Consider the following 65,658-nt stretch of genomic DNA (forward strand, 5'->3'; position numbering starts at 1 on the left):
CCAACCCCTCCACTTCACCACACGCCCTGCACATTCCGTTGCAACCATAGCCCAACGCGCTCACCCCACGCCCCTTCATTTAACCTAAATCAAATGCTCCTTAAAGGAAGCCAACGGCCCGGGCCGAGGAAAACGCTTTACACCCTAATGTCGCTTAATAACGGTGTATTAGGGGTGGACACCTCGGCCCGGGGGCTCGCCATTTGTTGGAGAGCTACTCGTCCGATGTTTTAGTGGCGAAGTTTATAAAGCATTTCAGGTAAATTCCAGTTAAGATGTAGATAAAATAACGGTAATTTGCCCACCGGGTAAACTAAAAGCTTCTTTTGGGTGTGTATAAGACCTCGTGCAATCAAGTTATTAATTTTGCATTATCCATTTTGCTGTGATGTTATTGTGGGGCTCAATTTGTCGTTCACACAGTTCAAGAGCCATACAAAAAACTGCAATTAGTTTTTAGGTAAGATCAAAACCAGGCAGTGGAAACAATTACTTCTGATAGTGAACTGTCAGTAATTTACAGTTATTCTTGCTTCCGAACTTTGCTGGAGAATTTACTTAGATATTTTTTTTGAAACATGTAAATTACTCAGACTATAAACCTAAGGTGAGATATCTACATGTTCTAAAGTTTTAAATAAATTAATCAGCATTGTTATTAATATAATAATCTTCAAATTGTGGCCGTTCGTTTTCATAGGTAAAAATAGGATTTGAAGGCTCCTGTTTGTATATTAACGGGTACTTTCTTGGGTTGATCGAGCAAAAACTCGGTTAAAACATTTTAAAAGCAAGTTTTACTGTTAAAAGTTCTTATTGAGGAGGGCAATTTGTTCCATTTTTGAACGCTTTCCAAGATTAAGGATTTGCTACTCCACTTCGTTTTCGTTTTCTTTTTTATAATAATTTGATTTGTTCTCTTGTTCTGTCTAGCGTTATGGCGACTAGAAAACATTTTAAAGTTTTCGGATGTTTCCCATTGTCATATGTCTGTTTGTAGCTTCATTAGGCTAACTTTTGAGATAAACAATTCGGCTGGCAGGATACGATCCTTATTGAGAAGATCAATGGAGTGGTCAAATTTTTGACGAAAATAACAAACTTTTATTCCCTAGATAATTTGCCTGTTTATGTGGTTTATGTTTATCACTGTAAGAGTTTGAAGGAATACACCACTGAAAGAAAGATGAGAGAGTACAACTGACTTGAAGACATCAATTCTTACTTTCAATGGTTTTTGATTTTTTACAAGATACAAAGAACGAATTGCATTAGCCATTTTGCTTAAAGATGAGTTCAGGCGATTTTCAAAGTTTAGGTTTGAATCATTTTGTACTCCCAGATAAGGACTTGCACGAGCTGGTTAGATAACTTCGCCTTTAAAAGAAAACTCTGGATCCGAATTAGTATGATTTGTAAAGAATAACATCTCTGTTTTATCGGCATTTAAAGTGAGTTGATTCTCTGTCAGGTATTTGTCTGTTTGTTCTAATATTTTTTCAATTTTTTGGAAGTATTTTCATTACGTTCAAATTTGCATATAATACTAGTGTCATCCGCAAATTGAACAACATCATTTTCACCTTTCAGCTTTTCAGAAAAATCGTTGACATATAACAGCAAAATAAGAGGTCCTAACACAGTTCCTTCTGGAACACCATCATTAATAGTTATTTTATCTGATAAGTCAATACCCAGTTTTACGCATTGTGTTCGATTTTCGAGAAAAGATTTGAGAAGTAAAATTGTTGATTGAGAGAGGTTGAAATTTTCAGCTTTCTTGAGAAAGATCTCATGTGAAATTGAATTGAGAGCTTTAACAAGATCAAAGAGCACAGCACCTGTGTCGTTGTAATCTTCCATAATTCCTAATATTTTTTCAATGAAATAAAGCACAGCATCAGTAGACGACTTTCAAGATTGGAAACCGAATTGTTTTTTGTTCAAGAGCGCAAATTTTTCAAGATATTCTACTAATTGATTAAGTAAAAGCCTTTCAAAAACTTTTGCGAAAGTTGGTGTTACAGAAATTGGACGATAATTAGTTAAAACAGAAACATCTCCCTTCTTGAAAATTGGTGTGATATGCGCATCCTTAAGAATTGTTGAAAAAACTTTCTCTTGAATACAATCGTTAAATATAATCTGAAGATGTGTCCCAAAAGCATATTTTCCGGATTTCAATGCCCAAGCATTGATGTATCCCGGCCCTGGTGCTTTTTTGTTGTCTAGATTGTCAATAACTTCATAGATTTCCCTCGAAGTAAAAGGTCTAAAGTTAAACTCTTGAAATTTTCGCTCTATTTTTTCGACGTTCAATGGAAAAATCTGCACTCTGCAGATGCCCATTTCGCTGAAAACTCTGTTAAAAGCGTTACATATTGATTTTTTGTCTTTCGTTTTTCTACCATTCTCATCCATTTCAGTGATGTTTGGACTGTTGTTTTTCTTTCCGATTTTTTTCTTAATGAATTTCCATTTCTCTTTTGAGGTTGTGTACAAGTATTTTTAAAGTATTGTGTACAAGCTTTTAACGAAATTCATCAAATGGCATTTTTTGTCTGATTGATTATAGACTTTCCGTCTAATCAAGTATGGTAAATCAATATTTGTGTACAGTTCGATTGGTATTTGAATTTTGAAGTACACGATTCTCTGAAACTGAAAAAGTATTAAGTTCATGATGAAACGGTTTCTTTTAGATTTGTCATTGTCCCCTGGGGAAATTGTTTCACATAAGTTAAGGTCAATACTTTGTTGGCAATTGTCAGTTGATGTAATTTATTGTAGTTATATTTTTGTATTTCTATCGAGTCATGCTGTTCATATGGTTTCGAGCTTCGGAGGTGGTCAATGAGCTATTAGTAACCAGATGAAGTCCGATGTAAATCTTTTTTTTCTAGGGCGATGATACAACTTACAGAACTCACAGAACAATCTTAAACAGTTGCTCCAGACACGTATCTCATTCATTTGTCTTTGATTTTGAGCTCATAAAAATGAAGAAAGCAGAAATGGTGTTTTCTATTAATTTGTGACGCTAGTGCCATAGTGTATCGGTATACTGATTCATGATATTCTAATAGTAAAAGTGAATTTCAGAATTGAAACGTGGTTTATTTTCTTTCCATTTTGAACGGTGAAGTTTAAGTTCATAAATTTTGTCTGAAAATTTGTTTCGCATTCTGGTCATATCAAAAACAGGTTAACGTTTCAATGGTTTCAATTCTATTTCTCTTCGCTAATTATTTTAAAAACAAAAGCCGAGTGAAGAAAAAACTTAGCCAATAGAATAGCGGAAGCGATTTAAAAACTCGTGCAATTGAACCTAAATCCAACAGCAATCAAAACATGCAGATGAAAAAATACTTTTTTGTCTAATATTACGTGAACTTTTTTGAAAATTCGGGCGACATATTAAAATGTTTTGAAGTTGAAGGTGAATGTAAACGGGTAGCATGGGCGGGGTTAGTACTAAAGAAGTCTTCAGAGGTGAGAGTGTCGAGATGCGAGTGGGGATCCACAGTGGGAAAGTGATCTGTGGTTTTGTGGGACACACTCGTTACAAGTACGATGTACTCTCAGCAGACGTCTTCAAAGCCAATGACATGGAGTCCTGTGGTTAGTGCTAAACATTTCTGCTCCTAGTTAAAATAAAATATTCAACAGACTCCTTACATCACGGCGCTGATATAAAATGTTCTCATGAGCCCATAGCTACAATATATATTCCGTAATAAACTGCATACTCAAGCTAGGCTCTGTTATCAATTGCGGTTTTTTTCATCATCATCTGGTCAAGCTTCATTCCAGGCTGAGGGCTAAGACTGGAAGCTGGCGTGTCCAAACCGGTCCAAGGCGACCATGCTTTTGTCCAAGACCGTCTGAGACAAAAACCGCGCATGTCCAGACTTTCGTGCGTTCACCAAACTTATATGGGTCCACCAGGCTTTCGTGCGTTGAAACGGGCTTTTGTTTGTAAATTTCATAGCAGACAATTGCATAAATTCTACGAAGTATCACGATAACTCAATGTCTGAGGTTTCTATAATAATGTAAATACTTTGACATGGCTAATGATCAGGTGAAGCTGGCCGCGTGCACGTGTCAGAGGCGACTTATGGCTACCTGAGTGAGAGTGACCTGGAGAGGTTTGAGTTTGTGGAGAATACAGATATGGAGTCCAAGAGGAACAGCTCCATTGAGAGACTTACTACCTACTTCGTCACTACAAAGGATAAAGACTCCACGTTTGTACCTGGTCAATTACCGCTCTAGTTTAGACCACAAATTAGGCTGCTACATCTTTTTAAGAACCTTGCAACATCTAACAACATCTAGTGAGCATCCAGCAAGATCCTTACAATCTTACAAGATTAAATTTTGATCTTGAATCCGGCATTAAAATAGAGCTAAAAAAGTATCCATAACTTAATACACTTAATCGCAATTTAAAACATGGTCTCTAAATAAAAACATTTTGTCTAAATAAAATGTAATTTCATTATAATGGGATTTGAATTCACTGACAGGCGCGACCAAATAAGTCCGGGCAAATTTAGTTTTGGTTCTTATCAGTGATTTCTATAGAGGCAATTTATTAGTGTATATGGCAACTTTGAAATTATCAAAGTGCAAATGACTATTTACTTGCTTTGAAGCAATAACTGTATTCGGGTGTCTTTTTCTGGTTAATAGCCGCACAGCGATAGCTGGGGCTATTATTCGCCTTCTCTTGGTTTCTTTACAATTCAAAGAGTTTGAATTGTATTGGGGCGCTTTCTCTTTTTAAGATCTGTGCACACATTTTCATGATTTTTGAAGTCAAATTGGAGTAGTGATTTTGGTTGCGCCGAAACCGGAAGTGGAGCGAAAAAGCGAGTGGTTTTGCGGCGTGAAATTTTTTTGCTCTAATTTTGAAGTAGAGTGAGAAAATGGTGTTTGAACAAAAATTCGCTTTTTCGCTATTGGTTTTTGTTCATATGCGGCAATTTCACTTTGATTTTTAATTTTTTTTCGATTTTTTGGATTGGATTTTTTTCTAAATGGTTTTTCCAATCCATTTCGTAGTCCCTTCTAGGTCTAATTTTCTGTTTACTCAATTAAAATTCTTTAAATTGTACGTCAAGACTTGTCCTGCTATGTTTTTTTTTATTTCATATGGTCGCGATTTTTGCATGACGTCATTTTTCGATCTTAGTGGAGCGAGTTTTTTGTTCATTTGCTTTATTGAATTTTGGTCACTCTTGACTTACCTCACTTACAAAAATGACTTACTCACTTTGAATTTGACTTTTATTTAGTTTAATTCAAAGAGATAAAGTCAAATGGGTGTGTGTTACTCTAAATGAAGGTTATTAGAGAGCAGCTTATAGAGGCAGCAAACACTTATACAGATTTTTAATCAAAATATAACATATTACCATTCAATGAAAAGACGAATTTTTTGGTCTGTCTTTTTTATTGTTTCTTTGAGACTGCAGATCTACGAAGCTATTGCGGCTATTTTCTGGCAATCTGCCAGCTATGTTTTCTTTTTTTTCTCTTGACTGATTGGTTCCAGAATATCGCTCGAACTGTCGATCTGAATTATTGATTGAGTTTTTTAACGCTTGATTTCTTGGTTTTTGCTCAATCTTAATCACCTTATCTTAGATTTTAAAACGTTAAAATAATTTGCATCAGTTTGCATTAGTAAAGACCAAATTTGGCGAAACATGCGACGAAATGAAGTTCCACTTTTGTCCTTAGAAAGTTAAAAGGAGAACTCACCAGACCGAGACCACTCTAACACCTTCCAGTCTCCGTCTCCACCCCAAACGAAGCAGGCTAAAATTAAATTGATCCCCTCTGTCATTCGAGTTTATAATCCTCAAAATTTGACTTTAGGCCATTTAGAATCTTATTAATTGCTGTCGAAGAAGGTTTGGGGCAATAGTTGTAGTCATGTTTGTAAACGACCCGAAGAAGAATTTTGCTTTTTGCGCATTTTTACTTTTCTTTTTCTAAAATTGCGTTTTCTTATCAAAAACTTAGAGAACGCTTGGTTTGCTTCCACTGTACCGGGTGGTGAAAAGGTTCTTTGTGAAAATTTGTGTTTCCCTTTTGAATCCCTTGCTTCCGTTAACAGTGCTCTTTTTTTAATACTCTTTCTACTCCTTCACCACTCCTGTTTCTTTTTAAATTGTTAAAGTGTTCTACAATAAACTATAATATTATAATTTGAAACAGGCCTAATTAAAGTCAATCTGAGTTGAATTTCAAAGCAATCTGTCGGACGTTAGTTTTCGCGTTTCGGCAGAGTACCATATGAAAACCGTATAATTTACTTCAATAAAAGCATCAAATGTTCCTTTCCCAATAATTTTTTGAGTCAGTTTTTATCTTCCATTGTGGTCTAATGGAAACAAAACATTTTTGAAAACTATCTGACAACTCTCTTTGTTCAGCTGCTTCAAATCAGTTTGAAGAGGAAGTTTGATAGAGAAAATTATTGAAACACTTCCGAAGAAAATTTTTCCAGAAGCTTTTTTCAAGAGAAAATTTTTGGAATGATCTCAATCAAAATTCTAAAACGGAATTCTAACTTTAAATATCTAAAAATAAATCAAAACATTCGTTCCAATTGTATAAAAATTTCCCAACTACATATGGAGAAACCAAAAGCCATCCAATTTCGCTCAAACCTGCTACAATGCAAACTTTTTATCAGCCTAAATCCATTAAACTTCTGATTAGTTTAGAAACATATAATAAACAAATCCCTGAAATTTTTCTTTTTTTCATATTGTACAAAATTAATTTCGTTGATAAAGCTAGTTTAAGATTTGAACAATTACATTTTGACATTTTCGAATAGAGTGTTATTACCACTGTCTGATAAGCAAGTGTAACAGAAAATTCAAAAAACCTGTTATGTTAAACTTTATTATTAAAATGTCTTCTGATTTGGAGCTAAATCGAAATAAATAATTAATAAAAAAAGCTATTCATGGATACCATTTTTGAAACATTAAATAATAGAAACAGAACGTTATTTTCGTAATATAAGGTTATTTGTTTTGCACTGGCTTTTCACGCTTGAGTTGACGGGAACTAAATGCTTGTCAGAATCAACTCCTCTCAATAACTAATAGCAAGAAAACATGCAATTTGTACAAATTTAATTGCTGCAGTTTCAATAATTTTTTTTCATCTTTTTAATTGCTCTCAAACGAAGTTTGTAGCAATTATATTAGTCCTGTTGGTCTTTTTTTATGCGATTTTTCGCTTGACCGATTTTTCGTCTGACGCTTTTGACTTTTCGTCCTCAAAAACGGGATAAACAGGTAGCGCCCAGCGGGCATTAAGTGCTCTTAGAGCCTTTCAGCTCTGTTTCAGCTCAAACTGTTTTGGAGACTTAAACTTATACTTATGGTGTGAAGGGCGGTTCTGAGAGGTTGAGACCCCCCCCCCCCCCCCCGTTGACCCCCATCCCCACCTCGCTGTTGCCCCCCCCAACCCAGTGTTGCCCCCATCAGCCCCCAGTGCACTCCCCCCCGTGGCCAGCTACTGACGAAGCCAACCGCTCGCCGGTCGTTTGAGAGCAATTCGCCCTACGTTAGTCGGTTATGTTCTTTTATATCTAATTGTTTGCAAACTGTTTCCTCAAGAGAAATAATTTCTTACCATTATCGCAGTTATTCGCTAAAATGTAGTCAGAAAAAAGTATCACTATAACTTTTCAAACTCGTCGAAAGTGAAACAATTTTCCTTTGATTCAAAAGTATCATAATTTGTCTACTATTTTTTGAAAAATGCTAGAGATGATAAGCAAATTTCAAATATTGTGACAAAAGTAACTCTTTCGGACAAGTGAGTTTTTTGAAGTTCTTCTTATAAACTAAAGTAGAAAGGAGACAGTAAGAATTTTACAGACTATTATAAGTCAGCTCAGATCTGATGAGCTTAAAAATTTCTACTCATATTTTCTGTAAACTTCCGCTCGACTATTAACAGCGAGGAGCACAGAGTCAAATTTCTTGGAAAAACAATGAATAATCCAGCTTGGATAAAACCTAAAAGTTTTTGAAACCAATTTCTAAAAAATTTCTCTAGCAGGCCCCGTTGATGCAAGTTTAAACAGCTAATATTTTTGCCCCTTCTGAATAAAAACGCCCACATTCCAAAGTTTTTCGAAGAAAAAGCTAGCAGAAAAGTTGACTTGTCAGCGAGATTAAATATCTAGGCTACAAAAACGGAAACTTTTTTCTTCACTTCATAAATTACGCACATTTGGGAGGGATCTAATCAATTAATGTTTTTCGTCAGGGGACCTTACGACAACCGCTCATCGGTGGCAGGATCTCAAAGTCATTCAAGGAGTGGAGCTGGAATAAGCAGACAGTCCTCTGTGTTCCTGAGCCAGCACCAGCTGGAGTCCACCCTCTACCCTCCCACCAGTGATCAGAGCAACATGCCCGCATACTACCCTGCTGTGCCCATCAACTACCCCATGCGCAAAGACGACAGGTTCATCGTCAATAGGTAATCTTAGCGAAAGAGTAATCGAGAACTTGTTACACTCTTGTCCCGGGTTGAGGTGTTCACCGTTAAAACTGATTAAAAGAGTAGAAAAATTGGGGGGGGGGGATGTTAGTTCATCAGTTTTTATGGCTGGAAACAGTGAAATAGTGGTGAAAACTGTACAAAATAAAGTAGGAATCAAGAGTGAAATTTTTATTGTTGAGCAAATATATCAGAAAATATTTTTTACGATGCAAATACGATCCTGTAAGATTTTTGCAAGGCTAAACAACGTCTTATCAGTTTTTCTACCAAAAACTTGAGTTCTTACAAGATTATCATACGACATGCAATTTCTTATAGCTTAATATTTGACGCGCAAAAAACTTATACGAGATATCCCATCATCCCATAAGTCTTTATCGATAAACTGGATATTAAGTTTGGGACAGTCATACAATATTTTAAAGTGCAACAGGAATGCATCAGGTAATTAAGCAAAAATGATATTTAAATCTGCTAATCCGGATGGAAAAAGTCAACAATTATATCTATTAATAGGCAACTGCTGCAAAAAGTAAAAAACAATCAAAGTAAACGAGAAAACGAAAATCATTTTTATATAAATGAAAATTATATTAGTTGATCTGATGCTGATAAGAGGCTGTAAAGACAATTAACACAGTACCCGCATCGCCACAATGTCATTACAAATTCTACTAATCAAGTTAAGATAGCTCCAGAATCAGAAGTCACAAAAGTCTAGAGGTACCAAATTTTGACTGAAATCAGTCTCTTTTGCAGCTGGTTCCCACTTTTAGATCGTAAAACATAGGAAAAGCGGGTTATAATTACATCTGGCTAACAAGGAAGTTCGGTAATGTGCGTTTGCTCACAAAGTTCCGACACCGCTCATCCGCATTTTTGGCATAAATGTCTACCAAATGACAGAAAGAAAACCCCCAAAAATTCAAGGATTTTTCAAAAAAATAAAAAAAAAGTGTATGAACAAAAAGATTGCCTCCAACGCAGATAACTCAGTGGAGTATGGAAATCCCCCAGTTGAGATCAGCCATTTTTAAGAAAACGAGTCAAGACGAACAACAAAAGCAAACAACAATAACAACAAATATTAATTACATCCAAAACTTTATGTCCGTTTTTAAAAACTTAGTAGCAAGGTCAAAAAAGCGTCAGACAAAACCAAATTTGACAAAAACAATTTGCACTTCTCTAGAAAGATATGGGACCGCTCCATAATAAGACTCGGTAACATTTAGACAAAAAAAAAGAACAAGAAAAGGCAAAGTTAAAAAAAATTGGCTTAAACACTTAAAACCAGTTCGTTTCAAAGTAATGAAATTCAGTCGATAGCAATTGAAAAGATCAAACAGGTTCAAGATCACACACGTCTCTATAGGAGAGCACTAAGACCTGGTTTCGTTCAAATTTTTATGTGATTAAAAAAAGAACAACAAAAAGAAATAACAAACATATATTCAAGCTAAACTTGCGAGAAAACGCTGTCAAAGCCGTAAAGGACTAATTTGTCCCCCAAAATATGTTCGATTCGGCCTTTCCTGAAGAAAAGAATCTTGGTATGGGAGCTCTATTTAGTGGGAATAGGTAGAGAGTAGACATAAAAAGAGAGAAAAATGCAAATATAAGTAATACTTTTGTATTTTTCGGAAACAATTTTTTTCAAAGTCATTAAAATCATTAGCTAGAAAATGAAATAACTAAATATATTCATGTATTCAAGAAAAAAGCGCTTCAGACCTGTAATTATTCTGAAGATGTCCTACGTCTACAAAGAGAGCTTTAAATTTAGTCAGAAATCAAAAATTGTTTCAATTTTTTTAACGAAAAAGCTGTGTCGAAGTCAGTAAGTTCATAACGAAATCTTTGAAAACATTAGAGTCTGTAAAATTGCACTTTCTTCTGACGACAATAATTTAATATGTGTACTGTATAAACGAAACTAGGTAACAAAAAGACAAAAAAGCAAAAATTAAATTATTTTTTTTTTGAAATCATTTTTTTAATAGACATGAAAGCCATCAGCTATCTACTCAACTCAGAATATACGCTCGTTTATTCCTTCAAAAATGCCAGTGAGAACGGTTGTTTTGCCGGAATTTTCATACGACTAAAAGACAACGCAAAAACGACAGTTAGATACAAAAACAAACTCAATTAAATTCTTTGAGACAGTTGTGTCGATGCCGTTAAAACTACATTTTTTACCTTTAAAGATTTTGATATATTCAACTGTGCCTTACACTGAACGCCATTAAATTGATATGTGAACTGTCAGTTTTGTCATAATGAGAAAAAAGAAAAAAGCTTGAAAAATGGCAAATGCCTGAAAATCAAAAAGATTGTGTGAAATCTGGTTGTATCAAAGCCGAGGAAGCATAACTTAACGCGCAGAAAATACTAAGTTTTATATGAGTAGAAAGAAGAGGAAGAAGAATCATTCTTTTTTCGCTGACACTAAGTTTCAAATTGACCAAATTAAGAGATAAATATTGACAAAGTTCAATAAGCCATTGTTTATTTAAAAATCAAACATTTTTAAAAAGGAAAATGACCAAAATCTTTCGAGTAAAGAAACTAGATAGAAGAATTTGGAACTAATTATAAAGCCAATTGGACCTATCAACACTGAGTTTTGATTTGAAATGTTCTTTATTTAATTAATATAAAAGAGATCAAGTCATTTTAGAACGACTGATTCTAATCCGATTTTTTTTTGGATTTTAACAGTCCAATTTTGGACCAAAACAAGCCTTTCTATTGCTGTTTGTCCAATGGGAACATTGAATTTTTTTGAAGATTTTAGATCTAGAAGAAATCTTATTAACTTCATATTCTACGATGGACGGGCTTTTTACTGATACTACTCACAACTCCCTACGATGAATATATCGATCGGTCAAAATTGTCTGAACAAAAAAAACAGCTGAGTGTATAGTTCCTCCCCACTCAAGAAGGGCCGGAACGAATATTTTAGATCTTTAATTGAAGCCCTTTTCTTTGAAAGTAGGTTTATTTATTCTCAAAGGTAGGTTTAATTGTAGGTTACAGAAGTAGGTTTAATTGCTCTCAAACGAAGTTTGTAGCAATTAAATTAGTCCGGATGATCTTTTTTGTGCAATTTTTTATACTACCAACTTATCGTTCGATTTTTTTGTCTGAAAATTTAATTTTTTGTCCTCACACATGAAATAAGGAAGTAAATTGTGGTGACGGCTAAGTTTTGTTAGAGCCTTACGGCTCATTAGTCTCTAATTATGCTTTCTACTGAAACTGAAACTGTTTGATATAAATTCAAGGTATGAAGGTTGGTTCATAGAGTTTGATTCCCCTACCTTTTAACACCTAACCCATCCCTTGATCCCACCTCCTTTGGGCGCATCTAGCCACTAACGAAGCCAACCGCTCACTTGCATCTAACTTTGTAGGTAGAAATGAAACACTTCCTCTTGGTAGATGAAATTTTTGTTTTAACTGCTTACGCGATAATAAGTTTTTACAGCTCTTTACTGAAACTCACCACGCTACACAATAAAGATTGTCTCATTTGATTACGCAACATATGGATGTAATTTATGTTACAAGTAGATGCGGTGACTTTGAAGATTGTAGAAGGCAAAAATTTATGCAAAACTTTCTACGAACGCGTAAAATACAACTTTAATAAAGTCATCATATTTGGTACAAAACTACTTTGCTTTGATCGTTTCTCAGTTCTAAAAATTGTGCGTACTTTGCGGTGAAAAATTTTCACCGCAAATCTTTGAGCATTATATTTCTTTGTGAAACCCCAACTCGAGTATCATTATTGGTGAAAATATTTTTCCTTAAACGCAGTTCACCGCATTTCTACGTTAGTTTGCAGTAAAACCTCAATTGGGGTCCTATTTTTCAATTAGTCGCTTGATGATACAACTGTAGGTGTGTAAAGCATAATCATTCAATATCACGCATTTTTCAGAAAATTCAGACTGGTTGTATTTGCAACTGTTGATATTGTGCGATGTTATTTCAAAATTTTCTTTAGCATGAATCAGAAACAAGTGTATCTTGATTGGTTCAACCTGGACAGCATGTCATGGGCACTCACATTCATTGATAGGGAAAACGAGAAGAAATTCCATTCATTCTATCAGGTATGCTAATTGGGCCATATCGCGATTTAATCAGCCTAATGGAACTAGTTATTATAGCTTTCTTTAACAATTATTGACAATTAATATTCTGTCAGAAATGAGTTAAATGAGTTACTTTTTAGTCGTTTTGAGCACACTTTTAAACAAAATATTCGTAGTAGTTAAGTTAATCACTAATAGCTGCCCCGGTCTTCTCATTCGGGTGTTATCGCGGGTGTATGTCTTACAATTTAAAGTATTTGGATTTAATTAGAGCTCTGTCTTTTTTTACAAATCAAACAGTTTGTCTTTTAACGACTCAAAGTTAACTTTGAAGCCGGCGAATGAAACGCGTGAAAACTTTGGAGAGGTTTGGTTGCTGAAAAAATTATTATTAATAGCCGCACAGCGATAGTTGAGGCTATTATTGGCCTTCTCTTTGTTTTGTACAATTCAAAGAATTTGAATTGTGTTGGGGCGCTGTCTTTTTTTAAGATCTGTTCAAACATTTTCATGATTTTTGAAGTCAAATTGGAGTAGTGATTTTGGTGACGCCGAAACAGGAAGTAGAGCGAAAAAGCGAATGCTGTGGCAGCGTGAAATTTTTTGCTCTAATTTTAAAGTAGAGTGAAAAAACGGTGCTTGAACGAAAATTCGCTTTCTGGCTTGTGTTTTTTTTGTTCACATGCTGCAATTTCACTTTGATTTTTACTGTTTTTTTCCAATTCTTTATCGGATTTTTTTTCTACATGGTTTTCTCAATTCATTCACAGTTCATTCTAGGCCTAGTTTTTTGTTTGAACAAATTTTCATTTCTGGCTAGTGGTTTCTTTGTTCACATGCGGCATTTCGACATTCATTTTCTGTTTTTTGTTTCTTTGATCTAATTTTTTAAAATTTGGTTTTCTCAATTCACTCATAGTCCATTCTAGGTCTAGTTGTTTGTTTAGTCTATAAAAAATCTTTGAATTGTACATAAGGACTTGTACTGCTATTTTTTTTACAATTCAAAGAATTTGAATTGTTTTGCGGCGCTGTCTTTTTTTTAAGATCTGTTCACACGTTTTCTTGTTTTTTGAAGTCAAATTGGAGTAGTGATTTTGGTCACGCCGAAACAGGAAATGGAGCGAAAAAGCGAGTGGTTTTGCGGCGTGAATCTTTTTCGCTCTAATTTTAAAGTAGAGTGAGAAAACGGTGTTTGAACAAAAATTCGGTTTCTGGCTTGTGTTTTTTTTGTTCACATGTGGCAATTTCACTCTGATTTTTACTGTTTTTTCGATTTTTTGGACCGGATTTTTTTCTAAATGGTTTTCGCAATCCATTCACAGCTCATTCTAGACCCAGTTTTTGTTTGAACCAAATTTCCATTTCTGGCTATTGGTTTCTTTGTGCACATGCGGCATTTTGACATTCATTCTCTGTTTTTTGTTTCATTGATCTAATTTTTTAAAATTTGGTTTTTTCAATTCACTCATAGTCCATTCTAGGTCTAGTTGTCTGTTTAGTCAATGAAAATTCTTTGAATTGTACGTCAGGACTTGTCCTGTTATGTTTTTTTTTTATTTCGTCGTCGCAATTTTTGTTAAGACCATATGACGTCAAAACCACCTCAAATCTGCTTTTGGTTCATTCGTTAATGCAATTTCAACTGAAGTGCGTGTGTTACGTCATTTTTCGCTCTTAGTAGAGCGAGTTTTTTGTTCTTTCGTGTGATTAATTTTTTGGTCACACATGACTTACCCCACTCTCAAAAATATCTTCATCACTTTGAAATTGACTTTTTTGATTCAAAGAGATAAAGTCAAATGGAAGTGTGTCACTCTAAATGAAGGTTAATTGAGAGCAACTAGTAGAGGCAGAAAAAACGTATATATAGTTTTAATCAAAATATAACATACCAGGCTTCAATGAAAAGACGAATTTTTTTGGTCTGTCTATTTTACTGTTTTTTTAGACTGCAGATCTATGAAGCTATTAAGGCCATTTTCTGTCAATCTGCCAGCTATGTTCATTATAATGCACTATAGCGTATTGTCATTAATGACAGGTCTCAGAGAAGTAGTGGTTTGAAGTCATTGTTAGTGATTTTCAGGACTTTGACTATATTTGTTCTCAACAGCTTTGAATAACTACTTTAGTTTTGCAAGTGTTTGCGTACTTTTTGTTGCTTTGTCACATAGCATCAAAGAATACAGGTATTATTGTTTGATAAGGAACCTTAAAGGGACCTAATTAAAGATTCGATATTTTGGCTAGACGTTTTAATGACGCTGAGACACTCTATATTCTCCAAATTTCTGTACAATAATTATTAGTTTTGAGATTATTTGTTGTAACCTTGTTTTCTTATCATTTATGTCATAATCGAAAGGTCTCCTTGCTTGCCAATATTCTTTATTTTAGTCGTTTCAAATATTTCAGCTAATGTTTTCTGTGATTTTGACTCTAATTGTCTCATTCACAATTAATGTCTTATCTGTTAGTCTCATCAATGGCAGGTGTCAAATGTTGCTAAAGATGCTTAAAATTAACAAATTGCTTGTTTCACTTCATTGTTATTATGTTCTATGACTTACTAATACTGCTGCCCAATTCTCAAGTTAAATTTCCAGTAACGAAAGCAATGTTTTCATATTAGGTGTGGGCAAGCAACAGGACATGGACACCGGACTGGAAAGTGTTTTAGTTCTAAAGAATATTTCAAAAGACTGAACAATATAAAATTTTCTTGGAACTTTAGTTTAATTAGCTGAGAGAGAAATATGAAGTAATTACTGGTCACTTTCTATACAGAGAGATTTTTCAGAAATAAAAAACCCCTAATCACTTTTCATGCTGTTGGATTTTGTACAAATTAATAAATAATGGTAATTTTTCATACAGAGTGGTTTTTCATATATTCGTAATTACTGATAGATTTTCATACATAGTATTTTCCAGGAGTTAATGAAGCAATTACACATTCCTCACCAAATGAACGCAGAGTATACTTTAGTATCCAGATTTATTTTGCCAGCTTTACAAGTTGGCTTTGTTTCAGCTGACTCAGAAAAGTTTTAAAATTGCTATAGCAGTTTTACCTGGACATTATAATTGTTTTTTCTTTAAAATTACACTTTATATGAAAAATTTTAGTAATAATTTAAATTTGTTGTATAAACTAATCGAACTTGATTGTTCTCTTAGTTCAATATATGTTAAAATATCAAATGATTAATGTTCAAAATTTTATTCCATAGTGTAGTTTTAGTAACTTTTCACTATTTGGATGGAAAATTCTAGCTCTGTCGGCTCACCTCGTTGTCTTCAATGTGTCTTTGAATTCAGATTAGTAGCTATTTAAACGAAATTTAATCACTTATCTCTTGTTTCTAAGGGACGTAGCGTGTAGAAATTGAATACTGCAAACTGTGAAACATCTTTGATATAAAGTGTGGAAACTGTAGGACAAGTTTTGTCCCCAAATATCTCTTTCGTAATCATATTTCAGATTTGAAACCAATTTTACATGTTTTAAGATACCTTTTGTGGAAATCGATGGGTAAAATGGAGCGAATGGTCCGTTTCAATTTGGTAGCAGCGCTCGTCTGAAATGTTTCAATGAATAAAACTTTCGTTTACAGAGAGAGTCATATACTTCTCTTATTATAGCTGCGAAGCTGTAAGCTGAGCGAAGCTATATTGCGGTGCTCTTGGTTTTTACGACTCGAAGAGGAGTATTGGTTTTCTTAAGGTTTTTACGACTCGAAGAGGAGTATTGGTTTTCTTAAGGTTTTTTTTTTTTACCGGAAGTACTGTTCGTTCAGACGATGTTTTGACCTAAAAGCGAAAGCGAGTAAAATTGCAGTGTGAACTAATTTTTTCTGAGTGAGAGAAGTTTTTTGATCATGCGCTGCGTTTAGTGAATGACTTTTTGACATTGAAAAGTAGTTTTTGACTGAATGGCACATATAGATAACCGTTTTTAGCCGTTTTTTCGTCTAAGTGGCCTAGTTTTTTTGCTTGTAATTCGGTTTTTTGTAGAAATAATTTTTAATCGATGCTATGTTGAAATGTAAACCCGGGAAATTGTTAGCACAGTATTTTGCATAGCCTGAAATTGCGTTTCAAATGCGAAATTGGCACATATTTCTTGATTTTTTAATTAATTTTTGGCTTTTTTCTATTAATTTCTTCATTTTTGGATCTTTTAGCTGTTTTTTTGTCAAAAATCAGTTAATATGGCAACTTCCCTTTGATAATTCATATACTCAATGCCTCTTTCTACCTCGATGTAATTTTGTTTCATAAAATTGTACATTTGCTAATCCGATTTTCGTTGTTTTTTGCAATTTTTTTTTCAGTTTTTTGTTTGTATTTTGCTTTTAATTACTAGAAATAGTATTTTGGGGAAGATGAGGGACTTTAATTTCGTTTCAATAAAAATTCAATCATTTTTTGGTGTTAAGTTTTTGAAAAAACAGATAATTTTTTTTCATAAATGCAGTCTTAAATATTTTTTGACCATTTTTTTGCAAATTGTTTCATTGTTTCGTATGCTGAATTCTGCTGTTTCTTGTTTTATTCTGTTCAGCAAGCTGGATTTTTGTCTCGAATGACTCGTTGTTTTCTCAATGTCTCGAATGCTGATCAATGAAATGTACTCGTTTTTCTTAATTTTTTTAAATTTGATTTTTAACTTTCAAAAATCAAGAATTGGTCTTTTTGTTAAGGTGTTCCTAACATTGTGTCCATATTCTTCACATTCTCGTTTGTATCATTCTAGTTGTGTCCTGTCACCTACTTTTGTTTTCGTTATATTGATTTTTTCAGTTGTTAAAAAATTGAATGAATTCAGCTTTTTCTTAGATCTTGGTTTCTTCGGTTTGCAATTGATTTAATTCAAAATAAGGCAGTACTGGGAGTTTGCTAGAAAGTCCCTTCCAACATTTCGACTTATTACTATTCATTGCAATTTTATTCAGGGCTGGGTATTGTTTTTAGACGATTGTTTGCCTTTGAATATTATTCTGTTGCTTTTGTTTTTCTATTAATTTAATTTTCGAATTAGTATGAAATCTTGTTGTCTAGCATATATACAACAAGGAAGAATCATGTATTATTTTTGTCTGAATTGCCGTGATTACAAATCTAATTGTAGTGGTTCTCTGATTCTTAAGTTTGAGCACTCTTTGAATAATTTTGACTTTCCTGTCTTTTTTGAAAAGTTTTTATCTGCCGTTTGCTTTCGCGATCTTTTTGAGATTAGAATCAATAATTATCTGAGGGCAATTGATGGCCCTGTCAGCTTTGTCAGGCTATCAGTTTTTTGACCATCCTAAAAATTTCAGACTTTTTAAACGTTACCAATCGTTTTCAATAATAAAATTTTGCTGCATTTTCTTTCTCTTGGTGACAATGGTTTAAATTTCACCGATTTTTAGATCAGACCCGGGGAGGTAATGAGTTAATGGTTTAATACAAAGGGTAATGGCTTCAGCTTTTTGTGAAGTTTTGGTGATTCGAGTCGCTTCCGGAATTCTTCCGGCTATGTTTTTTTTACCGGAAGTATTATTCGTTCAGACGCTGTTTTGACCTAAAAGCAAAAGTGAGTAAAATTGCGGTGTGAACTAATTTTTTCTGAGCGAGAGAAGTTTTTTTGACCAAGTGCTGCGTTTAGTGAATGACTTTTTGACTTTGAAAAGTACATTTTGACTGAATGGCACATAAAGATAACCGTTTTTAGCCGTTTTTTCGTCTAAGTGGCCCATTTTTTTTGCTGGTAATTTGGTTTTCGTAGAAATTGATTTTATTCGATGCTATATTGAAATGTGATCTGCGGCAAATGATACCACAGGGTTTTTCGAAGCCTGATGCGTTTCAAGTTCAAAATTGGCACATATTTCTTGATTTTTTATTTAACTTTTGTCTTTTTTTTTATATTAATTTCTTCATTTTTGGATATTTTAACCGCCTTTTTGTCAAAAATCAGTTATTATGGCAACTTCTCTTTGATAGTTCCTATACTCAACACCTCTTTCTACCTCGGTGTAATTTTGTTTTATAAAATTGAACAGATGCTAATCCGATTTTGGTAGTTTTTTTCCGATTTTTGTCATTTTTTTTGTTTGTGTTTTGATTTTAATTAATAGAAAGCCTTCTTGTGAAACATGAGGGACTTTAATTTAGTTTCAATAAAAATTTGATCTTTTTTTGGCGTTAAGTTTTTGAAAAACAGTAAAAACTGTTTCATGAATGCAGTTTTTTTGACCATTTTTTTGCAAAATATTTCAATGTTTCGTATGTTTGAATTTTTCTTTTTCCTATTTTTTTGTTCTCCTCAGGAAGATAGATCATTTGTATCAGATGACTAGCTAGTTTTTCTATGTCTCGAATGCTGAACAATGAAATGTGTTTTTCTTGATTTTTGTATTTTGATTTTCAACTTTCAAAAATCAAGAATGTATTTTTGTTACGGTGTTCCTCACATTGTGTCCAGATTCTTCATATTCTAGTTAGTATAATTCGAGTGTTGTCCTGGCACCTATTTATATCGCAGGTTTTTTTTGGTTGATTGGTTTTTTCAGTTGTTAAAAAATTGAATGATTTTAGCTTTTTTTTAGATTTTCGTCATCTCTTTGGTTTGCAATTGATTTCATTCAACATAAGGCAGTACTGAGAGTTTGCTAGCGAGCATTTTCAAAAATTTCCACTTCATACTATCTACTGCAATTTTTTTCTGGCCTTGGTGTTAATAAACAATTTTTGGCCTTTGAATATTCTTCTGCTGCTTATGTCTTTTCTATTATCAATTTAATTTTTGATTCAGTTTGAAATCATGTTGTCTAACATATGTAGAATAAGGGAGAAGTGTGTGCTGTTTTGTGTCTTAATTGCAGTGATTAGAAATGTAATTATAGTGGTTTTTTGATTCTTAAATTTGAGCATTCTTTTTTTAAAAGATTTAACTTAGTTTCTAAGATTTATCTGCCGTTTGCTTTCCCGATCTTATTGAGATTAGAATCATGAATTATTTGAGGGCAATTGATAGCCCTGTCAGATGTTTCTGCCCATAAGTATTTTGAACTTCTTATCCATTTCGGATTTTTTTAACGTTACCAAACATTTTCAATAAAATAAAATTCTGCAGCATTTTGTTTCTCTTGGTTACAGTGGTTTAAGTTTCTACAATTTTTATATCAGACATGGGGATGTAATGAGTTAATGGTTTAATTCAAAAAGGTAATGATTGCCTTCCGCTGCATTTGCGGTTTTGTTTGTGAAGCTTTGACGCTTCGAGTTGCCTCCGGAATTCTTCCGGCTATGTTCTTAAGGTTTTTTTTTACCGGAAGTACTAATCGTTCAGACGATGTTTTGACCTAAAAGCAAAAGCGAGTAAAATTAAAGTGTGAACTAATTTTTTCTGATCGAGAGAAGGTTTTGATCATGCCCTGCGTTTAGTGAATGACTTTTTGACATTGAAAAGTAGTTTTTGACTGAATGGCACATATAGATAACCGTTTTTAGCCGTTTTTTGTCGCAGTGGCCCATTTTTTTTGCTGGTAATTTGGTTTTCGTAGAAATTGATTTTATTCGATGCTATATTGAAATGTGATCTGCGGCAAATGATACCACAGGGTTTTTCGAAGCCTGATGCGTTTCAAGTTCAAAATTGGCACATATTTCTTGATTTTTTAGGTAATTTTTGGCTTTTTTTCTATTAATTTCTTCATTTTTGGATCTTTTAGCTGTTTTTTGTCAAAAATCAGTTAATATGGCAACTTCCCTTTGATAATTCATATACTCAATGCCTCTTTCTACCTCGATGTAATTTTGTTTCATAAAATTGTGCATTTGCTAATCCGATTTTCGTAGTTTTTTGCCAATTTTTTTCAGTTTTTTGTTTGTATTTTGCTTTCAATTACTAGAAATAGTATTTTGGGGAACATGAGGGACTTTAATTTCGTTTCAATAAAAATTCAATCATTTTTTGGTGTTAATTTTTTGAAAAAAGAGATAAATTTTCATGAATGCAGTCTTAAATATTTTTTGACCACTTTTTTTGCAAAATGTTTCATTGTTTCGTATGTCTGAATTCTGCTTTTTCTTGTTTTACTCTGTTCAGCAATTTGAAATTTTGTCTCGTATGACTGATTGTCTTTTCTATGTCTCGAATGCTGATCAATGAAATGTACTCGTTATTCTTGATTTTCTTAAATTTGATTTTTAACTTTCAAAAAATCAAGAATTCGTCTTTTTGTTACGGTGTTCCTAACATTGTGTCCATATTCTTGACATTCACGTTTGTATCATTCTAGTTTTGTCCTGGCACCTACTTTTATATTCGTTATATTGATTTTTTCAGTTGTTAAAAAATTGAATGAATTCAGCTTTTTCTTAGATCTTGGTTTCTTCGGTTTGCAATTGATTTAATTCAAATTAAGGCAGTACTTGGAGTTTGCTAGAACGTCTTTTCCAACATTTCTATTTTCTACTATTCATTGCAATTTTCTTCCGGGCTTGGTATTGTTTTAGACGATTTTTTGCCTTTGAATATTATTCTGTTGCTTTTGTTTTTCTATGATTAGTTTAATTTTTGAATTAGTATGAAATCATGTTGTCTAGAATATATACAACAAGGAAGAATCATGTATTATATTTGTCTTAATTGCCGTGATTGGAAATCTAATTGTAGTGGCTCTCTGATTCGTAAGTTTGAGCACTCTTTTTTGAATAATTTTGACTTTCCTGTCTTTTTTGAAAATTTTTATCTGCCGTTTGCTTTCGCGTTCTTTTTGAGATTAGAATCATTAATTATCTGAGGGCAATTGATAGCCCTGTCAGCTGTTTCAGCCCATCAGTATTTTGACCTTCTTATCCATTTCGGATTTTTTTAACGTTACCAAACATTTTCAATAAAATGAAATTCTGCTGCAATTTGTTTCTCTTGGTGACAGTGGTTTAAGTTTCTACAAATTTTAGATCAGACATGGGGATGTAATGAGTTAATGGTTTAATACAAAAGGTAATGAATGCCTTCCGCTGCATTTCCGGTTTTGTTTGTGAAGCTTTGACGCTTCGAGTTGCCTCCGAAATTCTTTCGGCTATGTTCTTAAGGTTTTTTTTACCGGAAGTACTATTCGTTCAGACGATGTTTTGACCTAAAAGCAAAAGCGAGTAAAATTGCAGTGTGAACTAATTTTTTCTGAGCAAGAGAAGCTTTTGATCATGCGCTGCGCTTAGTGAATGACTTTTTGACATTGAAAAGTAGTTTTTGACTGAATCGCACATATAGATAACCGTTTTTAGCCGATTTTTGTCTAAGTGCCCTAGTTTTTTTGCTTGTAATTTGGTTTTTTTTGTAAAAATAATTTTTAATCGATGCTATGTTGAAATGTAAACCCCGGAAATTGATAGCACAGTCTTTTGCATAGCCTGAAATTGCGTTTCAAATGCGAAATTGGCACATATTTCTTGATTTTTTAGTTAATTTTTGGCTTTTTTTTCTATTAATTTCTTCATTTTTGGATCTTTTAGCTGTTTTTTGTCAAAAATCAGTTAATATGGCAACTTTCCTTTGATAATTAATATACTCAACGCCTCTTTCTACCTCGATGTAATATTGTTTCATAAAATTGTGCATTTGCTAATCCGATTTTCGTAGTTTTTTGCCAATTTTTTTCAGTTTTTTGTTTGTATTTTGCTTTCAATTACTAGAAATAGTATTTTGGGGAACATGAGGGACTTTAATTTTGTTTAAATAAAAATTCAATCATTTTTTGGTGTTAATTTTTTGAAAAAAGAGATAAAATTTCATGAATGCAGTCTTAAATATTTTTTGACCACTTTTTTTGCAAAATGTTTCATTGTTTCGTATGTCTGAATTCTGCTTTTTCTTGTTTTACTCTGTTCAGCAATTTGGATTTTTGTCTCGTATGACTGGTTGTCTTTTCTCTGTCTCGAATGCTGATCAATGAAATGTACTCGTTCTTCTGATTTTCTTAAATTTGATTTTTAACTTTCAAAAAATCAAGAATTTGTCTTTTTGTTACGGTGTTCCTAACATTGTGTCCATATTCTTCACATTCACGTTTGTATCATTCTAGTTTTGTCCTGGCACCTACTTTTATATTCGTTAAATTCATTTTTTCAGTTGTTAAAAAATTGAATGAATTCAGCTTTTTCTTAGATCTTGGTTTCTTCGGTTTGCAATTGATTTAATTCAAATTAAGGCATTACTAGGAGTTTGCTAGAACGTCTTTTCCAACATTTCTACTTTTTACTATTCATTGCAATTTTCTTCCGGGCTTGGTTTTGTTTTAGACGATTTTTTGCCTTTGAATATTATTCGGTTGCTTTTGTTTTTCTATGATTAAATTAATTTTTGAATTAGTATGAAATCATGTTGTCTAGAATATAAACAACAAGGAAGAATCATGTATTATTTTTGTCTTAATTGCCGTGATTAGAAATCTAATTGTAGTGGCTCTCTGATTCGTAAGTTTGAGCACTCTTTTTTGAATAATTTTGACTTTCCTGTCTTTTTTGAAAATTTTTACCTGCCGTTTGCTTTCGCGTTCTTTTTGAGATTAGAATCATTAATTATCTGAGGGCAATTGATGGCCCTGTCAGCTTTGTCATGCTATCAGTTTTTTGACCATCCTAAAAATTTCAGACTTTTTTAACGTTACCAAACGTTTTCAATAATAAAATTTTGCTGCTTTTTCTTTCTCTTGGTGACAGTGGTTAAAATTTCACCGATTTGCAGATCAGACCCGGGGAGGTAATGAGTTAATGTTTTATTACAAAAGGTAATGGCTTCAGCATTTTGTGAAATTTTGGTGTTTCGAGTCACTTCCGGAATTCTTCCGGCTATGTTTTTTGTTTCGTCGTCTGACGCTCTTTTTTCGTTTTACATTTTTTCACACAGCAGAGCTGAAAATTTCAAATTTTCTGGATGACTTATTCCTCTCACTAACGGCATTTGCGCGCGTGACGTCATTTTTCACTCGCTTCAGCAAAAGTTTTATGGTTATTTGCGTGATTAGATTTTGATCATACGTGACTTACCTCACTCAATAAAATGACTTTTGCACTTTTGACAAGGTCAAAGGAACTCATTTGTGCAGTAAAGGTCCCTAATAAGAGGCTTCTGCGGAATGATTTTTAACAAGCTTTATTATTTTATCGCTGAATGTTTTTTACCTAGTTTTTTGAGCGGCGTCAATTTTTTTTTCAATTTAGATCTTTATCTGTTTCTATCTCTTTTATATAGCACGCAGGTCTATTCTTTCGCAGCTATTCCGGCAATCTGCCGGCTATGTTATGATAATTTGCTCGTGAATTTTTTTATGACAAGCTATGAAAAATATATTACGCCGCTAATTGTGCATGAAGTCGAATCTCTCACTGTTTTCTAGGATAGCTGATATCAACCTGTCAATTAGATATAGTTAAATGCACGCTTGTTTTTGAAAAAATTGAACAAAGGGCCCTTATATTATCAATTGCAGGTTAAAGAGAAAAGTTTCGAATTTGCATTTATCGATAAGAGGGCCATTGCGACAATTTGTGTCGCAGTTTATTGTGATCTATTTTTTTTCAGCACAAGATCAATGATGACGATGAGAAAGCCGACTTCGTCTTGTCAAGTACGAGAAGTCTCTCTCTTAGTAGTCGCACCACCTCCACTATAGACTACGCATTCTCTTTCTTAGAGGTCGCCATTCTCTATATAATATGCACTGTGAGTAAATAGCTACCCATATATCGAGTCTCATTCAAAAATACTTATAAATAGACCCTTCCTTCCCATAATGTCGCATGAACTGACCCATCCAGGCCATAAACGGTGTCCCGCTTTTTCACCCCTATTCATTCAACTCCCTATCATTTAACCTCGATTTATTCACCCCTGTATCGTTTAACCCCTCTATCTTTTAACCCCTCTTTCATTTCACCCCGATTTTAATCTTTCTATAAAATCAGGATTATTAAATTAGCAATATAATCATTTGGCCATGCCTCAGCGGCCACTTGATATGAAACTATCACAACCGAACATGGGATCAATTTATCCACTTAATTATGACAAAACATGCCTTTTATGTCGACTGCTAATTGGAGGGATGAAATGATAGAGGGGTTAAATGATAGAGGGGTGAATAAATCGGGGTTAAATGAATATGGGTGAAAAGAAGTAGAACCACCATAAACACCTCTGACCCTTGTAAGTGTAAGTTTAAGTTATTTGATATATTTGATCTTTGAAGATAACAGCTGCTGCAAAACTTTTGAAAGCTGTTTTGTTAGCGCTAATATTTGATGTTTGAGGCTCGGAAACATTACAAAAGTTCCAATATGTCTAAAAAAACGTTTAAAATACTTCGTAGACAAATGTAGTTGGCAGTGTTTGACTTAAATTGAGCAAATTTAAACTTCATCAAGATTTTCAATGATAATGTCACTTTATTCAATCATCAAGTCAGCTTTTTTGAACAAGATTTTTTAAAGAAAAAACTATCACAAACGAGTATCTTCAAAAAACAAGACGGACCAAAATTGAAACCTCTTTAAAAATACCAGTCAAAAGCGGTTGACAGTTGTCTTTTCCTCAAAAAAATCTCAAACTCAATTTAAGCTGTGAAGTTTTGATCGCTTTTGACCGGAGTGATGTTCTCAAATGTGGCATTTCAGATGGCGATCAAAGACATGAATCCGGTAGCCTACTGGACATTTAATGGTCCCCTGTTGCTAATAATTCTGTTCGTAGCTGTGATTGATCTGACCCCATTATCAAATCGCAATCAACCACTGGCCACAGCTTATATCAGACGTTTCCTGACATCCTACTGGGTCTATCAAGTGAGACTATAAAAACTATTCAACCTCATTAAATTGGTTTTTTTAAACTCCGCCAAAAAGCTCGAAAAGTTATTCACCAAAGTACCTTTACCAAAGAGTTAGCTATTTAATTGACTACCAAATTTGGAATATTGAACTGTGTAAAGTCGTAGACAGTGTCTCCTCTGTAACATGTTTTTTTAATCGATATCGATAGTTCGTCGATACTTCCGCGCTACAATTTTTTCCCCGCAAAAATGTAATTTTCTAAAGCGTAAATAATGATTCATAACACCAGAAAATCAGGGAACAAAACGGCACGTAAAGATAAGTCATAAAAAACAAGTCGACGCCTCCAACCGACCCCCCCCCCCAGAGCCCTCGACATTGTCATGTTTCAAAGTTTTTAAATCTTTTTTAAGTTTTTCAATTTAAATCAAAGAAAGTAATTGCGTGTATGTGTGGGTGTGACGTTTCAGTTTTTCTGTGTGTTCTTCATGAGTGTGCCTCCCTACGTCATCTGTTTCTTCTTCCACACGTGTATCTTCAGTGACTGGGGTCACGTGCAGATGTACATGATTGTCCTCTCCTTCATTTTCTTCTTCAACTATCCCAGGGTCAGTACTCGGGATGAGGCCTTCAAAGGGACACAATATTCACTGATTAGGAAAAAAAAACATATTTTTCACGGCATAGCGCCCGTAATTCTCAGTGGTCAGAAAAGTAAACTTTGTTAAATAATTGGGTCAATCTTAGTGGCCAAATTTGAAGATTCGTTATTTCTCAAAAGATTCACATTTTTCAAGGCATTTTGTTGGGCTTCAGCCCAAGTGTTTCTAAAATGCATCACCGCATTCACTGTGATGTGAATCTTTCATTTTAATTTTTAGCGTTGAAACCTCAACCCATGTACGCTCAATTTGAGATAAGTGTCCTGTGGAACCTTTCACTACTTCAATCATCTTGACTTTTTTCTCGAGCCGGTAATGCCTTCTAGTTCGGCAAGATTGGTACCTGCATATCCACACCACGCGAATGTGTTTATATCACACGAGGAATATATTATTGAACCAGAAATGACCACGTACTTTTAGGTCCCAGACCAAAGTGACCTCTGGGTAGACTAAAGTGTGCTCGTATTTCTCTCCGTTGGCACCCAAGTCATAATCGGACTGTGATCTTGCAAAACCTTGCACGATTCTTGCAAAATCTTGAACCGTAACCATCCAATTTGCAAGAGTCGTGCAAAATAACGTCTTTTCATCTCGTTATAGCCCTTGAATTTAACTAAATAGTGATTAATTGCTCTCAAACGAAGTTTGTAGCAATTATATTAGTCCTGTCGGTCTTTTTTTATGCGATTTTTCGCTTGACCAATTTTTCGTCTGACGCTTTTGACTTTTCGTCCTCAAAAACGGGATAAACAGGTAGCGCCCAGCGGGCATTAAGTGCTCTTAGAGCCTTTTAGCTCTGTTTCAGCTCAAACAGTTTTGGAGTCTTATACTTATGGTGTGAACAGCGGTTCTTAGAGGTTAAAGACCCCCCCCCCCCCCACCCCACCCCCCCCCCACTGCTGACCCCCCCCCACTATTGCCCCCCCACCGCCCTGTTGCCCCCCACCCCCCCACCCGACTGTCGCCACCCCCATCGGCACCCCCGTGCACCCTCCCCCCACCCGTGGCTAGCTACTGACGAACAACCACTAGCTAAAAACGCAAATTTATACTAATTTTCACAATTTTTTTCAAGATTTTTGAAAATTTTTGTCAATTTTTTAAGTTTTTTCAGCCCTAGCCGCCCTAGGTGTCAAGGAATCCACTTTATGATTTGATAATAGGTTATTGAATAGTTTCTAGTGGTAATAGAATGGTTTCAACATTTCAACACTGCGAATTTTTTGCATTTTTTTGATAAATTTTGCAAATTTTTTCATTGTTTTTGAAAGTTTTTGTCGTTTTTTAGGTTTATCCAGCCTCAAGAGCCAAGGAACTTCCTCGTGGGTATAATAATAGGTTACTATGTAGCTTCTAGAAGTAATGGAATCATTTTCAAGATTTAAACATCACGAATTTTAGCATTTTTTTGACAAAAATTGCTATATTTTTAAAATTTTTTGACATATTTTTTCATTATTCAAGATTTTTCAGCCTCAGGGTTCAGACAACCTCCTGAAGGGTTTGATAATACGTTGCTGCATAGTTTCTAGTGGTAATAGAATGTTTTTCAACATTTGAACATCACGATTTTTAGCAATTGTTGGATAAAACTTGAATTTTTTTTTCAAATTTTTAAAAATTTGTCATTATCTAAGTTCTTCCAGCCACAAGAAACCTCCTATAGGCTTTGATAATAGGTTACTGAACAATTTTTATTGCGATAGAATGGTTTTGAACTTTTTAATATCACAAAGTTTATCGATTTTTTAATAAAACTTATGATTTTTTCAATTTTTTTTTTGAAATTTTTGTCATTTTATTTGCAGTTTTTGAGTCCTTTTTTGAGTTTAACGATTAATACTGGCCAACGAAGCTTTTTAAGTCTTGCAGATGGGTTTCATGACAAAAATCCAGAGGCAAAAAATGTTCTTTGAACATTTTCGTCACCGCGAAATGTGGAAAGTTTTCTTCTGAATTTTGCACTTTCAGTTTTTTATATGATTTAGTTACTAACAAGGCTAGAATCTCATGGACAAAATTTCTAGCTCTCTCTCTTTCTCTGTGTGTGTGTGTGTGTGTTGGTTGGCGTTTCTTTCCTTCTCTTTCTCGCTCACGTTTTACCTCGCACTCTCTCTCTCTCTCTCTCTCTCTCTCCTTAACTCTTTTGTTGACTTCAGCGGCTGTTATGTGGCGTGATAATATCGTCTATTACCCTAGCCTCACGCCTTTTCAATCAAGCGAAAGCTAACCTCACTAAACAGTGGCTAGGTGCTGACAACCGCCCGCCGGTCGTTTGAGAGCAATTCGCCCGACGTTAGTCGGTTATGTTCTAATATATCAGACAACTAATATATCAGCTCATCGCATTAAATAGTTTGCTAGTTGATTCCCGGGTCGAGGTGTCACCACCACTCAACGCAAAAGTATGTAAGATAAGCGGTGAATCCGGAAAATTTTGTGAGATTAGCGTTGAATGCGGTGAAATGACATAAATTCACCGCTTAACTTAGTGGTGAACTTACATAAAGAACTTACTCTAATTAGAGCTCAGTAAAATTTGCAAAAGAGTTTTCATCAAAATTTTCAGACCCCGGATTTGACCACAGAAAAAATCATTACTTAAACATAATATTTCATTACTGTATTTTTATTGGGATCAGCATTATGATCATGTCATATTTTAGACGTTTCATGGCGAAACACAGGATAAAGAATGATCTCTCAATACAGTTTGCAGCACTTTAAATTTGCAGCCCTGAAAACCACTCAGAACTTAAAAAATGCATTCTGAAATTCTCCTGCAACTGATATCTTCCAGACAATTGTGCGTGCTAATTACAAGTGGCTGGGAGGTTATACTTTTTCAGGACAACCTGCTGGGTGTGTACACATGTTTACTATATTCGGCAGTTTTGCCAGGTTCTAGACAATGGGCGTGGGTTTACTGGTTCGGGCAAGTACTTTTGTATAATGATAAATCATTGCTTGCAACGTTTTAGGTTTGTTAATGTTATCATCATGCTCAGGGTGCATCACTTGAAATTTCAAAACTACTTTGAAATTGTCATTTTTCATCATGATTTTTTGATGAACTTTATGCAAAACAAAACGCCAGAGATTCAGAGACTATTTTCACAAAAAAGAGACTTATGCTTTACATACTGATAAAGCACGATACTTTTAGGACATACTGATGCAGTACTGTCGAACTGATAATAAATAATTGGATTATGGGTCTGTACTATTATGAAACACTGTGTTATACTGTACTATGTTATACTATTGGATTATGTAGTATTTTGCTATAAGACCAGGATCCGGGCCGCTATCTCATATGTTAGCTTTTCTTGAACAATAAGTGTCTGGATCATTATCATTAAAAATAAACGTTATTTTGCAAGCATCATGCAATATCTTGTAAGATCAGCGTTTGATGCAAATTTTCGCAACATAATTTTTAATAGCCGCACAGCGATAGCTGGGGCTATTATTGGCCTTCTCTTGGTTTTTTACAATTCAAAGAATTTGAATTGTATTGGGGCGCTGTCTTTTTTTTTAAGATCTGTTCACACATTTTCATGATTTTTGAAGTCAAATTGGAGTAGTGATTTTGGTCACGCCGAAACAGGAAATGGAGCGAAAATGTGAGTGGTTTTGCGGCGTGAAATTTTTTCGCTCTAAATTTAAAGTAGAGTGAGAAAACGGTGTTTGAACAAAAATTCACTTTCTCGCAAATGGTTTTTTGTTCACATGCGGCAGTTTCACTTTGATTTTTACTGTTTTTTCGATTTTGTGGATCGGATTTTTTTCTAAATGGTTCTCCCAATCCATTCATTGTCCGTTCAAGGTCTAGTTTTCTATTTAGTCAATGAAAATTCTTTGAATTGTGCGTCAGGACTTGTCCTGCTATGTTTTTTTATTTCGTCATCATGATTTTTGTTACGACCATATGACGTCACAGCCACTTTTCGTTCATTCGTTCATGCAATTTCAACTGGATGGCCTGTTTGACGTCATTTTTCGCTCTTAGTGGAGCGAGTTTTTTGTTCATGCGCGTGATTAATTTTTTGGTCACACCTGACTTACCTCACTTTCAAAAATGACTTCCTCACTTTGAAATTGACTTTTATTTACTTTAATTCAAAGAGATAAGGTCAAATGGGTGTGTGTCACTCAAATGAAGGTTATTTGAGATCAGCTAATAGAGGCAGCAATAAATTATACAAATTTTTAATCAAAATATAACAGATAAGCCCTTAATGAAAAGACGAATTTTTTGGTCTGTCTTTTTTACTGTTTTTAGACTGCCGATCTACGAATCTGTTGCGGCTATTTTCTGGCAATCTGCCAGCTATGTTTTTTCAAATTCGACTGGATTATTGTGTTTGAAATAGCTTGTGCTTTAAATCTGCTTCTACTTAAAATAATTTGAGTACAAGTCCATATGTGATCAGACCAAATCAAAATTTTCCCATTGAAACGCAATTGATTGCATTGATAAGAAATATAATAAAACGTAGATAATCTTGCCAATAATAGCCATTTTGTATTGCAAAGAAATTTTAAACGCTGTCATAATTTCTAAGAACTTGCATGCTATCAAGAAACAAAATCCATATTCAATAGACATAGTAGCTGTATGATATATAATAAAAATAAAAAGTTTGAACTAGTTTGAAAAATGCTAAAAATGAATTGTAAAAGTAAAGCCATTTTTATTGCATGACAATTAAGCACCCCAAACAATTTTCTGCAAAGTATGATCAAAACTTATTGAATCTACATGTATTCATTAAAATCTAGCACATTTTTTACACATATCATTGAAAAGTTTAGAAAGTAACAATATTTTTTTTCTAATAGATGTTAACCGATTAGATTTACATAACTAAATGGAAAAATGGAGAGAAGATGAATTGAAATTTAAGCACTCCTTGTATCCTTGTTTCCTAACAGTGCGTTTGTCTGGCTCACTAAGCCGCTGGAATTTTTACATCACAGCTATTTCCGTCCAAAATAGTTTCTAATCGCCAGGTATATCTGCGGTGTAATTTGTTTTTATGCGCTGGAAATTGTCTTCAGCCCCTACCAATTTTGTGTCCCGGGCTGATCAGCCAGAGTGTTTCAGTAATTAACCACTGTAACTCCAGAGACTGTATATAGACTTTTTACACCTGTACAGATTCTGTTCATATCACAATCTTCATTTTCTTCAGAGTAAACTCAGAGTAATTTTTTCAGGATAAATTTGTACTTAAGAGTAAATTTCTACTTCTGATTTATCCTGATTTTGATCTGTTCATAACTATTATCATGCATTTATCAGCCCAATTAATTTTATCGAACAACTCCTCTCAGTCTAAAAACCATTTGTTTTAAACCTGTTTCAGTTTTGATTGTCAGCCTAAAATATACAGTTTTTAACTTGTTTCAGCGCTGGTTGTTTATCGCACCACAGGTATATTCACACCATACTACATCACACAATGGCAAATTCACACCACACTACATTGAGATAAGCCCAAAATAAATATCCAAGATATGTGTTCCAGTGAGACCAAGCACAATCAAACTGCAAATCGCGGTAAATCATTATATATTGTGTTTCGCTCTCCGTGTTTTCTATGCCCCCATTTGCAGTTTGTGTTGTTACAGAGCATGTTACTTTTCACAAAGAGCGCGTCCACGTAAAATTATGTGCGCAGTATGCTGGGGAGATGAAACAGAAGGGATTCAAAAATTAAATGAGTTCGAACAAACGCTTTTTTTTGAAAATTGAGTGCAATGTTAACGATGTTTGACAAAAAAGCGGAATTTTTCTCAGAATACTTCTGAAAAATAAATTGATAGCAATGTGTTAAATGGTTTGAATGGTAGCTTAAAACAGACAATAATGAAATGTAAAACAAGTCTTTTCTTGAGCACCACAAAAATCAACGCTACTAATACTTAAAGATTTTACAACACTTCAGTTTGTGCAAAATTTGACTGGGTGCGACAATAGTTGAGGTTTAAAAAATTAAACAACAATTTTCATTAGAATTAATTGTGAGTTATGTAATTCGAAGGATTATGAGAAGTTTTTACTTCTACATAATTCTGAAAACAGTGCAAACAGGATGAGTTAATTTGTGTCAACCTAAAAAAAGTCAGGTAAATTTACTTGAACCATGTTCAGGTAATCGGATGTTCAGGTGAAACTCAGGTAAAAAGACACCTGAAACAAACCTGAACTGTATTTCAGGTGATTTTTTACCTGAACGAGTTCAGGTGTAGTTACCTGCAAAATTTTTCTTATTGTATTCAGCAAGGAAACAAAAACAACTTTCTGCAGACAAAATTATAAGAACAAAAAACTCAAATTGTAGGTGAAACAGCAACACAATTATCAAGCAATATCCAGTTTTTTAATAAGTTTCCCAAAGTAACGATTAAGTATACTATATTTCCCACTCTTAAGCCCTGCTGTTTTTTCTAGCTCAAACAAATCCTCTCAGACTCAATCAGAGTTTCAGAGCAGCGGTGAACACCACTAGTGAACGGGCAAAATAACGGTTTTAAGGGGCATTGATCTTATTATGGAAATTTATTCTCCCAAAAGAAAAAGGCGCCTCAGAAGGGGATAGAGTTGTAATATAAATCAGTACCATTTGATCGACGGCAAATCTTTTGTCGTTTAAAAGATATGTCGGAAAATATCTGATCCATTTGATTGTAAGGAATATTGCTTTTCATGAAAATTGTCTTACTCATCGGGGAAAAGTCCAATCAAAAGGGACAATAAAATATCTTAGAACAGCATCTTCATCTTCAGAATTTGGATTCAGCCGCATTGAAAAGTTTTGAAACGAAAATAGAAAGAAAATCGTAAATTAGCAATATAGGAACGGCGAGCATTCAAGGTGCCACCAATTTTCTGATTCATTGTAGCAACATTTTTTGATTTCAATTTTCCGGCTTTTTGTTGCTTACGCGGTTTTCTTATTTTCACATTCTCAATTACAACCAGCGTTTCATTAGACAAAGATTGTGTTGAAAAAAAGTAAAACCTTAAATTCTCTCAAACGAAGATTTTAGCAACCATATTAACCGTGCGGTCTTTTTTTAGCTGCAGAGCTGTAAGCTGAGTGGAGCTATATTGCAGTGTCCTTAGTTTTTAACGACTTGAAGAGGAATTTTGGCTTTCTTAAGGTTTTTCCGACTTGAAGAGAAGGATTGGTTTTCTATCGGTCTTTTTTGTTTATTTTTACAGGAAGTATTTTGTTCATACGGCAATTTGACCTATAAGCAAATTGAGAAAAGGTGTCATGGTAAACATATTATTGTTAAGCGAGGAAAATTGATCAGACACTGCGTTCAGAGAATGACTTTTTGAACTTAAGAATGTTTTTGAGAGAACGGCGCATATAGATAACCCTATTCAGCCGTTTTTTGTCGATTAGGCTCATTTTTTTTACTTGCGATTTTGTTCTTTCCAGCAACAGTTGTTGATCAATTCTTTCGTAACAGGTAGCTTCCTCTAATTGATACCACGAACTTTTAGAGAGCCTTCTAAATTTTTTCAAGTGTAAAAACTTCAGTTAATTTTAAGTTAATTTATGGATGTTTTTCATTAATTTTTCCTTTTTTTGATCTTTGGGTGGAATTTTTCTGAAAACACAGTGTATATTGCAAGATTCCCCTCTCAATTTGTGCATTGAACAACATTTTGAACGTGAGGTCTTTTTCTTTATAAAATTGTACATACACTAATCCGTTTTTGCTATTTTTGTCCAACTTTTCTTTGTTTTTGTTCGTTATTGAATTTAATTGAAAGAAAATGTCTTTCGTGTTCAGTTATTTGTTTATTCTCACGTTAAAAAAACTGGTTCATTAGGTACGTTTAACCTATTCGATGAAAATTTGATTCTTAATTATGTTTTTAATACATTTTTTAATATAATTTCAGTATTAGACAATTTTTTTTATAAATTTGTAATCTTTTCTTATTTAATTATTAGAATTAGATAGAGGGGTGGGTGTGATGTTTTTGAAAGATGATTGCTAAATAAACCAATATACTTATTTTTTTGATCGATAATTTTTTGTATTGTTCCCCAATTTCTTTGTTCTTATGTTTTTGTCTATTTCTTCTAATCTTAGGCTTCTCGCTGTAATTGGTCTCGGCAATTTATCAGTTCAGAATTTTTCTATAGTTGTTGCTGCTAAGAGGTGAAAATTGAAATATAGACATGGTTATTTTCACTAAAAGCAATTACACAAATTTTGTTTTTTTTCAGCTTTTTTGTTACTAGCAGTTTACAATAGTCGTTTGATACTATACTCCTTTGTTTTGGATGAGTGACTTACATAGGAATTTTTTAGGCTGTTTTGCTCTTTTCATATTTTTTAGACTGTTTTGCTCTTTTCATATTTTGTTTGTTGTTTATTACTTCTCCGTCAAATATTGGGTTGGTAGCAATCAGCATTTGCAGGAAACTTTTTGCGAAAATTTATTTTTGGTTCCGTCCGTCATCATATTTTCTTTTCTTCGAGTTTCTCTTCATAAACCCATTTCAAGAAGATAATAATATTCTTTTCAAGATATTTTTCCTGCTGTTGTTTCAAAATGCATATTATATTTATGCAGAATGTGCATTAGATCAGTCGTGATGGTCATTTTGCTACTATGAGTCGGTTATGGAGTTCTTCTGGTTATGTTTTTTTAACCGGAAGTACTATCCGTTCAAACGGCGTTTTGACTTAAAAGGGATTGAGTAAAATTGCTGTGTAAACTATTTAAATTCTGATCGAGAGGCGTTTCGTATCATGCGCTTCAATCAGTGAATGGCTTTTCCACTTTGAAAAGTGTTGTTTGACAGAATGCCGAATATAGATAAACATTTTAAGTCGTTTTATTTCGTCCAATTGCTTTCTTTTGGTTATATTTTATTTTTTGTTGACAAAAATTTCAACAGAAGCTGTAAAAATATCTGAACTGAGGTATTAGTACCACAGTGTTTTTGAGAGTCTACTAATGCCTTTCAAATTCAAATGCGCACACATTTATCAATTCTTAAGTTCAATTTTGACCTTTTTTTAAATTAACTCCTTATTTTGAATGTTAAGGTGGACGGTTTTTTTCTCAAAATTAGTGAATATTGAAAGTTATTTTTTATTGCATTCCTTGACACCTCTTCATAACGAGAGGTGTTTGTGTTTTATAGAATTGTACACATGCGTGCCCAGTTTTGACAGTTCTATTCCACTTTTTCTCATTTCTTTGTTTGTTTTTTATTACTGGAAATTTTTTTGCGGAAAATCAAGGATCTTAGGTTCTTTTTAATAATAATTGATTTAATTTTTGGGTTTCATCGTTCAAAGTTTAGTAATAATTTTTTCATAAGTGCGATTTTTGAAAAAGATGACAGTATTCTTGCGAAGCATTTTCTTGTTTTCAATTTTTGAACTCTGTTTCTATTGTTTAATCTATACAAGTGGACAACTATATAACTTTTCCAGTTTTCCTTGCCTCGAATGCTAAAAAAGGAAATTTGTTTGTTTTTTTCTTCATTTTTTCAACTTGAATTTTAAATTTTAGAAATTGAGAGCTTTTGTTTCTGTCCATATTCTCCACATTCTAGCGTGTATCATTCTATCATTATCTTAAGGCCTGTGTGAAACAATAATAGAAATGAAATCGTAGATTAAAAATGTAGGAACGGCGAGCATTCGTTTTCTGATTGAATACAGAAACATTTTTTATTGTCAATTTCCCCGCTTTTTGTTGTTTACGCGGTTATCTTATATTCTCAAATAGTACCAGCGTTCCATTAGAGAAAGGTTATGTTGAAAAAAAAGTAAAATCTTTTTAATTTCTCTCAAACGAAGTTTCTAGCAATTATATTTATGCTGCGCTCTTTTTCACTTGACCGGTTTATCTCCTGACGTTGGAGGGCCTTAGGTGGTTGAGTAGCAGCTCTCCTAGAGCCTTACGCCGTAATGTCTCCAGGTATGCAATTTACCGAAACTAAGTATGAGAATTTTAATGTGTGAAGGGCAGTTCTTAATCTTAACGTTTGAGGTCCACTCCAACCAACCCCAAGCTCCCCCCTTTCACTCGTCCAGTCCTCCACCTGGCGATTGGGCCTACACCCTTTTGTCCATTCCTCCTAACCGAACCTCCTCATTTTCTGACCAATACCAACGCTTGACCCCACCCCTGAGATCCTCACTCTGCTTACCCACCCTAATGATAGATTCTCTAAGCCGCAGCTGTCTGCTACCCAAGCTATCCGCTTGCCAGTTATTTGAGAGCAATTCGCCCAGTGTTAGTTGCTTAGTTTCATTTTTTACTGAAATTTTTCACGTTGTCCATTGCTTGTTCCAACCCCTCAGGTTATCCATTGCCAGTTCTGTAGGTTGTCGCCCCTATGGAATTTGCCCCACCTGTCGGTTGGAGCCATTCTTCCAACATTTGTGGATGTCTGTTTATTCAAAGCTCAGCGGGGAGTATAACAGATTGAATCAAATCATCACGTGATCTCAAGTTTTACTAGCATGAAACAAACTTACTCTCTCGGTTAAATTGTTTATTCGACTTTAACAGCTCAATCGTAAAACTCATTTACAATCTAACCAAGAATATTGTTGCTCTTGAAACAGTTTTGTTTCATGAGATTTTAAAAAGGTAGTCTTTGTTAGTGTAGTATTCTGATAATCGGAAAGTTTCAACTAATCTGTTTTTTGTTCGATAGCTTGAAAGTTAAAATTGAGGCTTTTTCCATCTTCTAGCGCGTTTTAGGAACCATAAAAATCAATAATGAATTTCTGCGGATTTTAACAAACTAAAAGGGCTTTTACGTTTTGTAGCGGTTTTTGAAAGAGTATCAGATCAGAAGGGAAGGTATGCTCATCTACAGTTAGTGGAAATGATCAAATTGGTTTCTTGTTTTAGATAAACCTATATATTTAAAATTTCATTTTGAGTAGAATTTTTTCTGCCTGACCAATTTTCCATTTTTGCCAGGAAAATTTTTCCGAATGACTAGCAAAAAAAAAACAAAATGTGAACTGAACAATACACAGCTATGGAGACAGAATAAAAATGGTTTACTATCTAAGCTCTTGCTTCACTTTTGTACCACAGCAGATACTATAACTACGCAAACATAATTGGATAACTGCTCTCTTATTTTAGTCATCTTTACGAATAGTCCTATTTTTTTGGAGAAATGTGATGATTTTTTTAGTTTTTAAAGGCTTTGATCAACGTACACGCCTGTCAGAATTGCAACCATAAATAACGCTGAGGCAAGAAATGAATTAATAAAAGCATTTTTTTTTGGATTGCACATTTAACTTTTCATTTGATCAAGCTTGCTGCCAAAAAAGTTCCGTTCGTTATCAATTGAAAAACGTTGTCAAAATCAAACGATCGAATGCAAATTAACGTATTAATTTACAGTACTCTTTATAATTTTTCAATTTGTTCGCAAATCTATATCCTCAATATGTGCTCATTTAATGGGGGCTATATTTAACAACTGTAAATTCAATTTCAAATGAAAAGAACGTTTTCAAATGTTTAACTTATTTAAGATCTGGGATTGTATAAAGGAAGATCTTGCATTCTAAAATCTGCCACTGTTAAAATCTGGCATTCTAATACTTGCACGTGCAAATTTCAGTTCACTGTTAATCACAAAAAACTCAATGTGTACGTTTTTCTGGTTCAATTTTATTTGCTCTCAAATGAAGTTTGTAGCAATTATATTAATCCTATTGGTCTTTTTTATGCAATTTTTTGCTTGACCTGTTTTTTGTCTGGCTCATTTGACTTTTATCCTCAAAAATGCGATAAACAGTTTGCGCTGGGTGGGTATTAAGTGGCTGAGCAGCTCTCTCAGAGCTTATTGGTCTCTAAGTATGCAATTCACCAAAACTGTTTTGAGGTTTTCGGGGTGTGAGGGGGCGGTTCTTAGTCTTAACAATCTGATCCCCCCTCAGTCACCCTCCAACTCACAGCCCCCACAAGATTTCCACGAGAGTCATTGTGTTCAGTCCCTGGTGATATCTGTACAACTCAATCATGAAAGAGTGCTATGACTTGTTTCAGATGATCTAGGCAAGATTGAGCTGATCACATCCCGTATTGAGAAACTGCGATGCAATCGATACAAGAAAGGCCGTTTTTTACCGAATTTTGTCGATTTTGTGGGTCTTTGATATAAGAACTGCCGATTATTGTCGTTTTTGTCGGTATTTAATGTGGGAAGTGTTGATTAGCGTTTTTTCGGTATCGTCGGCATTTGATGTAAGGGTTGATTATCGTCGTTTTTTGTTGGTATGGTCAGTCTCAATTTGAGTTAATTACAAAAAAGTACAGTAAAACAGTGAGAGGTGGTGCAGTGGAGCGGAAGGTTGCGAGTAATCTTGGGTTTGTATGTTTGGATCCTGATAAAAACGGTCCATTTTGTAAGATTTTAGAACAGAAAAAGCCGACAGTTCCTATATTTAAATGCCGACCAAAACCGATCAAAACGACGAAAAAACGTAAGGGTTTTGATCGGTTTTGGCGAACTATAACCGACAAAAACCGTCGATTTCTTATGTTTGAACTCGAAAAAATTCTCAACTCGGGATCGGCCTGAAAAATGGCCTGATTGACTCTAACGACGGAGAGACGAGCAATGTTATATCTGGATTTTTCTGTAATAATAACTAATAATAAATATCGGAAATTGGGTACTAAAATGATTCTCAAAAGCAAGCAATTTACTATGCATAAAATTGCGTATAAAATTGAGCATTTACCTTTGCCAATTTGGTTTTCGATTATACAAGGCACCCAGGTTGAGGTGCCAGACGGAAGTGACCTCTGTCAGACCCCAGCCCCACGGTATGTTTCCAGAGCAAAATTACAGAGTCTGCGATTTGGTTCGAGCGCACCATAGTATGAGCAGAGGTCACTTCCGGGTGGCACTTCCACCCGGGTCTTCTTTCGAGAAATTCAAGTAGCATTGCATCTTTGCAGGTGTGTGCGTGGCTTCGATGTCTGTCCGCTGGTCTTTTGATGACAGCCTACTGCGTGTTTGTGGTTTGGAACTGCGAATTCCCATTCCGATTCCCAATTGAGACTCTGATTGCCATATTCCTTCTTATTCTCGGCTTACTAATCCTGGGAACACTGGAGTTTGAGCTGCTTACTAGAGCAGACTTTTACTCAAATATACACGAGGAGGCTAAGAAAAAGGTGAGCAAAGATTTTTAAAAAAATTGTAAACATCACTATTCTATTTGCATCACATATACTACCGACCCAATGGGTGAATTGTTCATTAATAACACTTCAAACACTCACGTGCACATTTCAAAATCCCGAAAGTCTGCAGGCCAGAAGTTGCTACTCAGCCAGAAGTTGAATTTCGTTGACTTTCGTCATTTTAAAACCTGCGCGTTTTGTGTTTTAAGCATGGTTAAGTGACTCTGCAGAAATTACTTCAAAATTTTGACTTAATATCTTGAATGGCTTCGCGGTTCTCGATAAACGCCAGAAGTTCTCAGTGACTTCAAGCAGAGTCACTTAACCATTACTTCTGTGAATAACCGCTCTGAAGCGCTACGGAGAAATACCTTCCCGGCTAATTATGCTTTTCCTCTTTTCTTTGAAATATTTCCAAGCAGGAGAAATTGACAAAAAGGGTAGATCCTCAATGATCGATAGGAGACAACAATTATGCTATCACTCTTTAATCATTTTGCACATAAGAAGTTTGAGTTCAGGTCAATAACTCAGGAGAGAGACAGATGTGAGATCTAGTCCCATTATAATTTTGAGTGAAGATAATAGTAAAATAACAAATCCAGTACATTAATGAATGCATATATAAGGCCAGAAGATTAAAGGCACATATTACGGTTAATGTCTCTAATCTGTTCACAATAAGTTTGATTCTTATGAACAACATTCAAACTCAAAGCAAAGATTTAGGCCTTTGGTCGATTCAGTCGATTCTCTTAACTGAATTTGTTTTCATTTGCTCAGCAAAATGTGGTTTTCCTACAAAAGCGAGTTAAATTCGAAAAATAAGATCAAAACAAGAAAAAATGGGAATAGATTTAAATTTTTAGTATTTGATTATGTTGACTAACAGTTATCAGACAGAGTAAAGAACATAATAAAACGAATAATCCTTCCTATCTGAATACGAAAGATCTAGCCAACAGAAGGTTTTGGAATTTAAAGCTTGGTCGATTGGACATTGGTTAAAAAATATAGAGGATTCAAATTAAAGGCTTATTGTACCCTCAATTGTAAGGTAACAACCTAGCTGTGGTATAAGCTAACTCCATATACCAGTATGGAATTAGAGCTTAGACGGCTTGAACATTCTATATCCACAACCGCGTCCAGGAATGCTACCGTTGCACCGAAAATCTGCTGAAGCAGCAACTTTGCTAGTTGATAAACCAAACTTATTATAAAATGTTGTTAACAATAAATGAGTGAAATAAAATTTTAAAAAAATATAACTAAACCAATAATTTAATAAATATTAAAATAAAGTAAATAAATGAAAAAACTTTGAATGTGCAAACCCAATATCGAGAAAACGATTTTTTTTAAATAAACAAAAAAAATTTGCTATCGCTCAAGAAAAAGTCCCTCAATTTCTGCAGTAAATTATTCCATCATTTTTTGGAAGGCGTTTCTGTCAAATTATGCGTTCAAGTAGAAGCAGTTTGGAGAAACTGATTTCGTTTTCTCACGTAGATGAAAAATTAGTTAAATTTGCCACCAATTGTAATTTGTGAATTAAAAGAGCGTTCTCATTTGTAAAATCAAAAACTCTTACATTCAAAACTCGGTTTTGCAGTGAAACATAAATTATTCTGCTACGCTTTGATTAATTACTCTGTATTTTAAAAATAACTAAAAGAAATGCTTTATTACATTTTTTGCTTGGTTTTTTTATTTCGTTAACAAGATTTTTGTTACGATCATATAACGCCACAATTACTTCAAATTTGCTTTTTGTTCATTCGTTCATGCAAATTTGACTGAATTGAGTGGGTGACGCCCTTTTTCATTCTTTGTGGAGAGTGCTTTTTTGTTAATAGCCGCCCTCATCTTCTCAGCCGGCTATTATAGCACTTCTATTTTTTTACAATTCAAAGAATTTGAATTGTATTGGTGCGCTGTGTTTTTTCTTTTTTTAAGATGTGTTCATTAATTTTTCAATGACTTTGATCGTTCAAAACGGGATAAACAGGTAAAACCCAGCGGGCATTAAGTTTCATTAGAGGCGCAAAGTGGGATTTAGTTGTCTTTCAAGTGCTAATAGTGGTGCAGTTGCTGGGATGGCCTTAATCTAAGGTTAAAATGTCATTTTTAGGAGTTTTTGGGCTCAAAATGGTGAAATTTTTCAAGTTTTTGTGATTTTTTTGAGTTTCTTTGATTGATTAGTGTTAGTTAGGTTGAAGTTTTTAAAAGTTGTTTAAGGTCGTTTGCGACACAAAATTGCTTGTTATTACCAATTTATGAGCTATAGGTTTTGGTACTACAAACACAAACTCGCGAAAGGATACCAATTTTTGCAATTTTTTCAGGTTTTTTGAAAGTTTTTGTCATTTTTTGAGTTTTTTTGGACCTAGGTGCCAAGAAACCTCCTCTAGGGTTTGATAAAGGGTTAGATGATAGATTACTGCATAGTTTCTAGTGGTAATGGAATGGTTTTCAACTTTTTGATATCATGAATTTCAGCATTTTTTGACAAAGATTGCAATTTTTTCATATTTTTTGACATTTATTATCATTATTCAAGTTGTTTGAGTCCCAGGGGCCAGAAAATCTCATTAGCGGTTGGATAATAAGTTAGTAAAAAAGTTTTAGTTGCCATGGAATAGGTTTCTCCTTTTGAATATCACAAATTTTAGCAATTTTTTTTGACAAAATTCGCATTTTTTTCAGGCTTTTGAAAATTTTTGTCATTTTTTCAGTTTTTCCAGCTTCAAGGACCAGGCAATCTCCTTTGAGCTTTGTTAATAATGCACTTCATAGTTTCCAGTAACAATGGAAAAGTTTTTAACATTTTAACGTCTCGAATTTTAGCATTTTTTTAAATAAAATCTGCAAGTTTTCCTGAATTTTTTGTCAGTTTTTGATTTTCATCCATTCTCAAGTGCATAAAAACCTTTTTCATGTTCTCATAAAAAGTTACTGCATAGTTTTTAGTTTCAATGGATTTGTTTTCAACAATTTAACTTTTCGACTATGGAAGTTTTTTTAAAACATTTGTATTTCATTTATTTATTCTTGTCTCAGTAGACAGGTAACCTCATCCAGTGTTTTATAGTATGTTATTATTAGCCGCCCTCATCTTCTCAGCCAGCTATTATAGCGCTCCTATTTTTTTTTTACTTCGTCGAATAAAAAAAAGTTTCGCTTTACCTCATTTTGCCGCCTTTTCAACATTTTACGTGAAATCTTTTTGACTTCTCTAGGCTAGTTTCTCTCTTCTCTCATTCTGCTAAAAGTGATTTTGAACATCAGTTCCTCAGCAAAGCAATTCAAAATGAACAGAGTTAGTACAATAGTACAAAATTGGATGTCAGAAATAGAAACGGGATAAACCCATAAAGCCCAATTTTAGATGCCCGCTATTTGAACGTCGTTCCTATAAGTCTTAGTTACCCTCTCTAATGCTTATTGGTATTAATAGTAGCCCCTGTAGCCTCTCTCTAAAAAACAGAAGTACGTTATGTTCAACTACGAAATGCCATCAAAATAAATCGGACTTAAAAAATGTTTTTGTGCAAAAATTTTTTTTTCAATATCTTCTGTTATTTCAATCCCAATCATGCTTATTGGAATCAACGGCGGCTATTTTCCGGCAATCTGCCGGGTATGTTTAAATAATTGTTAAATGCTAGGGGGCAGTTGAATGGCTTTCAACATTTTAATAGAACGAATTTCTGTTTTTTTAAGTTTGAAATTTTTTCTAAAACTTATTGCCTATCGATCTATGAGCCAATGAGTATTTTAAAGCTTGGAATTGGGTTACTGGATAGCCTCTAGAGACATAGAATTGATTCTGAAGATATTTTTATCACAATTTTTTTTAAATTTTCTGATAATTTGCAACTGATTTCTTTTTCTTAAATTTTTTGGTCATTTTCGAGTTAATCATCGATCTTCAAGGGCCAATGAATATTTTTCAGGTCTTGCAGATGAACTACTGGACCGATTTCAGAAACAAAAATTGATTTTGAACATATTTTTGAAATAGGTGTTTTTAAAGGGAAAAAAATTGACATAGGTTTGAAAGCTTCGAGTTTTAGCAATGAGTATATTTTGTTTAGTTTCGATTCTTTTAATTTCTCAATTTTTTGAGATGATTTTGTTTTTGCTCTGCCTGAATTGTTCAGTTGATCTGCTGGTCAGGTAGAGTACGTCTGACCTTTTCATTCAATTCTTTGAATTGTATTTCAGGACTTGTCCTGCTATGTTTTTTTACTTCGTCGAATAGAAAAATGTTTCGCTTTACCTCATTTTGCCGCTTTTTCAACATTTTGCGTGATATCTTTTTGTCTTCACTAGGCTAGTTTCTCTCTTCTCTCATTCTGCTGAAAATGATTTTGAACATCTGTTGCTCAGCAACTCAATTCAAAATGAACAGAGTCAGTATAAAAAATTGAAGTCAGAAGTAGAAACGGGATAAACCCATAAAGCCCAATTTTAGATGCCCGCTATTTGAACGTCGTTCCTATAGGTCTTAGTTACCATCTCTAATGCTTATTGGTATTGATAGTAGCCCCTGTAGCCTCTCTCTAAGAAACAGAAGTACGTTATGTTCAACTACAAAATGCCATCCAAATAAATCGGACTCAAAAAATGTTTTTGTACAAAAATCTTTTTTTTCAATATCTTCTATTCTTTCAATCCCAATCATGCTTATTGGAATCAACGGCGGCTATTTTCCGGCAATCTGCCGGGTATGTTTAAATAATTGTTAAATGCTAGGGGGCAGTTGAATGGCTTTCAACATTTTAATAGAACGAATTTCTATTTTTTTAAGTTTGAAATTTTTTCTAAAACTTATTGCCTATCGATCTATGAGCCAATGAGTATTTTAAAGCTTGGAATTGGGTTACTGGATAGCCTCTAGAGACATAGAATTGATTCTGAAGATATTTTTATCACAATTTTTTTTAAATTTTCTGATAATTTGCAACTGATTTCTTTTTCTTAAATTTTTTGGTCATTTTCGAGTTAATCATCGATCTTCAAGGGCCAATGAATATTTTTCAGGTCTTGCAGATGAACTACTGGACCGATTTCAGAAACAGAAATTGATTTTGAACATATTTTTGAAATAGGTGTTTTTAAAGGGAAAAAAATTGACATAGGTTTGAAAGCTTCGAGTTTTAGCAATGAGTATATTTTGTTTAGTTTCGATTCTTTTAATTTCTCAATTTTTTGAGATGATTTTGTTTTTGCTCTGCCTGAATTGTTCAGTTGATCTGCTGGTCAGGTAGAGTACGTCTGACCTTTTCATTCAATTCTTTGAATTGTATTTCAGGACTTGTCCTGCTATGTTTTTTTACTTCGTCGAATAGAAAAATGTTTCGCTTTACCTCATTTTGCCGCTTTTTCAACATTTTGCGTGATATCTTTTTGTCTTCACTAGGCTAGTTTCTCTCTTCTCTCATTCTGCTGAAAGTGATTTTGAACATCTGTTGCTCAGCAACTCAATTCAAAATGAACAGAGTCAGTATAAAAAATTGAAGTCAGAAGTAGAAACGGGATAAACCCATAAAGCCCAATTTTAGATGCCCGCTATTTGAACGTCGTTCCTATAAGTCTTAGTTACCATCTCTAATGCTTATTGGTATTGATAGTAGCCCCTGTAGCCTCTCTCTAAGAAACAGAAGTACGTTATGTTCAACTACAAAATGCCATCAAAATAAATCGGACTCAAAAAATGTTTTTGTACAAAAATCTTTTTTTTTCAATATCTTCTATTCTTTCAATCCCAATCATGCTTATTGGAATCAACGGCGGCTATTTTCCGGCAATCTGGCGGGTATGTTTCTTTCGTGTGATTAATTTCATGGTCACACATGACTTTCTCCACTCTCAAAAATGAGTTCATCATTCTGAAGTTTGCTTTTTTTATTTTAATTCAAAGATATAATGCTATATAAGTGCGTGTACCTCTAACTGAAAAGTATTTGAAGGAAGCTAATAAGAACAGCAATAAATCGAACAGACTCTTAATCGAAACAAAAAATGTCAGAATTTAAGAAAAAGTTTTTTTCTTTTCTGGCCTGTTTTATTACCATTTTTCAAAACTGCAAATATACAAATCTATTGCGGCTATTTTCTGGCAATCTGCCAGCTATGTCGTGTTTTGTCTCAAAGTGTATATCATAAGCGTGAAAAAGTCAAAAATGTGAAGAAATAAGGCATGTTTGGGCTTCAATGTTTCAAGAAACATAAATTTTGAAAAAGTCTCGTCGATCATTGATTGAGTTTTTCAATAATGTTCTAATTATACCAACTTTGTATCTCTCCGCAAAAGTATACTTCGCTCGGCCAAAATTTGCTTAACTAAAAAAAGTAGGAACGGTATAAAGTCTTTAACCTCTACTTCATTGGGTGTTGGTACGATAAGCTTTTACTAAGTTGAATTTATGTGTGTCAAAGATGAACTGAAAATCAATCTATGTTGCAAAAATTCGACAATAATTTTGTTTTCGAAAACTGAATGTGTACTGATGGCTACTTCCTAATTTGGGTCGTTGCTCTCGATAACCTCTCGAATTAATATTTAGGATTGATAGTTAGGTTAGAATCGTTAAAAGTATAACAAAAGAAACCAAACAACAATAAGGAAACATAAAAAGAAAAACAAATGATCAAATTGCAAATGAAAATGTTTTCTGACAGATTCAGGTCAAATAGCTGTGCTGTAATTTGGTTCATTTGTTTGAGATGCTCATTCATTCGCTATCAACATTAGCTATAACTCCCAGCATACCTTTACAGCTTAACATTTCTCTGGCTTCTCCCTCACAAAAAATATTCCCACGGATATTCCGTCAATCTTTCATTGCAAGAATTTCGAATTTCGGAACTTTGCATGCTATTATCATATTGAAAAGTGTTTTTATAATCTGATTCATTTAACTACAGATATTTTAACAGCAGCATATTTTTTCATTCCACGCTCACTTCTCCTACAAAATTTTTTGCCGCCCCCCCCCCCGCCCAACCCTTTCCCCAAACTCTACGAATATGTTATTTGTAGTCAATCCCTAATTTATTTTCCCAAACCTTACGTATCCCTTATTAGTAACGGCCGATAGCACCAACTAGATGGAGGGGTGCGGGTTGAAATGACAAGGGCACCACTAAGAAGACCCTGACTTTTCAGAATCTAGAGAAAGCTCGGGAGAAGGCCAATACTGAACTGCGAAATGTGCTGCCTGAGTTTGTGATTAGTCATATTGAAGACAACTCGTCTCGTTCGAACTACTCAAACAGCCGAAAGAACTGTGCCATTATCTTTTTCTACACCGACTTCTTCGAACACTACACTGAGATATTCAAAAGCGGGATGGAATGGGTAGAACTGTTGAATGAGTTGATTTGCGACTTTGATGATATCTTGACTAGGCCGAAGTATTCTTGCATCTTCAAGATAAAAACCATATCTTCAACGTATATGGCCGCCAGCAATTTGGCACCAGGTCATAAAATACTGGACTGGAAAATTCAGGCAGTCAAATTACTGGAGGTAATGACTTAGAGATAACTATATAGAAACCAATTAAGAGATCTTTTTGGATCTAATAAATCTTAAGGGTCACGAAACGAAATGGAGCAAAGCGCTTATTGGTAACATGATGCCGTTTTTGTCATCAAAATTTGCTCATTTTTGGAGGACCATGAGCTATGAGGACCAACTTTGTGGTCACATGACACATGGGTAGTGGATAAGAAACAAAAATACAGTTGTAATATCCCCCCCTCCCCAACTTTTCCCGCAGCTTTATAATTTTATTTTAAATTGCTTATTAATAGCCGCGAAAGATAGCTGAGGCTATTATTGGCCTTGTCTTGGTTTTTTTACGACTCGAAGAGGAGTATTGGTTTTCTTAAGGTTTTTTTACCGTAAGTACTATTTGTTCAGGTGGCGTTTTGACCTGATAAAGTGAGTAAAATTGCCGTTTGTACAAATTTTTCTGAGCTGTTTTCTTTTTTTACTGAGACAGAAGGATGGCTATGAACTGTTCTTGAACCTCAATTGCCTAATAATGAAAAATCTATGTTTACCTCAATTGTTTTTTCTTGTTTAATTTTACTTGGAGTTTCCAATTTAGTTTTTTTTATTTTTCAGAAATATCGAATTGGTTTTTTCAAAATTTATGTATTCTCCACATTCTAATTTGATTCCAAATCTACAGATTGACGGTCGGGGGATGAAAAAATTTTCCCGAAAGGAAGATATTTTTGAAATTTTTTTAGAGCTAAAAATTAAGGAAGCAAAGTGGAGATCAAAGAATTCGCAAAATTTTGCATATCCAGCCCCCAAAGATTAGTTAGACAAACCTAATTGGCAGGTCAAGCTTGCTAATCAAACTAACAACAAATTGGAATCGACCAGCTTCCAAAACTTTATCAATTTATCTCAAAAAATCCTGAAGCACTTTTCTGAAAATTTAGGCAAATTCTCCAAAGCAATTTATTTCCCATGTGAGCAGTTTAAGTTTGATTCTCTGTCTTCTAAAAGGGGATAAACCAGTATAGCCCAATTGTCTGAGCAACTGGTAGAACCTTAGTAGGCTTTAAATGTACGGCACACCAAATTTACCAATTAAACATAATTTCATGCGTGAAGGGCATTTTGGAAGCACTCTTGCCCCCCCCCCCCTTACGACATTTTCTACCTCCTCCTCATACTAAGCTTCTAAGCTTATGCTAACAAAAACCAAACGAGCCAACCTCTTGTCATTAACTGACGATAGGCCGTTATAGTTTTTTAATAATCGTTTTGACAGAACAACTGAAAAATTTGCAGAGTTGCACTCCTGAAGTCAGGATGACAAACTGTTTTGTTGAGACATATAATAGTGGATTCAAACAAAACTGTGTATGCAAAAGTCACCCAAACTTTCGAACAAATAATTTTTTTAAACTTTTTTTGTTTCAAGTTTTTAACAAATATGCTACAACGTTGGAGCAATTTTATTGTTATGTCAATTTCAACTTCCTGTAATGACGGCATTTAAAAAATGTTATTTTATACAAAAAAAAACTGGAGGAGCGGTGGAATTATCTAATTTTCATCTGTTTTTCCCGAAGAAAACTTTCTTTTAATTTGTAAATTCCATAGCGAAAATTCTAAAGTAGAATTTCAATCTAGCAGATCTGATAGATAATATTTTCTCGTAAAAGAAATTTATCTAGAGTTGATCTAGTTCATATTTCTGTTTTCGTCCTCAAAAACGGAATAAACTGGAAAAACCAGAGGGCATTAGGTTGCTGAGCAAATTTTTTTAAAGCTTAAGTCTTTAAGTGTTTAGCTCGCCGAAGCTGATGAAGTTGTGGAGATGACATTATTTCCTGGTGTGAAGGCCGATATTTAGCAGTTGCACTTGTGATTACCCCACATCCCATCGCATCTTTGTCTTATCGCCGTTATCTCACGAAACTGCAATGTTTTGTTTTTAAAGTGTTTGAAATTTTCAGTCTTCAATATTGGTTTTTGCCGGTTTCAACCGACATCAACTTATCAACTCTTTCATTGTTCAATTTTGTGAACCTATAGCGCTTTTGGCCACTGTTCTGTGCATGCTCATACTAGCCTTCTTGTTCAGATTCAATTTCATTTTGGGATTTTCAATCGAAAACTGTTTTTGCCACATTGTTTAATGCAGCGTAATGTAATTAATAGCCGCCGTCAACATCTCAGCGGCTAATATTTAGACGGTCTCTTTTTTTTCAATTCGTTTTGTTTTTTGATCGCGTTTTTAATTTTAAATAAGTCACAATTTTCAAGCTTGACTTCTGACTTACTTCACTCACTGATTCAACTGAACAGATTTTGAAATCCTTCCCGCACTGAATTACGCAATGTTATGATTACGGTCAAAGTCAAAAGGACAAAATCAAAAGATCAAAAGAAACAGGTTAAACATATGACGCCCTTTCATTAAGTCATAGTGGATTAGGTAATCAAAGTTCTTTAAAGCGATTGGTAGCTGGCATTAGTATTATGCTTAATAGAGTTCAATTTAAAAGCCGTTTAAAGTGTAATTTTAGAATCTAACTAAATATGCAGAATTTGTACACCAAACAATAAAATTAGACACTTTGAAAAAATCTCTCAATTTCTATCTCTTATTTTTTTCTGTTTCAATCCCAACGTGCGTCAAGCGGGTTAACAGCGGCTAGTTTCCGGCGGCTTGCTGGCTATGTTTTGAATTACATATTGTACCTTATTAACATGTTAATCACATGCTAATCAAAGCGAAATAACATACATTGAAAAGAAACAAACAACTGTAAAAAGCAGCCATTTTTCCCAGTTCACTACGAATCTCAAACTAACAGAATTAAAAAATGTTTCTACAGAAAACGAATGGCGTGACAATTTTGGATTATTCATTTTGTTCACACAATTCAATAGCAGCATATAATTTCATATAGAAGGCAAAAAAATTCATCTTTTCTCACACATTGAAAGGGGATTAATATAAGTAAATTAAAGTGACTGAGAAGATTAAAGAGGGTGCAAAATATGAGAAATTTGAAAAAAAAAAGAAATAAGAACCTCCGTATCCATTATTGAAGTCTTGTGAGAATCATTGATCAAAAGCTAGGAAACACAGGTAAGCTATGTGGACTCAATTGTATGCCTTTTACACGTGGATTAAAGATGAAAATCAGCTCTTCACTTTGACCAAGAATTAAAAAAAAACTGCAAAAATTATTAATTGTTTTTAATAGCCGCCGTCAGCCTCCCAAACGGCTTTTATTTAAACGCTCTCTTATTTTAAATTCGCTTTAGCTGTTGATCATATTTTTTGTTTTAAATAAGTAACCATATAAACGTTTGACTTCTGACTTACCTCGCTCACTGTTTCAACTGAATGGATTCTAAATTCTTTCACGCATTGAATTACGCAAGACAGCGAATGCATTCAATGTCAGAAGAGCGAAATCAAAAGAAACGGTATAAACGGATAAAGCCCGGTCATTAATCATAGTGCTTTTGGTTATCAAAATTCATTAGAGCGATTGATAGCTGATATTAGTATTAAGCGTAATATTCTTCAGTTTAGAATTTGAAGTAAGTATAGGTTTGGAATCTAACTGAAAATGCCCACTGAATTAGAACAATTTTGAATTTTCGGAAGTTTTTTTGTCAATTCCACTCTTTCTTTTATATAGTCGCCTCAGCGTCTCAGCCGGCTATTATAACACTCCTATTTTTACAATTCAAAGAATTTGAATTGTATTGGGGCGCTGTCTTTTTTTTAAGATCTGTTCACATATTTTCATGATTTTTGAAGTCAAATTGGAGTAGTGATTTTGGTCACGCCGAAGCAGGAGAATGTTCAACTACTAAATGACACCAAAATAGTTCGCAATTTAAAATTGCTTCTCTACAAAGATCTTTTTTTTCATTTTTTTCTCTTCTTTCAATTCCAATAGTGGTTAACGGAGTCAACGGCGGCTATTTTCCGGCAATCTGCCGGGTGTATTTTTTTCTTGATTTGATTTTTTTTTAATTGGTTTTCCCAATTCACTCATAGTCCGTTCTAGGTCTAGTTTTCTGTTTAGTCAATGAAAATCCTTTGAATTGTACGTCAGGACTTGTCCGGCTATGATTTTTTTACTTCGTCGATTATAAATTTTTCGCTTTACTTTAGTTCACAGCTTGTTCAACATTTTGCGTGAAATCTTTTTGACTTCTCTAGGCTAGTTTCACTCCTCTCATTCTGCTAAAAGTGTTTTTAGACAGCAGTTGCTCAGCAAAGAAATTCAAAATGAACAGAGTCAGTATCGAAAAACGAAATCAGAAATAGAAAGGGGATAAACCCATAAAGCCCAATTTTAGATGACCGTTACTCGACTTGGTTCTTAGTTACCACCTCCAATGCTTATTAGTATAGATACTAGCTCCTGTATCGTGTCACTATGAAGCAGGTGTATGGTCAACTACAAAATGACATCAAAGTACTTCGCACTTGAAAATTGCTTTTCTACAAAAATCTTTTTTTTTCATAATTTCTCTTCTTTCAATCCCAATCGTGGTTATGGGAATCAACGGCGGCTATTTTTCGGCAATCTGCCGGGTATGTTTTCTCTTTCTTTATCAACCCCGATGTGCGTCTAGCGCGTCAACGGCGGCTATTTTGCGGCAATCTGCCGGCTATGTTTGTACTTAAAAACAATAGCAGTTTCGCTCAGTCAGCCGAAAGAGTACTCAGGTATGATAGCGATTGTTGCAAATGCCGAAAAAAGGCTCAATTTTTTGTATAAATCTTTTTGATTAAAAACAGAAAATTGAATTATAGTTGAAACTTTATTTATACCTCGGTGGGCAAGTGAAACAACTGAAAAATTTTCCAGGTAGCAGTTATCATGCGTAGGAAATTAGATCTGTTCTCTGAGCATGTGCTGCAATTTCACAAGCCTAGCCCAGGAGAGAAGGCTGCTAGGTTTAGTTACAAGATAGGATACAACATCGGTGATGTCACAACTGGAGTCATTGGAACCACAAAGGCAAGTCGCTTTATTCTATTACAGGGGCCAAAAATCAAATCAAGTGTTTAAGCTCGAAACAGTAGAGTGAAGAGGATGCCAGTATTATTGTTGTTTTAATTTCAAGAAATGAGACTTTTGAAGCTGCTCGTAGAGAAAAAGAGAAATAAGAACACACGTTTTCTCTTATTGAGCGAGATCATGTATCCCTAGTCCAGAAGACTGAACAAAAGCAACAAAAGAGATGTTTGGCATCGAACGTAAGAAAACTTGAGAGTGTTCGTATCCGTCGATATCATCAGTTTTAAACGTAGGAGCAGTAGAAAAAGTGTTGTTTTGTTCGGTTTTAGTGCTTCGGAATGTTTGCTTTATTGGCAGTATCATCCAATTTAATCGTAAGAGTAAGAAAAAATCAGCACGCTAGGTTTTAGAACGTGAGAAAACGTCGGTATGTTCAACTAAAGAAACGTCAGAAACCTCCGGTACGTTTGGTTCAAAATGAAGGAAATCATCGGTTTCAGAAACGTAAATCATCGTTATGTTCAATTTAAAACGTAAGAAATTATCAATACGTTCGGTTTGAAACGTCATAGATCATTTTTTTCCACACGAAGATGATAGTTTACATTAGTAAATTAGTCAAAAGCTATGGTAGCGTTCTGTTCAAATAAAAACTTCAAATGTTTTTCGCGGAGTAATTTTTTGGAAGAATGTGCTAATTTTTAAATTTACTGAAGTTTTCTTCTTTTGCTTAATAAAGAAACTTGTTAATTGGTCTAGAAATGAGTTTGTAGGAATTATATTAGTCAAGTGGTTTTTTTAGGTCTCGAAAAGGAGTTTCGTTCATGACTTGAAATCTGGCTTCTTTCTGTTGAAATATTTCCCGCGGTGTCTGAAAGTGGACTTCTGGTTTCCAACATTGGACATTCAAATTAACTCAGTTTTTAATGTATAATTATCAAGAACCTCTGGTAGTATTCAAAGTGAAAAAGTCAATTTGGAGTTTTGATCCCATATAATTCCCCCCTACGTATCTGAACTTCGGAACAACTTCTTTCCTATTAAAAAAACCTGCCTACCTCCCCCCAACAAGAAAATACCTTTTCTTAACACCCCTCACCCAGCAACCTAACCCCTCCAACTACCAACCCTCTCCAACTAAGTACCCCTACTCCTACCCCCACCAACCCATCTACACCTACTTTAACACCCTAGCTTATAGCTACCTACCCTCCCCCACCACTACCTACGCCCTTAGACAACGAACATCATTTCTAACTAGCAACTTGCTGTTTTTAAATATACATTGCTCTGTTTCAATTTCTATTCTGATATTTTTGGTCTTTTCTGTTTGAGCCCCCCCCCCAGCTTAGTGGGTGCATGTTTCATGCAGCCCCGCACCTACGCACGTGCCACATACCGAGTTTTTACATAGTGATTTCTTTTGTTATGGCTTGTGCTATAAAAAGGCGGGAGCAGAACGTAATGGGGGACTTAAATTGAAAAAATTTTTCTGCCGAAATAGGTAAATTAGTTAATATATATTATTGTACGACCATGCGAATTGTTTCTAGTATTCTGCCGGCTATATTTCACGCAATTTTGTGCTTGAACGACTTTTCCTCTTAACCCTTTGTACTTTCGTCCTAAAAACGTGATAAATAGGTGAAGAACCAAAAGCTTGAAGTTGATGTGTGGCTCCCTTAGAGACGTACCCCTTAATAGTCTCTAAGTATGCAATTCACTAAAACTGTTTTGAGGAGACAATTTAATCCTATAAAGAGAAGTTCTTAAAAGTTTGACCCTTGCATTCATTATTTCGGGGTTGAATACCTCTCACTCACCCTAGCCACTGAACACTTCTGCACACCGCACCCCCTCCCCCATCGCCACCTGGCGAATTGGACCCCCTCTTCTCCAGCCCTCTTGTACGCCAATTGCTTTCACTCACCATCGCTTGACCTCTCCTCCCAGCTCAACCCCTCATACTTGCGTCCCTAAGCATCAGCTTGCAACTACCGAAGCCAGCCTCTCGCTGGTTGTCATAGAGCAAGTCAAGAGACGTTAGTCAGTTTCTGAGAAATTTTTTAATTGTTCGTTTTTTCTAGAGTTAAAAACGTGACATTTGATACGGATTTAATTCAACGATTCAGGATCATGAGTTTGTTTTAAAGTAATGAGAAAACAAGTACATACGTCGTCTTCTGTTGATTTCTTTTTGTTTGCATGCAAACATAATGACAATTTCTTACGTCAGAAATCTTTAAATACCGCCGGTTTCATGCGTGTGAAATTAAACAAATCTACTGTTTCCTACATTTGAAAACCGATCATACTGACGACTTCCCACGTTTGAAAAAAAAAGAAAAACATTGTTAACTCCTTTGAGTATGAACTATAAAATACAGAACATAGTTTAAAGGCAAAGTAGTGTTAAGAAGTATAAATGAACCAAACGTCACATATTGTGAAAGTTTGAATCTCTATTAAATTTACAATGTGCTAAAATATCGACAAAATAAGAGAGATGAATTATAATTGAGAAAATTTTTTAAAAAATGCTAATTCTACAATTAACATTTTCAAGAAAAGAGAAAATTTTAAAAATGCTAATCCTCCAATTAACATTTCATAGAAGACTAAATGACGCCCTAAAACTAAATCAAATTAAGATTGAACTTGAAAGATTTGAGATTAGAATTCAATTCAGAAACCGTTGGGTCTTTTAGAAACTCATTCGAGAAATGATTTTTTATTGTAGTTTTGAGACCCCGCTTTTTAGGGACATTCTGCCTCAAGGTAAGAGGCAAATCTTTATACCAGTCAATTGCTTTTTTTGAAAAACAATTTTGCATTATGTTTGTTTTTTGGTTTGCTCCAAATGACAGCTTGTTTGTACGGACATTCATTTTAGCACTTAAGGTGGCTAACTTGAGTTCATCGAAAGCTGGTAGATCTGCTTTTAGAAGCTTTATAAAATATATAATAACCCGATACTTTATGAGGTATTCTACTGGTAAGATTTTGTGCTTCATCTTGAGATCAGTGGTCCTGTCAAATTTGGTTCTATTGAAACATGCCTTTAATCCCCAGTTCAGTTGTTTATTTAGAGTAACTCGAATTGATTTTTTAAGACCTGAGAACAGAACAATTGGGTAATGCACATGACTTAAAACAAGAGTGTTCAGTAAAGCAGATCTAGTTTTTTCTGGAAATATATTTCTGACGGAGTAAATGACCTTTATGCCAACAGCCATTTTTCTTAGTACATTTTTTATTTCTTCATCGAAAGAAAGATTACAGTCAATATGCCTTCCCAAGTATTTCACAACTTTTTTCTCGAGAACTGTACATCCGTTAACAACTATTTCTTCGATTTTGTTCCTTTTAGGGGCTCCAAAAATATTGAATTCGGTTTTGCTTTCATTTACATTTAACTCATTTTTCCTGAAAAAGAGAATGAGTTTAGCAATACTTTTTTCAAGATGTAACTTTGATTCAGAAATTGTTTTTCCACTGCAAAAGATAAAAGTATCATAAGCGTACTGGATTATATTCAAAACCGAACTGGATTGAAAATCGAAAGTACTGGATTGAAAACCGAAAGTACTGACAAAACTTGAAAAAATTGCAAGAGCTACCGTGAACTTTCTCTGACTCAAAGAAACAGACGTTTCTTTGACGTTGCTTAAAATTGACCATTTCTGGAGTGGATTGTGCGTCAACTGTTTCCTCTACTAATTGCTCCCAAACGTAATTTGTAGCCATTATATTAGTACTGTGGTTTTTAATGCGATGTTTTGCTGGACCAGTTTGTTGTCTGAACCCTTATTTTTTGCCCTCAGCAGCATGATAAACAAGTGAAGCTTTCCTTCCACCTGGCTATTTGAATTTGGACGCCCTCTCGTTCAGCCCTCCCAACACTACTCTCTCCCCAATCGCTTGACTCACCGCCTTCCTAATGCTTGAGCGTCCTGAGTGATCAGACTTAATGCCGTCAAAACTGACCCCTGCTAAGATCAACAATTTTTAATATCAAAGACAAGGCATTCAACATCAAATCAACTAATCCACGAGGGCGAAAAAATTTTCCTCAAATCTCTTAGCGTTCCAGATATAACTTGTGCGCAGATTGTCATAATTAACTTTTTGCAGTTTCCTTAGACCTTATTTGATTATAAACAACCAAAATAATCCTAATAGTCACCATTGTTTTTGTATTTCGTAGGTTTGGAATATCTTTTACACATAGGCAGAAGATGTTAAATCTAACGGATATTGCACACAAAACTATGACCTTTTATACACTCTGAAGAAATTACCAATGTTTCTTTCAGTTTCATGCCTAATATAGGTCAAGGTTGCTAAAGGCAGCTACTTTTTTAAATCTGTGGGCTTTGTTTTTACAGCCTTTCTTCGACATTTGGGGAGACAGTGTGAATGTGGCTAGTAGAATGTATTCAACAGCAGAGTCCAACATGTGTCAGGTGACAGAGGAGGCCAAGAAGTTTCTGCAGATGCACTCTAAGTGGGGAAAACAATGCTTCAAATACAGAGGTCGGCAACGAACTCAATGATCCATTAATGGAAATATAGTTGGGCCAATCGGGTTGAGTAAAACAGATTGGGAAGCCGAAAAGTTACTGCGAATATGCAAGCCTGTTCAGAAAAAAACAGTCATGTTGTCTGAACTCACAGTCATTGGCACCAAATGAGAGATTAAGCATATAATTTAAAATGATCAATTTTTGTCAATTTATCTTGCCCAATGAGAGACGAAATTATCAAAAGTATATCAAGGTTAGCGAAAACGGGGAACAAATGAATAGAAGTTCACTCAAGGAGGTTCAGAATACCAATATGTCCACGTTAATAAAGAAAAGTTTCGCATAATTCGACAATTAAATTAGAATAAACATTAAGCTGTAAAAACCGATCCCGAATATGTGGGTATTTTCAGTACTCTTAAAATTAGCATGAAATCCACACTGCCTGGCAATAACGAAACAAGTACAATTTTTAATTTAAGGTGTTTAATAAAAATATTTACAAGCCATACGATCTCCTTCTCGGTCAAACAAGAGTCTGATCAGTTGTGACAATACCATATTAATGCGTCTGCTGCTAAAATGCTAGAAACCAGAAATGCTCAATGGTAAGATTATTCTGTAGGCAAAGCTGGCTTTCTGCTCTAACAAATGGACAAAGTTATACAATGCCTGCCTCGCCATAAAAATGAGCAACTGACTAAGAGGAGTAATCGGGCGTCCAGATACATTATTACTATCCCTACTATGGAAGTTTTCAACGCCAGAATGAAAGTACTTTGTTTAAGGTTGTGCTAGAGTGTGACGTAATTAAAAGAATCGTTTACTCCCAAAAGTAGTCTCCAGCAAAGTTTCGACTTTTTGACCGACTTCCGTCAGTTTTAAATTGACGGAACTCGGTTGTATTCAAATGCGTATCCCTTTTTAACTGCTCTCGAACGAAGTTTGAAGCAATTGTTGTAATCAGGTTGGTCTTTTTAAATCAAATTTTTTGCTCAAATGTTTTTGTGCCTTTGCTCTAGAACCGTCTGTGAATTCTCCTTTGTTCTAGAACCCTCTGTGAAGTAATTTTTCCACTCTTCTCTTCTGCATTTTTTTTACTGAACCCAATTGATTCTCATTGTTTGTTGCTAATATAAAAGCAATTGTTAGCGTTTCAGCGAAGTCGTTGTAGCTTAGAGGAAAAGATGTCCGACTGATATCCTTGAGGTCTATGGTTCTAACCCCTAAGAAGTCGTAATTTTTGTTCATATAAAAAATTTCTAAGCTTCACACCTAAATCTAATAGCCCCTCACCTGTCGTTCAAGAGCAATTTATCCAACGTTAGTCGGTTTAGGTTTTTATCATTGCTCTCGAACAAAGTTTGAAGCATTTACTGTGAAAGTTTTTGGCTTTTAATACAAAAATAAATATATTCTGTTTAACCTAAACCCAACCCCAGATTAGTGGGCTTAAAAATTTTACTTTCCCAGACGCATGTACTATTTTTACCTAATGATGTGCTATATAACAAATCATACATTATAAGGGAGGGAAAAAAATTCCATAAAAGTCGAAACAGAAAAGATCCACCAATGTTCGCTTGACCGTTATCTTGAAGAGCATTCTTTCGATTTCTCTACTGAAGTGGGTTTTTTTTCACGCTCCATTTTTTCTTTTGAAAAATCAGACTTTCAATCTAAAATTTTTAATGCAAACTTTTCGCTTTATCCTTTCGTTTTGTGTGATTTAAATTTTGATCTAATTTACAAGTGCCAGCAGCTGCGCTCAAGTTGTGGCAGTTCATTATTAAAAGTCAAATTGTGACAAAATTGCGACAAAGCAGGAGTTTTTTACTTTAATTTTTATCAAGGCTTATTTTGGTGATAATCTCTAACGACCTTATTTTAAACCCCCCTAAGTGATTTTAGTTATCCCCATGAAGCAGGCTGCAATAGATTCGCGCTCCCACTAGTCAATTCTTCCGACATTGGTCGGTTATGTTTGTGATCTCTAATTTTTTTTGCTGCGGTGCTGTTTACTTGTCTCCAACTTCTTATCTGTTGCCATGTCAATGTTGAACTTTTCAAATTATCTTTACACGATCTTGTTTCCTGATACTCGTGCATATAAGTTTCTACATATCTGGATGTTTTGTCATGAAACATGAATTGCAAGTTCGGCGACATTAACTGTTTTATCATGTTTATAAAAACTATCAATTTTCGTTTCACTGGGAACTGTCGTTTCTGATGAGCGCAAGCAATTTTCGGGTCTTTCCCATTATATCCCCCCAACTTCATGGTCAGATAAAGTATACCCTCACCCCAAGCATGGTAATTATACCATAATGGGGGCTATAACGTCCTGGGGTGGGCTATAATGGGAAAGCACCCAAATTTCTCACTTCCGCTTTTTAGGCATAATTTCTTACTTTCAGGTGAGATAGAGGTCAAAGGGAAAGGAAAGATGCGAACATACGCTCTCAACCTGGACGCTGGGGGAGACAGCAAAAGAAAGAAAACACTCGCAAAGCGAGGCCTTCCTAAGAAGAAACCAGACAAGAGGAGGGGCTTCGTTAGCAAATTCTACAAGGGCTCCGGGGCAAGAGGTCAGTCAAAGCGCACGGGAAAGCCCGGGCGCAGCATGCCACAGAGCTTCATTAAAAACCCAAAACAATCAAAACTTGGAAAGCGAAGCAGAACTGCATAGACAAGTGGGCCATATTCTCGGATGCAACATGAAAACTGAAAAAATACTGTGCAGCCAGCTTTCTTTTAAATATATTATCCTCTGCAGAAATCGTAATTTGCTCCGATAGCTGTCTGAAAAATTAAACAATTCTCTACTGTCCTACTGACCGCCAAATTTAAAATGACAATTTTCATGAAATATTAAAAGTCCGCAGCTTCCTTTAAATCTAATTAATCGGTGGTTTTCGAATGATTAGCAGTTACGTGTATCGTTTTGAGTTCAGGGAATTAACTGAAAAATATTCTGCAGATCCTTTTGCGAAATTGCATCCACGTGCGCTGAACCAAGTTGCTGAAGGGGGTAATATAACCATACTTGATTCTGATGCGGTTAATTTGGTTTCTTTTTTGCTCGTCAAATTGTAGAAGAATATGTTTAAGTTGAATTCAGTTGTTTTTTTTTCTGTTCTTGTACTGTTAACCTGCAAGGTGTTCGTTCAGACACATGCATTAGTTTTTTTCATTATCAAAATGTTGTTGAAAATTAAATAGGCAATGACCGAACTTTGGTAACGACTGATTCATTGTTCTTAATCAAAATTCGAAGCAAATAATGTTGGGTTATGGACTTTCGCAAGCGGAATAAAAAGCGTTTTTAACTAAGTAAAAGAATTAATTTCTCAAAAATGAGAGAATAGCAAAATGATATTTTTCAATAGAATTTAGAGATTTACAGGAGAGATCTGATTATTAGATCAAGATGGTGATTTGAATTTGGGGATGAAAAAGGACTAAAAAATCAGCTGTATATATACCCATTATCAGTGTGAAAAATTCTAGATACAAAACTAATCTTAGCACCGTGATTTATAGCGGGGGTCGCAAAGGTTACCCAATATGGTTTGATTCTGCAAATCAGTCGCATAGGGAACCATAAAGGGAATGCATTTGCACTTTTCTAAGAATTCATTCACACTTCCGGAGATATCATCATCATTTAATACACGCTGGGAAGATTTTACATCAATTAATCTAACTCTAATAATAGTTATCTGGATTCACCAATTTGAACCGAATATTGATTCTAAGCACCATTTCTTGACGATTCAATTATATAATTTCTTTGATCGAAGCCATATTGCTTGTCTTTCTAATCTGGTAAGTCAAACTTTCTTTCTATTTCTCACTAAGTTTAAGACTATAGTTTGATCGATATTCTAACACCCCACTCAGACTTGAGCTGATTGCGTAGAGTCTGTTCCCATCAAAACTGCTCTGAATGTTTCCACTTTCGAAACGGGTAAGGACTTTGTAAAGGTGTCCGCTGCCATTTTGTCTGTAGGGACTTAATGAATTGAAATAGTCCCATCCTCCGTCTTGTCCCGGATGAAGTGAAACTTTGTTTCGATGTGCTTGCTCCTTTTGTGCTTGACTGGGTCTTGGCAGAGTCTGATACAACTTTGGTTGTCTTCTCCAATTGCTATTGGACGTTTCTGTTTGATGCCAAAATCCTCTAGAAGTTGTTTCAGGTAGAGTGCTTCCTCAACTGCTGCTGCCATGCCCTGATATTCTGCTTCTGATGAAGAAAGAGCAACTGTGGCCTGCTTCTTGACACCCCAGCTGAGTGCTGCGCCACGTCCGTTGAGCTTGAAGTAATAGCCCGTTGTTGATTTTCTGTCGTTCACGTCTCCATACCAGTCTGCATCACTTTCCCCAACTAAATCATAACTAGCCTCTTTTGTGTAAGTAAGTTTTCAACCTTTTGAACATTGAAGATACCGCAGAAGTCGTTTTCCGCACATCCAGTGTTGATTGGTAGGTGCATTCATGTGTCTGGACAGAATGTTGACTGTGAACATGATGTCTGGCCTCGTCTGTTTGGCCAGATACAGAAGCGATCCAACCAAGTTTCTGTAAATCCTCTGGTGCACTTCCCCGTCTCCGTTTTGTGCTGTCTAAAATTTCAAATTCAAGTCAGCAGGAGTTCTTGAGGGTTTGCATTGATCCATTTGAAATCGCTCAAGCCTTGTTTCTATGTAGCGTTCTTGGTCGACTGTGACTTTACCCTCTTCTCGTCTGATTCTTAGACCCAGAAACCAGTGTATTCTCCCTCTGTCTTCCATGTGAAAGGTTGCTTCTAGTGCCCTCTTGACATCAGAGACCACTGTCATACTTCTTGATGCTACTATGATGTCGTCAACCCAGACCAAGATGAAGGTGTGATCCTCTGCCTCTGATATTGCGAAAAAGCAAGGATCGTTCCTGCTTCTGGTGAACCCCTGTCTCAACAGGAAGTTTGCCAGCTCTTCGTACCGGTTGTTAGCAGCCTGTTTCAAACCATAAATTGATTTAATTAGTCGACATACTAACTTCTCCCCATCTGATCCGCGTTTTACAAACTCCTGTGGCTGTTCCATATACACTTTTTCCTCGATTGGTGAGTGCAGGAAAGCAGTTTTGACATCAAATTGGTGCATCACATGGCCCTGCTTCGCTGATAGCTGAAGTAGAATCCTGAATATCTCTGGCTTGCAGGTAGGCGCAAAGGTCTCGAAGTAGTCCAGACCTTCCACTCGGGTGGTCTCACTAGGTTCCAAGTCTCGTTGTCTTGGAGTGCCCTGACCTCGTCCTTCATTGCCCAGTGCCACTGGTCCCAATCGTCACGTTGCTTGGCTTCGTAGACTGTTTTGGGTTCCACATAGTCGCCCTCAGTCACAGCAAGATGGGTCCTGACTTCGGAACATATTTGCGGAACATTCCTTGCTCGTGTCCCTCGTCTGGGCTCTGCTCTGTCCGCGTGTTCCAGTGCATCTTCATTAAAGCCAACTGTCTCTAACTCTGAGAAGTCTTCTTTGTGTGTCACTGTCTTCAATTGACTCTGAGTCTCTGTGACTCCCTCTTGTTGCAGTAGATCCTTCATCTAGTGCTGTTTCTCCAACATCCGAGGCCTCTTGTCTCAGTGTTGTTTCTTGAGTATTCACGCTCCCTGCGTCATGCCACTCTTCCTTTATTGCAGTAGATGTGTCCTGTCGTTCTCTGTTATCATTGTGCTGATGACCATCATCTGGGTGCCAGATTACCGGTTCCGACCCATCATCCAGTAGGTCAGCCGTTTCTTTGTTGTCAGGGATTGAGCCCACTTCAGACTCCTTGATGATCACATCTCGAATTGCCATCACCTTGCGTGTGTTGGGTATGTACACCAGGTATCCGTTTTCTCCTTCAGTGTAACCCACAAACTTTCCTTCCAGGGCCTTGGGTTCAAGTTTGCTGACTTCTCTGTCCCTCTTCCTCATGAAGACTGTGCAACCAAAGATAGAAAATTTACTAATTGGAAGATAAGGTTTTATACCTCTCATCAGCTCTGCTGGGCATTTTTCTTCTCCTCGTCTCACAACCAAGTTTTTGGTCCTTGCTGCGTGAAGAATTGTTGCTCCCCACATCATCTTGGGAAGTCCTGAGTCAATGAGCAAACTTCTTGCCATCTCCAACAGTGTCCTGTTGCACTTCTCAGCTAACCCATTCTGTTGTGGCGTCTCTGGTATGGTCTTCTCCTGTAGAATGCCTGCAACTAAGCAGTACGTCTTGAACTGCTCTGAGAGAAACTCCTTCGCATTGTCTTGCCTCAGCTTCTTGGGCGTCCCCACACTGATAACAAATTTCTTCAGGCTGGCCAATGCCTTACTCTTTGCCTTAAGCAATTCCACAAACACAAACTTCGTGTACTGGTCTGCAAACACTATGCCGAACCGGAACCCTGGCAGTGACTCTACTCTGAAAGGTCCCATCTTGTCTGTGAACACCCTCTCCAGCTTCTCTTCTGCTTGGGTCTCTGCCACTCTTGGTACTGGAGTCTTTGTGATCATGGCCAATGCACACACATTGCATACATCATCGAGTTCCCCCAATGTCTCTGGTGCATTCCTGACCACATCCGCTTGATTCAAATGACCCAGTTGTGCACAATGGGCACAAAGTCCAGGAACGCATCGATGTTCGTCACTATGTGATCTGTACAACCACTGTCCACTAGCATGCCTGCTGTCTTCCACTGGGTAAGAGCTGCCCAGCATTCCTCGTCTGGTGTAGCCAATGTTGGACCCATTGCCACTGACTCATGTTTGCCTCCATCTCTTTGTCTCTTGCATGCCCTGTCTAGGTGACCCTTCTCACCACGCTTGCTGCATTGTGCTGCCTCCTTCTTCCTGCAGTCCTTGGCAAAGTGTCCAGGGATCCCACACAAAAAGCAGTTTCTTTTCTCGGGTCCATTCTTGAAGTCACGCTTCACTGCCAGTGCCACTGAACCACTTTGTCCCTTGTGTCTCTTCACCGTGCTCTCATGAAAGTTCTGCAGCCTTTTCCTCAACTCTGTGAGGTTCGTTGCCGGGTTGAAGCTTTCCTGTATAACAAAACTTTCATACCTCATTGACAGACCATTGAGGACCAAGGCGTTGAAGAGGGTCTCTGAGACTGCTTCCCCTGCTTCTTGTAGCCTTGTGAGCAACTCCTGTCCTCTGATAAAGAAGCTGTCCAAATCCTCAGAATCCTCGAGCTGCAGTCGAGCAAGCTCTGCCACTATATTCACCACTGTCGGCGTCTCCACACTCTGAAATCTATCTTGCAAAAGCTTCCAAGCCTTTGCTCCATCCCCAATGCCATCATCTCCCACACAGTCATGTCTCATCGGCATGAGGGTTGTCGCATCTAGAGTCAGTGCCAGATGGCACCACACATTGTTCCGTTTCTCCTTGATGTCTGCAACTTCCTTCTCATATGCATCCTTCAGCACCTTGTGGTTCTTCTTCTCATCATTGGTTGCCCCATTGGCCAGTGGCGCAGGCTCATTGGGTTGCTCCTCTGTCCCCAGTAGTGATTTGTAGAGTCCCTTCGTCTGCATTATCGCCACAAATGTTGTGCTCCAGATTGGAAAGTCCTGTGCCTTTCCTGTGTAGGTCAGCAGCTTCACTGTCTGTTGATCCATTGGAGTTTTAGCAGGCAAAACAGTTGTGAAAAGAAAAGGTACTAGGCAGAAAAGGATTATGACTGTCAACAACAAATTAGTTTTGTTTTGGAAATTAATTTTATGACTTAGAAAATTGCTGGGCCCATAACCTGTTGGGTTATGGACTTTCGCAAGCGGAATAAAAAGCGTTTTTAACTAAGTAAAAGGGAATGCATTTGCACTTTTCTAAGAATTCATTCACACTTCCGGAGATATCATCATCATTTAATACACGCTGGGAAGATTTTACATCAATTAATCTAACTCTAATAATAGTTATCTGGATTCACCAATTTGAACCGAATATTGATTCTAAGCACCATTTCTTGACGATTCAATTATATAATTTCTTTGATCGAAGCCATATTGCTTGTCTTTCTAATCTGGTAAGTCAAACTTTCTTTCTATTTCTCACTAAGTTTAAGACTATAGTTTGATCGATATTCTAACACCCCACTCAGACTTGAGCTGATTGCGTAGAGTCTGTTCCCATCAAAACTGCTCTGAATGTTTCCACTTTCGAAACGGGTAAGGACTTTGTAAAGGTGTCCGCTGCCATTTTGTCTGTAGGGACTTAATGAATTGAAATAGTCCCATCCTCCGTCTTGTCCCGGATGAAGTGAAACTTTGTTTCGATGTGCTTGCTCCTTTTGTGCTTGACTGGGTCTTGGCAGAGTCTGATACAACTTTGGTTGTCTTCTCCAATTGCTATTGGACGTTTCTGTTTGATGCCAAAATCCTCTAGAAGTTGTTTCAGGTAGAGTGCTTCCTCAACTGCTGCTGCCATGCCCTGATATTCTGCTTCTGATGAAGAAAGAGCAACTGTGGCCTGCTTCTTGACACCCCAGCTGAGTGCTGCGCCACGTCCGTTGAGCTTGAAGTAATAGCCCGTTGTTGATTTTCTGTCGTTCACGTCTCCAGACCAGTCTGCATCACTTTCCCCCACTAAATCATAACTAGCTTATTTTTGGGGAAAATCCTCGGCCCGGGCAAATAGAACGTACTCCAAAATTGTTTAACATATGATCCAGGCTGATGTTTTCCAGATTCTGCACTTTTATCAGACAAAAATCAAAAATTTCAAGAAATGCCTAATATCTGACAAAAAATTTCAAGAAATGGCCTCTTATTAGACAAACATGCATGACCTTACCTTATTATCAGACGAATTTGAATATTATGAGCTAATTTCAGACCCAACCGCAGACACCTTTATTATCAGACCGTAAATCGAGATTATTTTCAATTATCAGACAATAATCCCTCACTTAACCCTAATATTAGACCATTGCGCGACAGTTGTCCAGCCCCTTCATGCGACAAAGATTTTCCAGACCATGCATCTTTTGTTCACAATAATCCACCACCGTGCCTAACCCAATAAAGTCTAATATTCAGGCAAAATCTCAAAAACCTCAGCATGGGATTGCTGACGTTTTCATTTTCAACATCGGAAACAATACTTGTATATCTATTTTAAGAATAGCTAGAAAAATTTTCATATTAAACAATTCAGCATAAAATCAATAAATATGACATT

General features: G+C 35.3%; 1 protein-coding gene across 2 annotated transcripts; it reads left to right on the forward strand.

The window, feature by feature from the left end:
• Nucleotides 1-3,492: 3,492 nt before the first annotated feature.
• LOC142353094 (adenylate cyclase type 9-like) lies at nt 3,493-59,279 on the forward strand. Of its 2 annotated transcripts, none has more exons than XM_075405289.1 (12): nt 3,493-3,621; nt 4,085-4,250; nt 8,311-8,526; nt 12,572-12,680; nt 24,244-24,384; nt 25,335-25,502; nt 25,961-26,098; nt 39,153-39,371; nt 46,558-46,920; nt 51,765-51,917; nt 56,306-56,453; nt 58,864-59,279. In XM_075405289.1, exons 1-12 carry the CDS (start codon nt 3,507-3,509, stop codon nt 59,133-59,135), a joined length of 2,208 nt encoding a protein of 735 aa, XP_075261404.1. In that variant the 5' UTR covers nt 3,493-3,506; the 3' UTR covers nt 59,136-59,279. The 2 variants fall into 2 exon arrangements, with proteins under 2 accessions (XP_075261404.1, XP_075261405.1); XM_075405290.1 differs by having other exon boundaries at nt 8,311-8,511.
• The last annotated feature ends 6,379 nt before the right edge of the window (nt 59,280-65,658 follow it).

The sequence above is a fragment of the Convolutriloba macropyga genome, chromosome 14 (genome assembly GCF_964194025.1).
Source record: "Convolutriloba macropyga chromosome 14, txConMacr16.3, whole genome shotgun sequence".
NCBI classification, from domain to species: domain Eukaryota; kingdom Metazoa; phylum Xenacoelomorpha; order Acoela; family Convolutidae; genus Convolutriloba; species Convolutriloba macropyga.

Excerpts from the sequence above, each read along its gene's own strand:
- LOC142353094 (XM_075405289.1), top strand. The coding sequence starts at position 3,507 with ATGCGAGTGGGGATCCACAGTGGGAAAGTGATCTGTGGTTTTGTGGGA. Across the intron at positions 3,622-4,084 it reads CAATGACATGGAGTCCTGTG|GTGAAGCTGGCCGCGTGCAC; the intron begins GTTAGTGCTAAA and ends GCTAATGATCAG. Across the intron at positions 4,251-8,310 it reads ACAAAGGATAAAGACTCCAC|GGGACCTTACGACAACCGCT; the intron begins GTTTGTACCTGG and ends GTTTTTCGTCAG.